This window comes from Staurois parvus, unplaced genomic scaffold (genome assembly GCF_062004578.1).
Source record: "Staurois parvus isolate SC_StPar_1 unplaced genomic scaffold, SC_StPar_1.0 ptg000021l, whole genome shotgun sequence".
Lineage (NCBI taxonomy): Eukaryota > Metazoa > Chordata > Amphibia > Anura > Ranidae > Staurois > Staurois parvus.
In genome coordinates, this window is record NW_028317817.1 from 12,824,287 (window position 1) to 12,896,375 (window position 72,089).

Sequence of the window (72,089 nt, forward strand, 5' to 3'; positions counted from 1 at the left end):
GTCACAATAGCTAGTGGTGCTGATCAGTGTATTCAAACAGCTGAGAAGTTTCACTGCTGTCAGAATACAAAGGCTAAGCAGGAGGAATTTCTCCATCCACCTCAGTGTGAATAGGAGAATTGAGTAAAAATCTCCCCCCCTCTCAAACTGCAGGTTTGACTGATATCTCCATGGGTTCGAGGATAACTAAACCACCCCCAGCTATAGATGTTTAAGATGGATTTCTAGACTTCTTTCCTTTGATCCAAACAAGGTCCCTGAAGTGTGAATTTAGTCTTTTTGAAGGTGATTGTCTTCAATCCAGATGGGGGAGTTTAGAAGGTTGTACAGGAGTTGTGGTATCCAAATGTTTATGTTGCTCCACTTGATAACTGAAAGGGGTATCTGATACAATGTCTTACATTTTGGCTTAGGATGTCACAAGTAATGGTATATAGATGTAGAAAATGTAGTTTTAGTATGCATCAACTGGTGTTACAACAGCAGCCAGCTGTTTGTAGGACTTGTTCTCAAACCCAACCCATATAGTTACCATTTATTTAGTGGATTATTTGTGTACTTATGGTGCCAAATGGGGACTTTCCAGCAAATGATTTCCTATGCTGCGATTGCTTAAATGTGATTGGTGGCCCATTCTCTTGTGATGGTTCTTCCTGATCAGCAAATGCTGTTAAAATCTGCAGATAATTTGAAGTCCACTTTTTAAAGAGGAGTGTATATTGTTTGCCTATTGCAGCTCTCTTCCTGCAGAGGTTACTACATAGTAGAGCTGAAGGCATCCTCAATCGCATGAAATACTTTCTCTTCAAATCAATGGTAGTACATCACTCTAGGACATCTTTAAAAGGTTACTGAATTTTCCATGGGGAGGGTAACATTATGTACCAGTTAAATAAGCAACCAATGCTGAATCTAACAAGGTAGTTATTCTATCAAAGGCTATAATTGGGATAAGTGATTGATTCTCCCCCCCACTCCCCTCGTGGTTTCTCCAAATCATTGCATCTGATTTCCAATTCTTCTTTTGTGGAAGAAGGCAGATATTCCTCTGGATGTAGATGACACTGAGCAATTTTCTTAGCAGCCTCCACCACTTCTTCTCACTGAATTGTTGCCTTGCCAGTGGTAATTATTGTGTTGACCAAAGTCAAAGCTTTAATTGGAGAGTTCGGGCTTCTCCAATTTTTCTACAGACTCTTACTCCTCTGGCAGCTTAAGGTATGACATGAGAACAGAAGAACTGACAATTGCTGTAGGGTCAAGCTGGGCATAGGACCGATCTGACAGCCTGGGGGAGTAGAAAGCTCATCTCTTTGCCAGCTGAAGGACAATAAGCCATTTGCCTGTCCTCTAAGCCTCTCTGTCTTTTGGCTCAAAGGAACAACTTTGACTTACTCATTTTTCAGGTACTATTTTCCTTTTACAAGTACAGCACTCATGCACATTGGGGAATTGGAGGTGTAGTCAAGTTAGACCAGGACCTTTAAGTTTAGATAATAAAAACAAGTTTCAAGCAGTGGAAAGTGTATTTGGTGGCATATGCTCCTGCTCTGTTTATATACTTATCCTAGCCTTTAACTAATGCCTGAAAGCGTCAGCATAGAAAGATTTGCCAGTACACCTGAACCATCCAAGGACAGTCTACTTCAATTTGTCATCATTGTGTTCACCATTCCTACAGAAAGATTTGTTGTTTGTGCAATTTCACAACAGGTTAGGTGTTGCTTATCTAGCCTCAGGTGTTTCCCATGCTGAATGACCTATGTGGGCTGGGAACTATCATGGCCGCGATTGTCACCCACTGATGGATGTATAGCCATCTTTGAAACCTTTACACCATTTAAATGTCTTATTGTGGCTGAGCATCTCACTTTACTGTACTTCTGTAGCTATCCATGGGTTTTCTACCTTGTTTCACAAGAAACTTTATCACCACATGCAGTTCCATGCATACACTAACACTGTGATTAATGATCTGTGGAATGGCCCAAGACGGGCACTGCCTATTAATATATATATAAAACAACATACAGTGCTAAAATGGATAATAATGTTCATAAAAATAGATGCAGACCGTATCCTATACGAATAAAAATAGCGGCTCTGCGCCAGAGGAAAAATTGGTTATTCAACACTCCAAGAATGGTGCAAAGGTGTGGCCTGAGAGTGACAGTCTTTCAAAAGAGCAAAGGTGGCAATGGTGACATTGGGGGTAGATATAGGTGTAGATTGCACTAACCAGCTAGCTCTATTTAAGTGCATATGAGTGATGAAAAAACTGGTCATCTACAGTTGGACATCTGGAATTTGGATTGTCTAATAGGCAGCAGCAGGGATTACAGCATACCACCCAAGCTTCCAAATACCTGAAATACAATCAGAAACCACCTGAGGGAGCCAGCATTCAAGATGTCATCATACGGTGTTTACCTCAGCAGCAAGATATTTGAAGTACAATGGAAATCCACCAGAGGGAGTCAGCAGTTACGGTGTCATCTGATGATGAGGTATTCACTCCCACGTTGCGCCAGCAGCTGTCGCCTCTCTCCTTCCAACACTCTCCCAGCAGCTGCCTCTGTCATACTTGAAAAGCCCACTTTTTTTTTTAATCATAGGTGTATTTTAAATATTAAAGACAGAATATCAACTACACATCCATTAAAAAAAAAACAAAACATGATACAAATGTTATAAATTGAGTTGCATTTCAGTAAGCAAAATTAAGTATTTGATTTCCTACCAACCAACCAACAATAATTCTGGATTCCACAGACTTGCTAAGTGGTACACAGATTAGTCCTGTCAATTTAAGAAGATGCTCCCAATGACAACTCGTTCTGTGTACAAAAGACACCTGTCTGCAGAATCTCTTCCATTCAAACCTCACCATCATGGGCAAGATCAAAGAGCTGTTAGAGGACAGGGATAACATTGTAGACCTGCACAAGGCTGGAAGATCATCAGCAATCAGCTTGGTAAGAAGGAGACAACTGTTGGAGTGATTATTTGCAAATGGAAGAAATACAAAATAACCATCAATCACCTTCACTCTGGAGCTCCTTGCAAGATTTTGCCTCATGGGGTAAGGATGAGCATGAGAAAAGTGAGGGATCAGCCCAGAACTACATCAAAGGAGCTTGTGTATGATCTCAAGGCAGTTGGGACCACAGTCATTAAATTAACCATTGGTAACACAATACACCACCATGCATTGAAATCCTTCAGCACCCGCAAGGTCCCCCTCCTCAAGAAGGACCATGTACAGGCCCGGCTGGAGTTTGCCAATGAACATCTAAATGAGGGGTGGGCAACTGTTGCCCTCCAGCTGTTGTAGAACTACAAGTCCCATGAGGCATTGCAAAACTGAGTTACAAGCATGACTCCCAAAGGCAGAGGCATGATGGGATTTTAGTTCACCAACAGCTGGAGGGTCACAGTTGCCCACACCTGCGTCCAAATGATTCAGAGAAGGATTTGGAGATAGTGCTGTGGTCAGATGAGACTAAAATTGAGATTTTTGGCATTAATGCGACTTGGAGGAAGAAATAATGCTGACTATGACCCTAAGAACACCATCCCTACAGTCAAGCATGATGGAAACATTATGCTTTGGGGCGGTTTCTTTGCTAAAGGTACAGGCCACCTTTTCTGCATTGAGGGGCTGATGGATGGAGCCATTTATTGTAAAATCTTGGTTGAGAACCTTCTTCCCTCAGCCAAAACACTCAAGATTGGTCTGTCACCATGACAATGACCCAAGACATACTGCCAAGACAAAAAGAATGGCTCCATAAGGAGCACATTAAGGTCATGGAGTGGCCTAGCCCGTCTCCAGACCTTAATCTTATAATAAATTTATGAAGGGAGCTGAAACTTTGAGTTGCCAACCAACAGTCAAGAAACCAAGTATGAAGTCCTGTTTTTTGCTTGGAGATCAAATACTTATTTTACTCACCGAACTGCAACTCCGTTAATAACATTTGTATCATATATCACGTTTTCTGGATTTTTGGTCGATATTCTGTCTCTATCATTTAAAATACACCTATGATTTGAATTTTACATTGCTCATTTCTATGTAAGTACGCAAACATACAAAATCTGCAAGGGATCAAATAATAATTTTCCCTATGGTACCTTCTAGATGACCCCATTCCATAACAGGAGAATGAGGGTATTTTTGTATGCAAAGCCAAATCTATAGTGAAACTGACCCAAGACAGCTGAAAGGCATAGGACGGTGTCAGCATGCACATAAGCATTTGAAATTTTGTCACAGCTTCAAACTGGTGCATATAAGAGGGGAAGAGGCCTACGCACAGTCAGTGACAGGGAATTGAAGAGTCTGCACCTTCAGGACTAGACTGGAGACAAGAGATCATGAAGAGAGAAAAGTGAGCTGGGATCCCACATGTAAAAGGGGTGACTGAATGGAAACTGAACAATCTACAAGATGGCAACAGTACAGGAAGCACAACATTAGGTTTACTCTGCAGTAGGAGCCTTACACCAAGATTCATAGAGTTCCTCCTAAGTACGTTTATCTACAAAAGGAAATGACCCCATGTACACATGCACAGGCAAGTACTACTTTCATGTGGCAGTTCATTCTTAAGCAAAAATAAAAATTTGGTGGCTTTGGAACCAAACAATTTTTATAGAAATCACTGGTCTTATTAGTAAATGTTTTATAACATTAAAAGGAAAGTTGTGGTGAGCAGAGATTTTCAGGCTAATCTCTCATTGTGAAAACTAGAGTTGCTTAACTATCATGCTAAGTAGTGATGGTCTACATGTTCGAGTTGAAAGTTCGTTCGACTTGCAGATGTGCCGTTTGTGTGTCTGTTTGCCCGCCCCACCACACAATGCACTGCGCCGTGACAGTGCATTGTGATTAGCCAAAGCATAGAGCCTGATCACAGGTCAGGTCCTGTGTTTTGGTCAGTCTCCGGGAATGATGTTACAAGGGGCGGGGAAGATCCTGCCCCCTTGTGACATCACATTATTTAAGAACTGTCATCCTGATGCAGCATCGAGGGTAGACTGGGTATTTTTTTTTTTTCCCTTAGGTAGATGGTGGCGGGGGGCACTGTGATTGATTGACGTTGGATCTACTTCGGGGGACATTTTGTTTTTTTAAATAAAGGACAAAGATGGTCTCCTGTCATTTTTTACACACTTTTTTTTTTCTTGTGAATGGGTAGCGGTACCATGTACCCCATGCTCTTTTACATGGGGGGGGGGTGGTGGTGCCGGGACACTGTACCAATGCTGAGGGCAGGTGGCCTGGTAAGGCCGAGGGAGGGAGGGGGGACACTCATTCACCCCCCCCCCCCTTTCCTGCCCTGCCTGTGCTCGGATCAAGGGTCTGGTAGGAATTTAGGAGGGACCTCACTTTTTTCCACCTATTTTTTTGGGGGGTGGGGTTCCTCTTAAAAGTTCTACCAGGCCTAATGGGCCTGATATGGCTTTTGAGGGGAACCCCACGCACTTAAAAATTTTTTTTTTTTTTTTTTTTTACTGTGGGGTCCCTCCTACCAGACCTAAAACGTGTGGTATAGAAAGGGGGGGGCGCCATGCTGTGTGGGCTTTTTTTTTTAAATGTCAGTCCTGCTGCAGCAGGTTCTATACATAGTACAGATGTGCAACTTTGCAGGTAGTTTAAGCGGACCCCCTCAGGCATGATATTTAAAGGAATTTTTAAAAAAATGTTTTGTTTTTTCAATTAAAGCAATGAAAAATGATTGCCCCTGTTAAAAACAATACTTTTTTTCACTGATTCTTGTCCCTCAGGGCAGTACCTGAGTCCCCATCCCCTTTTTATGGACAATAACTTAAATATAAGCCTTCAAAATGGGCACTTTTTAATTTACAAGTTTGAGTCCCATAGACTTGCATTATGTTCGCTGTTCACGGTAGAACTTCTCCGCAATGGAACACAGATAGCAAAAAATAAACTTACAGATGTTATAAGCCTCCCTTACTCTCTCCAACATGAAAAAAAAATGGAAAATTGTATCCTACCGTATCCATTCGTACCCAATCCATGGCATCATACATGTGATATAGGAATGATGCTCTGCTGAACCTGGTAATCTCAAACTATGCTGAGCTTATTATAAATGTCCATATAAAAGAACATCTGGGTAGCACTGACCATACCATGATTTCATTTGTTAGCTGTAAACAGCAAGCACATACAGGAAAAATAAAAAAGCTCAATTTTAAGAGAGCTAATTTTCCAAGGCTGAGAGATGCTCTCCAAGACTTAGGCTGGGAGGGAATATTGGCATCAATGAACACAACACAGAAATGGGAGTTCTTCAAAAAGACTGTATGTGAGCACACTGCAAAATTTATTTTTATGGGCAACAAGTTTAAAAGGCTAAAAATCAAACCTATGTGGCTTGTGGCCAAAGTTAAAAAAGCTATAGATAATAAGAAAAGAGCTTTTATTAAATATAAAAATGAAGGAATGCTATCATCGTTTTAAACATTGCAAAGAATATAACAGAATATGCAAAAAGGAAATAAAAGGCAGCAAAAATTGAAAATGAGCAACAGATTACAAAAGATAGCAAGATCAACTCCAAAAAATCTTCAAATATATTAATTGTAAAAAGGTCAGGTCCAAGCATGTAGGCCCTTTACAAAATAATCTAGAGTGGGTGATTGGGGACAAAGAGAAGAGAAATTTATTAAATACCTTCTTCTGCTCTGTGTATAAAGGAGCATGGGGGAGCTCTTGTCCATAATGGGCATGGTATTGACACAGCTCCAGATGATCCACATTGGATCACAATTGGTATGATTCAAAAATATTTAGACAGAATAAAGGTGAATAAAGCACCTGGACCTGATGGCACACACCCACGGGTCCTTAAATAATTGAGCTCTGTCATTTCAAAGCCATTGTTTCTAATATTATACAGGATTTATATAGCACCAACAGTTTGCGCAGTGCTTTCCAAAACAAAGATAGACATTACAGTTATAATACAATTTGGTACAAGAGGAAACAGAGGGTCCTGCTCATTAGAGCTTACAATCTAGGAGATCTAATTTTTAGGGACTCTTTAATGACTGGCATAGTACCACTGGATTGGCGTAAGGCCAATGTGGTGCCAATATTTAAAAAGGGGTAATCATTTTTACCAAGTAATTATAGATCTCTTAGTTTAACTTCTATAGTTGGGAAGATACTGGAGAGTTTTATAAAAGACCACATAGATGAGTTCTTGCTGGAAAAAAATATTTTAAGCAACAGACAGCATGGATTCTTGAAAGACAGAAGTCAAACAAATCTGATTTCTTTTTATAAGGAGGTGATCAAAACCTTGGACAGAGGGGTGGCGGTGGACATGGTATACTTGGATTTTGCAAAAGCATTTGACACAGTTCCCCGTACATGGCTAATGTGTAAGGTAAAGTCTACGGGCTTGGAAAAATCTGTATGTAAATGGATAGAAAACTGGCTAAATGATCGTATTCAAAGAGTAGTGGTTAATGATTCATACTCTGAATGGTCTAGGGTTGTCAGTGGTGTACCCCAAGGTTCAGTGTTGGGACCCTTACTTTTTAATATATTTATAAACAATATAGGGTCTGGGATTAAAAAGACCATTTCAGTCTTTGCAGATGACACCAAGCTGTCCAATGGAATAACATCCTTACAGGATGTCTTCAACTTACAAGCCAACCTCAATGCACTGTTTAATTGGGCAACTATGTGGCAAATGAGGTTTAATGTTGATAAATGTAATGTTATGCACTTGGGGACTAAGAATATGCATGCATCATACTGGGGGGGGGTAAAACTGGGGTAATCAATGGTGAAGTATCTGGGGGTTCTGGTAGATCACAAGTTTAATAATGGCATGCAATGCCAAGCTGCGGTTTCTAAAGCGAGCAAAATCCTCTCTTGTATTAAAACAGGTATAGACTCCAGAGAGAGAGATATCATATTACCCCTGTACAAATCATTAGTAACACCTCATCTGGAATACGCGGTTCAGTTTTGGGTACCAATTCACAAAAAGAACATTGGGGAACTGGAGATAGTATGGAGAAGGGCAACTGATAAGAGGCATGGAGGAGCTCAGCTATGAGGAAAGATTAGAGGAACTGAATTTATTCTCTCTTGAGAAGAGATTAAGGGGAATATTTTTTAAAGGTTGAACTGGATGGACTTGTCTTTTTTCATCCAGACTATGTAACATCTCCAGAATATGCCCCTTTTTAACCAATGATACCACAAAGCTTTTAATCCACTCCCTGGTTATTTCTCGCCTTGACTACTGCAATTCTCTCCTCATTAGCTTACCTTTACATAGGCTATCCCCCCTCCAGTCTATCATGAATTCTGCTGCTAGACTCATCCACCTTACCTGCCGTTCAGTGTCTGCTACCCCTCTCTGCCAATCACTCCACTGGCTTCCACTTGTCCAAAGAATAAAATTAAAAATACTAAATTTACAAAGCCATCCACAACTCTGCCCCCAGCTACATCACCAACCTGGTTTCAAAATATCAACCAAACCACTCTTTGATCCTCCCAAGCCCTTCTGCTCTCTAGTTCCTATGTAACCTCCCATGTTCGCCTCCAGGACTTCTATCCTATGAAACTCTCTACCAAAATCTGTCAGACTATCTCCTAATCTATGCACCTTTAGACAATCCCTGAAAACCCTTCTCTTTAAAGAAGCCTATCCTGCTTCTGAATAGTAAACTACTTTTACTTCCTCCATCAGCTCATCCCCCACAGCTATTACCTTTTGCATCACTCAACCCTTCCTCTGAGATTGTGAACTCTAACAAGAAGGGCCCCCTGTTTCCTCTTGTACCAAATTGTATTGTAACTGCAATGTCCATCTTCATTTTGTAAAGCACTGCGCAAACTGTTGGCGTTATACAAATCCTGTATAGTAATTTGTGTGATGCACTACATACAAGGTCTGGTATATAATCAGTCCAAACATTGAAAGTCTCACAGTACTCAGAAGTAACAGAATGTGTTTTTTTTTGTACACATATTTTCCAACTGTTCTGTTCAATTTTCCTCCAAAGACTAGGACACCATACCAGACAATACAGTCAGGTCCATAAAAATTGGGACATCGACACAATGCTGACATTTTTGGCTCTATACACCACCACAATGGATTTGAAATGAAACGAACAAGATGTGCTTTAACTGCAGACTGTCAGCTTTAATTTGAGGATATTTACATCCAAATCAGGTGAACGGTGTAGGAATTACAACAGTTTGCATATGTGCCTTCCACTTGTTAAGGGACCAAAAGTAATGGGACAGAATAACAATCATAAATCAAACTTTCACTTTTTAATACTTGGTTGCAAATCCTTTGCAGTCAATTACAGTCTGAAGTCTGGAACGCATAGATATCACCAGACACTGGGTTTCATCCCTGGTGATGCTCTGCCAGGCCTCTACTGCAACTGTCTTCAGTTCCTGCTTGTTCTTGGGGCATTTTCCCTTCAGTTTTGTCTTCAGCAAGTGAAATGCATGCTCAATCGGATTCAGGTCAGGTGATTGACTTGGTCATTGCATAACATTCCACTTCTTTCCATTAAAAAACTCTTTGGTTGCTTTTGCAGTATGCTTTGGGTCATTGTCCATCTGCACTGTGAAGCGGCGTCCAATGAGGTCTGAAGCATTTGGCTGAATATGAGCAGATAATATTGCCCGAAACACTTCAGAATTCATCCTGCTGCTTTTGTCAGCAGCCACATCATCAATAAATACAAGAGAACCAGTTCCATTGGCAGCCATACATGCCCACGCCATGACACTACCACCACCATGCTTCATTGATGAGGTGGTATGCTTAGGATCATGAGCAGTTCCTTTCCTTCTCCATACTCTTCTCTTCCCATCACTCTGGTACAAGTTGATCTCGGTCTCATCTGTCCATAGGATGTTGTTCCAGAACCGTGAAGGCTTTTTTAGATGTCATTTGGCAAACTCTAATCTGGCCTTACAGTTTTTGCAGCTCACCAATGGTTTACATCTTGTGGTGAACCCTCTGTATTCACTCTGGTGAAGTCTTCTCTTGATTGTTGACTTTGACACACATACACCTCATTGTAATTGGGATAATGAGGGAATAACACACACCTGGCCATGGAACAGCTGAGAAGCCAATTGTTCCATTACTTTTGGTCCCTTAACAAGTGGGAGGCACATATGCAAACTTTTGTAATTCCTACACCATTCACCTGATTTGGATGTAAATACCCTCAAATTAAAGCTGACAGTCTGCAGTTAAAGCACATCTTGTTTGTTTCATTTCAAATCCATTGTGGTGGTGTATAGAGCCAAAAATGTTAGAATTGTGTCGATGTCCCAATATTTATGGACCTGACTATATCAAATTGTTGTCTGTTAGAGAAACTGCCCTTAGGCTCCTTACTAGATAGTGCTATACATCCTCTAAACTTCATGCTATATATCCTGGTGTCTCAGAGTTGTGCTTCAGGGGCTGTTCATCTAGAGCAGTGATGGCGAACCTTTTTGAGCCCGAGTGCCCAAACTGCAACACAAAACCAACTTTTTTATTTCAAAGTGCCAACACTGGAATTAATCACTTGCCTACCGGGCACTTCTACCTCCTTCCTGCCCAGGACAATTTTCAGCTTTCAGTGCTGTTGCACTTAACAAAGACAATTGTGCGGTCATGCAACACTGTAACCATATGCAATTTTTATCATTTTTTCACACAAATAGAGCTTTTTTTGGTGGTATTTAATCACCACTGGGTGTTTTATTTTTTGCACTATAAATTAAAAAAGAGCAAAAAATTAAAAACATAAAAGGTTTCCTTTGCTTCTATTCTAAAATGTTGCAAACAGGTAATATTTCTTCTTTGATGTGCGTTGGTGAGGCAGCACTGATAGGTAGCACTGATGAGGCGGCACTGGTGAGCATTGATGAGGAGGCTCTGATGATGCACTGATATGCAGGAAATGATGGGCACTGATAAGCGGCACTGACAGCACCAACTGGAGGCACTGACAGACGGCACTGCTGGGCATCATTGATGGGTGGCACTAATGAGGTGTCACAGATAGGTGGCACTGATAGGCGACACTGATAATGGGTACTGATAGACAGCACTGATAGGTGGCACTGACTGACATCACTGCTGGGCACTGACTGGCACAACCGCTGGGCACTGACTGGCAGCACTGCTGGGCTGCACTGATGGGCACTGGTGGGCGGCACAGGTGGGCACTGGTGGGTGCATTGCTGGGCACAGGTGGGCGCACTGTTGGGCACAGGTGGGTGCATTGCTGGGCACAGGTAGGCGCACTGTTGGGCACAGGTGGGTGCATTGCTGGGCACAGGTGGGCGCACTGCTGGGCACAAGTGGGCAGAACTTGTGTGTGGCACAGGTGGGCACCGATCATCAGGGCACTGATGATCAGTGACCCTGATGATCGGTGCCGATCCCTGTTCTGACAACTGCCGGTTTTCGGCAGTACTTTCCTCACGATCTGACAGCGTGAGGAAAGTGCAGCCGAGAACCGGCATTTGCATTTCCCGGTGATCAGCGTGTCATTGGACACGGCTGATCACGTGGTAAAAGGCCGCTGTGATTGGCCTTTTACCATGTCACGTGATCAGCTGTGTCCGCAGGACACAGCGATCACGGAGATCGCCCGGTGCACGCCCCCGGAGGTGCGCAGGAGAGCGCGTTCTCTTCCTCTTCCTCCTGGCGTGCCCACTGAGATGGCTCTGCGTGCCAGCTCTGGCACGCGTGCCATAGGTTCGCCATCACTGATCTAGAGGTTCACTGGTACATACGATTTCGAATTGTGATGATGTGACACTAGTGTGGCATAGAATTTCTGTGATTGCCTCTGATATTTCAGGTCAAACACTGTCTCTGATTCTTCCAATATGCCTTCTTTTTGCACCTATCTCAGGTGTTCTGTGCCAAGAAGAGAGACATATCTACACCAGTTGCATGGCAATATAATGGGTATAGCCATATACATTAGAAATCTTCAGTTATCCCATTCTCGTTTAGTTCTCGAGTGATTCGATACCATTATGTTGATGGAAAAAAATTTTTTATACACTACATGATAAAATGACCCGATTTTCTGCCAAATGGGAGATCTGGATTCCCAAATGATAGTTTTCTGATATGACTTAAGATGTAATCTGTGTGAAGTGATTCTATCGGGTTTCGATAACCTCAACGATCTTGTATGTCTTTCCAATATTCCTATGCGGTATTATGATCTAATGTCTATACATATTTGGATATTCTCTGTCATTTTGTTATTCTGAAGCGGTTTTATATCTTCCCATCTTATTATCACGCTTTTGTAATTTTGCAGTGTCATGATGGTTTTTTTGTACTGTATTTGGCTTTTCCAAACAAATTAAAATTTAATTTTCATTCCACATTTTTCAAAAACGTGTAGCAAAAAATGCAGATTTCAAAAGACTTGCTATGAAAATACCTTGTGGTGTTTGCGTTCCAAAATGTGGTCATTTTAGGAGTGTTTCCACTGTCCTGGTGCTCCAGGGCTTCCAAAAATGTGATAGGCAAAAAAAAAAACGAAAAATCGGTCGTTCAATTGGCCGACATTACCACCAACGGTAAAACATTGTCCGATTTTCGTCCCGTCTACGGCTGGCATTTTTACTTCTGTCCCTTGCAGAGAGCTCCGCTATTATATTTTACATGAAAAAGTCTTGCGGTTGCAACAATGTATCCATTTCGGATACAGATGGTTTTATTTGGATACAAATAGATATTGTTGCAACCACAAGATTTTTCATATACAATATAATAGCAGACTGGAATAATAATTATTTTTCCTCCAGGTCATGGATCATGTGCATATTTTTTTCTATCGGTAAAACAATCGGCCAATTTGCCCATCATTGTCAGGAAAATTGGCCGATCGTCAAAATCAGCCATGAATCTTCCAACTTTACCGATAAAAAAAAATGTGCCCAAACCCCCGAAAACCGGCTGACCAATTAACCCACTAACGGGTGCGAAAATTGGCCGATTTTCGACCCGTCTATAGCCTGCAATAGTATGCCTATGATGTATGTTAGAAATATCTTATTAATTGCCAACTTTGTGTAAAGAATAATTTCTAATTTTCTATCCTATTGGATAAATGCATTTTCCAAAAACTTAACAAAAACTTTCAAAGGACACATTATGCCTCTCAGAAAATACATTGGAGTATTTGCTTTCCAAAGTAGGATAATTTTGTGGGTCTTTCCACAATATTCAAGGGCTTCCAAAAATATGCTCCGTGAAAGTCCAAAAGGTGCTCCTTGTATTTTGGGCCCTCCTAAGCATCTAGCATGTGAAAATCTCATACATGTGGTATCCCTATGCTTGGGAGGCATAGCAGAATGTGTTTTGTGGTGTAATAAGTATGCCTATGCTGCATATAAGATATAAGTTAAAAACTTTGTGAAAAAATTATATAAATCAGCTTGGTTTTTCAAGCTGCAAGTATCTAGGTTATTATCTTTATCACTAACCCAAAAATAATGCAGGTTGTAACTTGGAAGCTATGGCAGCTGCATACTTTGGGATTTTGAGTACTGCAAGAGGATGACAACCAAAGAAGTTGGCAGTCAAAAGTCTTGCCCTGTATGGTAATTGGTGGGAAGAGAGGTTTCTTATGGTTTTCACCACTTAGCAGTGTTTACCCTTCTTCATACTAATGAAAGCATTCAGTAATTGAGAATTTTGGTTTCACCGCAATACACCATCAAGCACTGCAAGATGGAATAGATACTTTCCCATCAAACCGGCCATCAAAAAAGCACAGCAAACATATAATTCTCCACTTTTATTAGCACAGTAACAAATGCAGACTTCATTAGCCTACAACATATAACCAATCCACTGAGTAATTCTTATCCACTTTTACATTTAAACATCTTAAGGTATTTTACTACAGATTCCATTACCATCTCTTTCAACAAAGCTCACCAACATACAAAAAAAGAAGAAAATTATATAAAGTGTAAAATGTTTAATACAGCTAACCAGGCCCCTTACAGTAGAGACGTGGTTATGTTTGTCACACACTCTGAAATTCATCTCTCACACACAAATATGCATTCAATACTTGAACAAGGACAGCACAGAGGTATACAGTATAAGCAGTGTAACTGTACAAAATTAAATTGTTTGAATAGTTTACATAAATCGCATCCAGAACCAAAATAAGGGGGAAAACAAATGTACATTCTTTGTATTCCTCATCAGATCATAATTCAGAGGTTTCTGTAATCCAGTCAGTCAGTTACTGCAGAAAGATACCTTAAGTTACAATAACAAAATTCTCTGGAAATAAAAGACTGAATAAAATCTGTTATAGAAATAACCTATTCTTTGCAGACTCCCACCCTCCATTGCCCAATGAACAAGCAGCTCTCACTATCACAGACAAACTGGAGTGCTGAAGTTTATTTATGTAGCATATCTCTTGGTCCACTGTCTGGCCATTCTATCATGCTCTGCTCTGTTGGTCATGTACTGGGTGGCGATGCTTCCAACAAGAGGGTCAGCTAGGGAAAAAAAAAAAAAAGGGAAAAAATGTTGTCAAGGTAGTCAAAACAAAGCATGGCAAATACATTTATTGACAAAAGCATTTGCATTGACCCTTATCCCCTTTATGTTGGCTTAAATGGGCTGTGATGCTAGGACCAATAAGAGGGGTTCCCAATCATGTGGGACTGCGACTGGTTGCACAGAGGCCTTGACACAGTACTGGGGCACTGATGGGATACACCTCAGAACTGAGAGCACCACGTATATGCAGGACTGGGTGGTGTCAATGCCCACCATCCCTACCACTGCATATATGTGTATAGCTGTCATAAAGCAACCCTTTTCTTAAAGCTAAAAGAATGGTATAACCTCTTGCAGAAATCATTAACTCCAACCCTTTCGTGGTAATGAGTTTCATTTATGTAAATTGGGGACTCTATGACCCATCAGTAGTCTCTAAAGTTTAAAAAAAAAAAAAAAGGGTCAGTTTAGCACCTTTCAAACTGTAGGGGAGCCGAACTGTGGCCAGTGGGAGTAGAACATTCCATAGGGTTGGTGGTCAGTGGGAAGAGTAGTGCCCCATCATTGGTGTCAATGGGAGGAATTGTGGCTTATGTCACTGGAAGGAATAGTGCCCCAAGGGCTGGATAAAAGCAAGAAAAGGGCCACATCTGGTCCACGGGCCGCAGTTTGGAAACCCCTTATCTAGACGAAAGAGTAATCTTTAGTAAGCTTCAGTTAGTTAGGGGTAAGAGGAAGTCAGTGGCATCTAAGACAGTTACCTGCCTATGGAATAACTTTACCTCAAATACACATATATTAAGCATTTATATTTTTTTTTAAAACTCGTGCACAATTGTTAGAATACTTACCTAGTCAGACTCAATTCATTAAAGTAACAGGTTTACTTTAATGCCTGGTATCTCAACAGCACATATTCATCTCTCGTTCACTCCCGACAATTAGTTCAGCCATTTCAACCCCCCCCCCACTAATTGGAGTAACAGAGGAGTGTAGAGAAGTACATGCTGCTGGGGAGAGGGCATTAAAGTGAACCTTTACCCTGCATGCATAAATCACATATTCATTTTAAGCTACAGTATAACAATTGCAAACATATGCATTGCAGATCATATCACAATTTTATTAAATTACTGCATCATACCTGGCATACAGAAAACTGTTTAAAGTTATATATGGATATTGGGATATGTTTAGTCTAGAAGTAAAATAAAATTGTTCGCTCTAATGCAAGACTGTGGTTTCTAAGATTGTAAGCTCCAAGGATCAGGGCCTCCTAACCCTCTTGTATTAAACTGTATTGTCTCCCGTTTTATTGTAAAGCGCTGAGCAAACTGTTGGCGCTATATAAATCCTGTATAATAATAATGTGGTGAAGAATTGATTTCTAGGGAGGATTCTTACCAGGGTTGCAGTCTGTAAGCAGTGAACAAATGGAGAGGAGAACTTTAGAAATGGTTAATGCTGGGCTCCAGTTGTCTTTCAGGATATCGAGACAGATGACTCCTTGGCTGTTTATGTTGCAGTGGTAAATCCTCGTCCGAAATGTCACCTACAAAAAGGAGGCAGTGGATGAAGAAATTAGTACAAGTTGTTAATTTCTCATTAGATAATTAAAGAACAAAAAAAGTTTTAATAAAGCCAAATTAAGATGGAAATTGTACCTGATCCCGCACATGCAACCAAAATGCACTGTTTAAAACACGGGGGCTGCCATTCATTCTTAATAGTACTCCCACGCATATAAAAATGCAGTGCGTTTGTGGGTGCCGCAGGGAAATTGCATGGTGCAAAAGCACCAACGCAAATATCCTGGCCACTGCGTTTTTAACCACTTGCCTACCGGGCACTTTTACCCCCTTCCTGCCCAGGTAAATTTTCAGCTTTCAGCGCTGTTGCACTTTGAATGACAATTGCGCAGTCATGCAACACTATACCCATATGAGATTTTTATTTTTTGCACTATAAACAAAAAAAAGCAGAAAATTTTAAAGAAAAAAGTTTATTTGTATTATAAAATTTTGCAAACAGGTACATTTTCTCCTTCACTGATGTGCATTATTGCACTGATAGGCAGCACTAATGGACACTGATGAGGAAGCACTGATATGCAGCAATGAATGGCATTGATAATCAATGCAGATCTGCTCTGTGACATTTGCCGGTTATCGGCAGTACTTCTCATACTGTGACAGAATGAGGAAAGTGCTGCCGATAACCGGCAACTGTATTTACTTTGTGATCAGCAGTGTCATTAGGATACAGTGATCACTGACAGCGCCGGGTGCACGTTCTAGGAGGATGTCATATAACGCTCTCACAAAACTGGATAACCGCTCTGTAGCAGTCTTTCGGCTATAGCGCGGTTGTAAAGTAGTTAAAATGCTGCAGGAACTTTTTTTCCTAAGTGAAACACAGGCACAGCAGCCCATTCAAATGAATAGGCTGCTGTGCCCAAGCTAACGCGGCCCACAAAGCCGTAATAGTGTGAACCAGGCCTAAATATTTGTGTCGGTCTCAAAAGAAAAGAAAAAACACAAATCTACTGGCTACACCATGAAGTCCTGTATCTTGCATGATGCCAAAATTCTCCTTTTGCTACACTTCTCCTGCACTGCCATCTTTAATGGAGATCTGGCGCATGAAGACAATCTGCGAGTCTCTGTCTGGTCTACAGGACCTGGCACTAGTCTGATCCTTTCATGCATGTGTCTACGTCACACATCCCACAAGGCAGTTATGAGACCTCATCGATGTGCAGAAACACTGCAGGGTCTCTCCCCATGAGGCCTGCATCATTATCCTCCCCCAAGCGAGGGTTTAGCAAGAAATGTATGTAATTATAAAAAAAAAGTTACCAAAAACAGTCTGTCCATTATTTATGGTCTCATTATGATTCGGAATTTGGATTATCTGGAATGTCAATCTTGTTGACCGTACATATTCGCTTTTACTTGTGAAAATTTTAAATAAAAAACAGATTAAACGAAAAAAAATAAATAAAACCACAAACAATTTTCCAAATGTAAGAGGGAGGGGAAGGAGAGAGGACCTTCCTAGAATGAGTAAAGGCCTGCTTTACGAATTTTGACATCCTATACTATGGTTACAGATCGGGTCAGTGCGCTGCACATAAACATCCAAATTTAACAAGTTCTAAATAAAGCCCAGTTATGTTGCTCACGGCCCCAATTGAAATGAAACCTTCATTCTTATAGTGGCTGTAGGAAAAATGTAGTAAATAAACCCCAGTGTGTTGTGATTTGAGCCCATTGATTTTAAATGGGCTAAATTGCACCAAAAGTAGTGTTTTGACTACTTTTGAAAACGTACTTCAATCAGACTGTCAGATTGTATTGTAATTTTATACCATGTCATCCAACACAGGCAAATGTACTGCATATGGGGTGTTGTTAACACTAACACCTGCTGCAGATCACAATTACAGTGGATTGCAGCTTTCCTGCACTGCATTCTAGTGTGAACCTAGCCTAAAAAAGGGAAAGGGGAGAAAGACCAAAACCTTTAAAATATATTAACAGTGTGAATTAGGTTCAAAATGGCAGTATTTTAAATTTGAAGTGGAGATCAAGAACACGAGGACCTCAAACAAGCAGAAAGAATATCAAAAGTAATGTTAATAACTATAAACGTTATGAAAAGAAGTAGTTGTTGCTTGGCACAGACTTCTATCAGAAGTAGTGAGTCAGTGAATGTAAACGTTCCTGAGATAAACACAGGTTTATCTTCAGACAAAAAAAAAAACAAAAAAGAAGACGACTAACTATGCTGCTACAGGTCTGACTAGATGCTTTGACTCTTACTTAGCACATACTTCTAAATGAGGCCAAGGGTGTGTTACAGAAGGCAAAACCATATTCCAGCATGAATGAATTCACTGTGAATTGCAGATGAACTCAGCAAACTTTAACATGCAGGATCATTGTTTTTGCATTTGTAGTAGTCTTCTGACCTCTTGTGGTAAATCTGAAGAATTACAATTGTGACCTAAAAAATTCTACCAGGTGCAAATTTTACCTGCAAATCCAGTACCTCCAGTATCATTAACAATAATTATAGGACAAGTAATAGTTACATTCTGTATCAGTTATTAAAATATCATCATCTATGCCTCCAAGAATTTCAAAATAAATAATTAAGATTTCTCTTCCATACAAACACAGCAACAACTCTGAATAGTGAACTTCCCAGAGACTTCCTACCCCTGCTCAGGCTCCTGGCCTCCTGCTTTTCCCAAAAGTTTTCACAGAGACCAAGGTAGAGTTAAATATACAGGTTTACTAAAGAGAAGATTTCATCTTTGGTGGGGGGGGGGGGGGGGGGCAATTAATACCTCCCAAAAGGTACCATGTCTAGGGACTACACGATCAAAATGTGGCCGGTTCAGCGGGGATTGGCTACATTTCCATCCATGTATAGGTGCTGTAGCTGTACAGAAATTAATCAACCAATGAACTTCTGTACAACCACCGTCAGATTTTCCTGCTCAATCAGCACTGCAGGCAATAGCTGGCCACTTAATCAGTATTCTGACGGGGGGGGGGAAGTCAGTAAATGTGATTTCGCAGTAACATGAAACTTCTCAAAGAGCACAGAAGAGGCTTTTCTGACGAAGGAATGATAAAGGTAGGTATATTGTGATGTCTGCTCTAAAGCAGAGCTTTTACTAACAATTTAATCTGGAGGAAAGCCTGCCTTACAGCAGAATATTTATTTAATAGATATGACAAAGTTTCTTCTTTACATAAGCCTAAGAAATCAAGAACAGCAGATTGAATAGAGAAATGGATAGGGGGGAAAGTAAAATACCACTGAACAGAATGTAATGGAAGCAGATAAGTAGTTACCCTGATGCCCCATTATCACAAGAGCCCAGGGATGGTGACACCCCATGGACACAAAGCTACAAATCCTCTGTTCCAACCCCCCCCCCCCCAGCTTTAACCATTACCTAAATAGGGCACTTCAGATAAAAAGGGTATGCAATGATGTTCGAGAGAGCGTAAACATTCTTACAGTTACAGGAATTAAATTAAAAATGTCATTCAAATTATCTCTTAACACATGCTGAAGTCCGTTTAAATAGCAAGTCAAACAGCAAAATAGAAAAATTCCCAGCTCAAGTTACCAACCAGCCTGCAACAAACCAAACTGTCCCATCTAACCCCCTTATGAAGGGGCGGGCTCCCTCCAGGCTTACATGCCCTCAGTCTACCCATTATTATACATGTGCTTCTGCTATAGAGCCTCTCAAAAAAAAATGAGTTAGGAACTGAATACTAGAATGCCATGAAGAGGCTCTGCAGCTTACATGTATTTGCAAATGTGTACAAACTAAACCCGTTTTTAACGTGAACTGTTAGACAGGACAAGTCGGTTGGTTGCAGGTTGGTTGGTAAGTGAGCTGGGAATTTTTCTCTGTTTGACATGCATCACCCTTCTATGCGCTCCTTGCTGCAAAGGCCAGTTATAGATTGGGGCAGTTACCATGTTGTGTTATTAAACCGCAAAGTTGATAATAGAACGAGCCTGTTTGGCAGAAAGTTGAATATTGTAAAGTGCTGAACTGTTGGCGCTATATAAATCCTGTATAATAATAATAATCCTGTTAAAAGAACCAATTAGTTTTTGCTTTTATAAGGGCTACATTTCGCTACACAGTTTATATGACTGACACTTCAAATGTCTATTATACCCAGAGATTGCTCAAACAAGAACTGTCTGTATTGCACATCAGTAACTAATCAGATCCAAACATAGCCTATAGTGACAGCTGGAGAAAAACAGCTGGGTTAAATATTGTTGGGTGATACAGGCGGTTCTCCTTTACAACTTGCCACTGCCATCCCCTTAGGTGAAAATGTCTAAATGTCAGGTGGCAGAGGTAAATTTCCTGATCCTGTGACCAATATGATTGTTTACAACTGGAAGCTTTAGATCATGTTACTGCTGTGAAAACCAAAGACCAGGAGCTATACTTGACAGCTCGGTCACTATGCTAGGAGTCTCAGCACAGAAAAGCAGTTACCTGCAGACACATATTTGAGGCGGCTTGGTGTTAAGGCCCACCTGCCCTGATGCAACATATAGAAGTATGGCTGGTGGAACTGGTTAAGTACAGCTTCATAAATAAAAGGGACAATATGGTCAAACACAGCAGAAGTAACAAAGATCCCTAAGCAGCTAACCTCAATCCAAATCTGAACCTAAAAACTACACACAACATTCACTTTGACTTTAGTACCTCAATAAAGTGAAAAGAGAACAGACAGTCTTACCTTAGGGGGTTTGAATGGGTATTCAGGTGTGAATGTGATGTCCAGGAAGAAAACACCTCCTTCATACACAGAGCCAGGAGGACCCAAAATAGTAGACCGCCATTCATAAATATTGTCTCCTTTGGGACCAGCGCTGTATATGGGAAATAAAGAACATAATGCATCCATTAACAGCATATTGTTAAACCCTGAACTACAGCGATTGCAAATCTACATTAAAACATCTGGGTTTAAAATGGACTAATCAAACAATGCCCAGATTTCTGACAGTACAACCTTCACAAAGAAACAAGGAGGATCATATAAAACTGAAAAAGTAAATGCAAAAATGTATATCTGCCAAGAAAGCCGCAATCATTAGAAATGCTAAGCATAGACGCTATATAATATACTGTTTATGATGGCCAAAGCTGATCCCAAAACCAAATGGACACAACACATCACATCAACTGAGTGACACATAAGTGTATCCTAATATGCTGGCTCAGTCCAGACACCATTTCAGTGAGCTATTGTGCTGGAAACAAGTCTACTTTACATGATGTATAGTTTTTGGTCCATAATTGTATCCTCATATTACTTTACAAATTACTTTTCCAAATATAAAGATCAGTACATGAGATATTTAGCTCTTGGTAGAAGCTGTAGAGCTTTGTTCTAACAGTTTCTTACATCTCTTGAGGCTCCATTTATATCTATAACAACACTTCAGGTGGTCACCCTGATGATCAGTGCCCAGCAGTGCCACCCACCTGTGCCCAGTCAGTGCCACCCAGCAGTGAAGCCAGTCAGTGCCACCTATCAGTGCCCATCATTGTTGCATATCAGTGCCGCCTATCAGTGTCGCCTTAACGCACATCAGTGAAGGAGAAAAATTACCTATTTGCAAAATTTTATAATAGAAACAAAAACTTTTTTTTTATTTTTTGCTCTTTTTTTGTTTGTAGAGCAAAAAATAAAACACCCAGCAGCGAGTAAATACCACCAAAAGAAAGCTCTATTTGTGTGAAAAAAAGATAAAAATTTCATATGGGTACACTGTTGCATGATCACACAAAGAGAAAAAAAAAAATCCCAATACGTGTAAATTAATTGGCTTAGGTGAAAGTTATAGCGTTTACAAATGGCGGTACATATAGACTGGGATTTTATTTATTTATTTTTATTAGTAATGGCGGCTATCAGCGACTTATAGCGGGACTGCGGCGGGCATTCTGACACTGGGGGGAACTGACTTGGTGTCACTGACATCCCCAGTGACACCATTACAATGATCAGTGCTAAAAAAAAAAGCACTGACACTACTAATGGCACTGAGCAGGAAGGGGTTAACATGAGGGGTAATCAAAGGGTTAACTGTGTTTTACTTGTGTCTGTGTGCTTCACTGTAAGCACACTGCTTTGCATGGCTGTGCTGTGCACAGCCATCCAAAGCAGTGTGCACAAGCTGACAGGGGAGAGAACTGTATAGTTTACAAAACAGTTCTCCTCCCCGTTGGAGATGCTCGGCAATCAGCGGCTGGGACCTGGTGATTGACAGTCATGAATGGCGGTGCGGGTAGGGTACGCATACGCCCCCTACCCGGAAATGCAAAATCACACATATATATATATATATATATATATATATATATATATATATATATATACACACATACACACGATTTAGTGCACCTGTGCCACCCTGTAGCAGTATTTGAGAAGCGGTTAATGTCAGCTGTATGCATATACTGTATGTATGGCACCACATTAGTGAGCTTTAATGCCAAGCTACCACACATATGCACACAGTTACTGTTTTATGATAGATGTATGCTCACGAAGCACCCCTAGCAGTGTGACTGCACTGTAACCAACATGGTAAATGATCAGGAGTTGGTGGGATGGGCTCCTGATCACATGATTACTGTTATGGCTAATCACAGCGATCACTTGACCGGAAAAGCCCAGGTAATGCCTCCTTTGTAATAAACCTTTAGAGCTGGTTCACATATATGCAAATTGGATGACATGTGAAATAATATTGGGTTTCCATTGTGCTCACATATACTGTATTGCAACCGGAGTGTGAATTCAGTGAGAATGTAAAAAAAAATCCTTTCAGTTTTCTGAGCAGTACAGTCCAGCTCAAGTGTGAATTCAGGCTCACTGACTTCTATAGGAACACTTCTGAATCGCAAATGTCATCAGTTGTGAACAGGATAAAATCCTGACCTGATTCTGATCTAAACTTATTCTGAACCGCTGATCAACTACTTTGTCAATTAGCTGTGAAAACGGAGCTTCAGTTCACATGGCACATGTGACTCCACACTTAAAAAGGGGAAGGCTCATGCAGGCTGAAAGGCAAAATAATATGCCAAAATATGAACACTCTGCACCACAGTGCACTGTGTTGTAAAAAATGGAGTGGGACCTGTTTTACATTAGTTGGCGTACACTGAAAGCCTTAGCAAAATGAACACTCTGCATACAATATCATATCATGCCTCATAACACTTATGTTACTAACACACACACAGTGAATGAGCCTCCAGTTAATAATGATTTTTTACTATTGCAAAATAGACAATTTGTCACAATGGAATTTAAGGGTTTGAGAGGTGAAAAAGACACACACACACACAAAAACAGGCTTACTGAATAATGTGAAAGTGACATTTTTCCCCTCTTATATCCTTTAACAATGTGCTACAATAAACTGAAGATCAAGAAGTTCCTGCAGTCTTCACATCATTATCTTTGTTTGCACCACCTTACTGAAGAAGCCTGTAAAAGTGGCAACTAAGACCTGCTTGTGCAGTGATATGGTAGAAAGCAAGCAGGATAAAATATGCAGAAGACCAATTGTTGGATGCGTTATGAAATAAGGAGCCCATGAAATATGAGCTGTAAAAAGAACTGCTCACTAGTCAACACAAAGCGTCACATCGTAAAACCTGCAAGGAGACAGATGGGAATTGCAAGCTGACATTTGATAAGGTATTTATCCATTTCCACTCTTATGATTTTCCCTCGCACGTTTCAAAATACACAGAGCTTGCAGCAAGCCTGAAACTTAAGACGGATGGCAAGGTCACAATTCAGACAAGGCCCCCGGTACACTGCAGTCACTGAAGCAGACCATTTCCATCACATGCATTTAAGAAGCTGTAAAATGTAGTGTGATCAGAATGCCATTGACCAAGGGCTGCTTAAATCCTAAGCTCCTTATTATGAACAAAATACTTTTCCTAACTGTCAAGATACTGTAGGGAAAAAAAAAAAAAGATTGATACGAATAAGAAATTACACACACACACACACACACACACACACACACACACACAATCACATTTTGGGCTCAGACGGTTACTTGTTACTCTAAGTTTGTCTACATGGGAATACAATCAGTTCTGAATTCATGCCCAGCTACACCACACTTCCATCATACAAGTGGCAATATAACCTTGGAGTAAAGAAAGGAGGAAGGAACAAACTACAGGTTCCATAAGCACATAGCCATGGTAGTGGCAAAATCCGCAATCACCATCAGATGGTACCTGCTCTCTGCCAGTGTTACTCATTTTATTTCACTGTATGCAGTGACCCTTAAGGGCAGTGTCTTCCATATATGCCGGGAATGGAGAAACAGTTCTGCTAGTTCCACCTCTTTTCTACAGAAGAATGTAAATCCTTTTTTAATGGTTTTGTGCAAAAATGAAAAAAAAAAAAAACATTAAAAAACAATGAGGGACAACTTTTGCCATGATCTGGGGGTATTCAAACATACACTCACTGGCCAGTTCATTAGGTACACCTTGCTAGTACTGGGTTGGACCCACTTTTGCCTTCAGAACTGAATTAATTCTTCATGGCATAGATACAACAAGGTGTTTGAAACATTCCTCAGAGATTTTGGTTTATATTGACATGATAGCATGCCTTCCTATCATCTTGAACCAGTCTGCTCATTCTCCTCTGACAAGGCATTTTCATCTACACAACTGCCACTGACTGGATATTTTCTCTTTTTTGGACCATTCTCTGTAAACCATAGAGATGGTTGTGCGTTAGATTCCCAGTAGATCAGCATTTTTTGAAATACACTGCTCAAAAAAATTAAAGTAACACTTTTTAATCAGAGTATAGCATCAAGTCGATTAAACTCCTGGGATATTGATCTGGTCAGTTAAGTAGCAGAGGGGGTTGTTATCAGTTTCAGCTGCTTTGGTGTTAATAAAATTAATAAGAGGGACACTAGATGGGCAACAATGAGACTGGTAGCATGAGGGGATACCTGGACCCTACAGAGGTTGCACAGGCAGTCAAACTACTCCAGGATGGCACATCAATACGTGCCATTACCAGGTTTTCTGTGTCTTCTATCACAGTCTCAAGATCATGGAGAAGAACATTATGCTGCCTGTAATATTGTTCAGCATGATCATTTTGGTGGTGGGTCAGTGATCGTCTGGGGTGGCATATCCATGGAGGGACGCACAGACCTCTACAGGCTAGACAATGGCACCATGACTGCCAATAGGTATCAGGATGAAATCCTTGGACCATTGTCAGACCCTACGCTGGTGCAGTGGGTTCCTCCTGGTGCACGACAATGCCTGGAGTCATGTGGCGAGAGTATGCAGGCAGTTCCTGGAGGATGAAGTTAATTACACCATTGAATGACCCCCACGTTCCCCTGACCTAAATCCAATAGAACACCTCTGGGGTATCATGTTTCAGTCCATCCAATGCCGCCAGGTTGTACCCGACTGTCCAGGAGCTCAGTGATGCCCTGGTCCAGATCTGGGAGGAAATACCCCAGAACACCATCCGTCAAGCACGTGGGGGGCCATACAAGCACGTGGGGGGACATAAAAACTACTGAGTACCATTTTGAGTTGCTGCAATGAAATTTCAGCAAAAAATGGACTAGCTTGAGCATTGTTTTTTCACTTTGATTTCCGGGGTGTTTTTCAGTCCTCTGTAGGTTGAGAATTTTAATGTCCAAACAACAATGGAGCATCCTTACGTTCCTAACACATTACCCAGTTCATATCAGTATAGATATCCAGCGTGATATTTTTTCCCATTGAGATCTGACGTGTTTTCAAGGTGTTCCTTTAATTTTTTTGAGCAGTGTACTCAGACCAGCCCGTCTGGCGCCAACAACCATGCCACATACAAAGTCACTTAAATTCCTTTTCTTCCCTATTCTGATGTTCAGTTTGAACTTCAGCAAATTCGTCTTCACCACATCTAGATGCCTACATGCATTGAGTTGCTGGCATGTGATTGGAGGATTAGCAATTTGTGTTACCAAGCTATTTAGCAGGTGTACATAATAAAAGTGCCAGGTGGGTATTTTGAAGCAAAGATTTGGGGGGAGCAGAGTTGGGCGTCGGAAATGAACTCACCACTTAAAAGTGTATTTTAACCTAAAAACAATACAACTTCCCAGTTCTTAGATGTCACAGCTGCATTACTTTTCTTTCATGCTCCTCCACCTTTATTTTTACCTGGAGATCCTGCAACTATACACTTCCTGTCACTTCAAGTAAATGCTCATTTCTTTATTATATCTGTGGAGGGAACTATGGTAGTCACAAAGGCTGGACTTCCAACATGTCTCCATTACATGTTTGTTTGATGGGATTAATAACTTACAAAGGTTACGAAAAATTTTTGCAGTCTTCTCAGCTCACAATAAGTGACAAGGACATTTCTGGTAACATCAATAGGTATTTTCTGCCGAAAATGTCTTCAGCCTATAAAAAGAAAACTTCTACAGCCACCACAACAAAGGACTTGTGAGCTACAATATACTACATTTTGTTTTTGGGTTTGGAAATGCATAAATTTAGATCTTTAAATTGAATCCCTTCGATATAAAACAACCCCATTGTTACATCAATACATAACAAGTGACATAGGCATGCCAGTGAGTGAGGTGGACCCATGGAATATGTATATCCTAGGACCAGTTTTAGATTTTCTATGCAACTGTTTTTTGGGAGGGTGCAGGCTGTTACCCAAATAGTTCTCAAATTATAAAAATGGTCCAGCTGATTGAGGTCAGATTTTAGCAAGGATACTCATCTCTAATGGTATTTTTGACCTAAATGTTAAGCCAAGGCTGAAAAAACAAAAAAGCACAACCTTTAGCAGCACATCTCTGCAATACAAACACATTTTATTCTTTTACAGACCCTGCAAGGACAGTAAAATACCTGTTGATCTGCCACAAATGTCAGCCTACAGCAGGACACAGGATCTGAGTATAACGCACAGCAGTTTAGAAGTGTGAAGAGCACACAGGACTCTGAATTTCTGACAAGATTTACAGGTTTCTTTGTACTTCTAAACATATCTACCAAAATGCTTCCAATTAAGAACTTACAGACCAAAAAGGGAGTAAATAAGAAGTTCCATGTCAGGTTTACACAGAAAAATAAGATAGTGCCCAACAAACCTTTGAATACTCTTTTGGATGAACAATATTTCATAGATATCAATCCCTAAACAACCCAATCCATCCAATCACTACAGCACCCCATTACAGAAAAATGGTCGCAGTACAGTTCGATGTGCAGCTGGAACTTCTATTTTTATCTGGTTACCAGTCACACAAAACATTTAGGCAGGCATGGCAACTAATCTACATGTATAAATGAGTCAAACACTATTTAATCCCATTCTCACTGCCAAAAGATTATACACAGAGACTAAGTATATCTAAACCCACGAACAAAAAACATTATACGTTGCAGCTTACCAGTGCTTAGATATGGTGGTTGCATTTGTTTTTTTCAGGCCAAGTATAGAAAATACCTGCCCAGAATTCAAGTCTCCTTATAACCTCATGTATACTGGCCTGAAATCTCAACAATATTATTAGCCTTCCCGCTTCCTCTCTGTGAACTACAGAACATTTTCCCATTGTGTTATGGCAATGTGAACTGGAGGTCCTCTGTATTGAACACACTTCCTGTCCTAGGGTGATAACACTGCTGTATAGACACAGTACAGTGAGTGTCATCACCCCAGGACAGGAAAAGTATTACTGGCAGGGACAAATGTGAAACTAAAGAACAAAGACTGAAAAAAGGAAAGAATATAAACATCTAAGGACCGGTAAGCTGCAATATATTACATTTTTAATCCTTTTTTTTTATTTGTTCAAGCTTAATGACGGTGAAAAGCATGGGTGTTCAACCTGCGGCCCTCCAGCTGTTGTGAAACTACAAGTCCCATCATGATTGTGCCTTTGGGAGTGATGCTTGTAACAATCAGCCTTACAATACCTCATGGGATTTGTAGTTCCGCAACACCTGGAGGGCCACAGGTTGAGCACCCATGGCGTAAAGGGTTAAATTCCCATCAGGTTGTTTTCTGTCATTGCTGTCCTACTTGGGAGCTTACCCTTCACTTTCTGTCTCACAGACACAACAAGAAGTGAAAAGAATTTATCCCCCCAAAGGAAAAAAAATTAACATCTTAGACATCTGAACATTTGTCCCAATTGGAAGATTTACCTTGACCTCCTTCTGGTGACAACTCCAAAGCTGACCATACTATACAATCTGATTGTACAGTCTCTTTTGGATCTACCATCAACTGGCAGACTGAAGAATTGGCTCTGGTGAGGACATCGCTGGATCCCTGGACAGGTAAGTGCCTTTATGTTAAAAGTCAGCAGCTACAGCATTTGTCTGGAGCTTCACTTTAGGTATGTAAAATAAATAAAATGTATGTATGTGTATATATATATATATATATATATATATATATAATCCTGGTCACATGGCTGCGGGAATAGAACATTTTATACATATAAAATCATTGCTATACAAAATGTATTAAACATATACGCATCTAAAAACATAATTTGTCCTTACAGGTTGGACTTGCACAAGATTTCACTTGTGCTGCTAATGTGAGCTTTCCTCCTCCAAGTCATTGGCACATAGCGACAATTTTTTTTATTCGGCCAAGTTCTTTGCACTGCAACCCCTCCCACAGAGTCTAGTGAAAAGTTTCAGGAAGGAGAACCAACACTATTTAGTGCAGTTCCATAAAAAAGCTATATGTTTGTAAATGAAACCTGGGTAAATAGCGTTCCCGGGCGAGTACTTTGCTTGTCAGGCTCTGCAGCATGCACATTTGCTGATAAGTAACATGCTGACAGACACACATCAGTGCATTGCTGTGTTATTACTGTACAATCACATCTTTTGGTGCCTGCACTTTAATCCTGATTTGATTAGGCTCTTGCAAAGCAGACTGTGAGCAGGAGGGCCAGCAGAGGCAGCCCGACAGGCTTTTTTGTTTTAGAGAATATCCCCCTAAATTGGTCTACTTTACACTGAGATAATGGAAAAGAAACATGCACAGGAAAATTATATTGGCTGATTAAGTCATTTTAGACCCTATTTGGAGATTATTCTAACTGTTCTCATGTAAGGAAAATGTTTTTCTTTTAGTTTTCTATAGTAGCTTTTAGCTATTTTCTCCACTGCAGGTTTGAAAATAAAAGGAATTGTCTCATGGGTTTCTGTGGGCAATGAGAACACCGTTCCTTCTGAGCTATTTTCATAAACAAAGCCTAATGTCTATAGGTACAGAGTGACTTCCAATGGTTAATGTGGGTGTATAATGACTGCATCCGTCACTATACGCTTCATTATCTGCCTGCTTCTGTAGCCCTCTACACAATCTGAATATTCACCGTAGTTGCCAAACAGTGCAGCGCATTAAATTTATCTCTATGAATCCATGGTAGAGCTGTCCAACCATACCTACAATGCACAAATACTGCAATTTGTAATTGTAAGGAAAAGAAGTACTAGAGATGTATATGCCCATTATGATTTAAAAAACATTCTTGCTGCTGTCAAACGCAGTTGTCAGGAATCTAACACTAAACACAAATTTAATACTAAAATATTTAATTCCAAAACTCTTAAAAGAAGTGACACCATGACATAAAACAACCTTGTAGACTCCTCCAGGGGCCCAAGAGCATGTGGCATCTTGTTCAGGTCTGTGCTCTGGTTAGGAAATAAATGCATATTTTACCGGTTTGTGCTAGCTGTAGCTCCACCTCTGGGTAAAGCGGAAGCCCAATTTATGGGTGTTTTTATGGGGGTGGGGGGTGGAGTTAAAACCAGAACTAAAAACACCTTCCCCTTTCTCAGACGCTCTTTGCAAAATATAATCGTAAAATGCAGAATCTGAAATGGTAAATACAGAACTGTGGGACTGCACCACGCAAGTCACCAGAGAGCCAGCTTGGAGGAGGAAAACACAGGGATATACTACCCTCTATAATCCCAATGTGTAGGTTGCTGCTGAGTGCAGCTGAAGATAGCATTTGTGCATACAGCTCCCCGACAAGGAGGCTGTAGAGGGACCGGCAATTCCACAGGACTATAGAAACAGTGGCAGCTGGGTTTGTAGCAGACAGCGAGATCACACAAATGCTTTCTGGAGTTCAGCCCAGAGAGTGCTCCCTCCCGTTCCAATACTTTATCTTCATAGCTAGTGCTGCAAACCTAGCTGCCATTGCGGGAAGTGCATGAATGTTTATTGGTAGCTGGCAGAAATGCTTTAGGCCCCATTCACACGGTTTGACCAGCTGTCTGTTTTTCATCCATCCAATGACAGAAATACAGACAGCAATATATTTCTATGGACTAATGGATGCAAACGGATGATCTTCCATTTACCACCAATTTACATCCGAGTCCGTTCAGGTATGTCCAGATCCAGTGAACGGATGCAGTCCATGTATATCGGTTCCATTTTTAGGCAAGAAAATGTGTTTATTTTTCATTTAACTGGATCACTAGGTGACCCCGCCCCTTTGGTTCTTTTAGCGGCAGGGCGAATGACAGCTCCTTCTTGGAGCTATAGTGAAAAAAGAAAAAAAAAAAAAAAAAAAAAAAAAAAAAAAAGCTGGTAATTACATTTAAAACCAGGACATATAGCGGCATCCAGTGAGGGAGCCTTAGTGTATACACTGCTCCCTCACTGTATACAGTGCTCCTGCCCCCTCCTTGCACAAGCTGCCCCCCACCCCTCCTTCCTACAAAGAGGACCGGTCACTCATATACTATCACCTAGGGGACAATTAGTCTCCTATGTGATAGCAATAAAATAATAAGTTAAAAAAAAAATAATAAATTGAGCCTCCCCACCCCCACATACACAGACATTTTGGTTTTCGGCCACGTGTATTCAGAATTTTCGGTATCGTTTTCAGCACCAGAATTTTCATTTTGATGCATCACTACTGAAAACTGATGTAACCAGAATTTGTTTTTTCTTTGAAAAAAACCTGACTGAATGGATGATACCCGTCATGCTCTGCCACTGTACTCACAATAGATGTGGATCTGAGATCGATCACATCGCCATGCCAGCACTGACAGAGCCGCTACTAATTTTGCTGGAATGGAGTGGACCAAACCCCTGCTGTGTTGAATGACAGCTCTGGTCTCCAGCATGCTTCTGTTGCCAGACTAGCGCTGTCATTCAGACCTAATTAAGCTACATGCACTCGGCCCCCTGGGGGATTTATCTACTATATGTTAAGTCCAAAGAAGTGCATGGTACCTTCAGGACCTCTCTTTAAATTTACATTTTTACTGAGTGCTGGGAGCATATCTATTGCTATCTGATATCTAGTGCTCTGATGCTGGATCTTCCACTCCCAGACCCTGCAGCTGCAGAGTCATATGCAGCCACTCTGTCTGCTCCTCCCCTCCTGCCCAATCAGAGCTCTTTGTGTGAGCCCATTTACAAAATACAAAGAGTTCTGTGAATGGACAGGGGCTGAAAGAGCAACTGCTGTGTGACAAAACAGCATCCCATCTGTCAGAACACAGGGAGTAGTTGTATTCCCAGTGCTCAATAAAACTGTCAAATGCAAATAAAAGAGGTAAGTCTAGGAGGTAGAAACCAAAGTAAACCAGCAAATTTTAGAAAGTGGCTGAATTCCCCGAGTTGATCTTTAAGGCTTAACATGGTTGTAAACCTCAGACATGCAATAGGGACAAAACATATTCTATAGTATATACTTGTCTCAATCCAGAGTGCTAACTGTCATTTATATCTGCTGCCTTGTTCCTTTGCTATCCACATGAGTCACTTCTGACAAGTTTTGCTGACACCAAAGAAAAAAAAAAAGAAAAAAAAAAAAAAAGGTGACCAGTAAGGAGCTCCAGCTCACAGCCTGTGATTGACTGCCTCAGTTCTGTTCCAGTGTGTTGTGTGAAGGGGGTGTGTCTTTTTCCTCCAATCAGCTCTTACTTTTAGGGGATGTAGAGGACTGAAGATGGCAGATAGACATGTATGTAATCAATTATTAAAAAAAGGACAGGGGGGGGGGGGCTTGGGGGGAGGCATTTATAATGTTTTATTTGCATACACAAATGTTTTCATAAATATTTTAATTTTATTAATATTTAAAATTGAATAGGTTGTTTTACAAGGTGAGGGTTCACATATACTTTATCGCAGAAAACGTGTCACAGTTGCGAAGGTTTTTTCCCCCCAAACCTGCCAGCAGTCCATCCGATCCAAACTCAGCTACAGGTCTTAGCAGAGACCCTCCTTCAAAGCTTGAAGTGATGCCCTCACAAAATGTTAAACAGCTATACCTGTAAAGGAGATTAAAAATGTACTTCTCCCACTGCCTATGCTGCCAAACACCACTTTGATGAAAAGGAATAAATCGGAGGACGTTTCTTCAATGTAAAACTGACACTTCCGTAAGTGTCAGTCTCCTGTCCCCAGTTGTTCTGCTGACCTCCACATCACTACAGGACACATGGAGTAATGTAGGGTTCAGAAGGAGGAACCACAAGCACAGCAGGGGACACGGGAGACACACTTCAGCAGGCTATTATTCATCAAGTGGTGTTTGATGGTGGAGGTGATGTCAGAGACAAGTATATACTACCCTCTTTACAGGTACAACTGGTATTTCAACTTTAATTTTTGTGACACACAAGCATGTTTGCCAATGCTTCAGGGTCCTTTGTTCAACACATTGGATACATCTGTTTTTTTTTTTTTGATTCTTATTTTTTGGTCTGATGGAATAGTGGTTACAATAAACCCTTTAACCTATCTGGGCCCAAGAATGAAAATTTTATATATTGCAGCTTGTTCGTCCTTCGATGTCGTGGCTGCATTAATTTACATTTTTCAGGATCAACAGGTATTTAGCTGAATATACTGCATCACTGTAAGCATTTTGTTAGATCTGTTCAATAAGTGAAAGAAAATCCTTGCAGGAAGTCAAACATTGTAAAGAGCCTTGTGCACCCTGCAGTGGTATTGCAAGCAGTTGTATCTTTCTGCTTGGGTTACTGTGAAATACAGAATGCTGACTATTTTCCATCACCATTAACATAAGGGGATGCTTTCTGTAGTTCTAATGTTCGTGCCCTAGGGTGACATTGCTGCTTCTCCAAACATACAGTCCAGTGAGTGAATGTAGTTACACTAGGACTGGAAGGGTTACTGGCAGGATCATATGCATCTTGTAAACTCGGGTGTGTTTGTCACCACCAAGGTTCGGTGTGGTGCAATTTTGAAAGTCGTGCCTACAGTACTTTTTGCATGCCCATGCATGTTCCGCAGTCCATTAAAATGAGTGGGCTATCAAAATCATTGCAAACACAACCTTTTTGGTGTGAATTGACCCTTAATAAAAACGAATACAGCCAGCACATTTAAGGACTGGTAAGCTGCAATACTACATTTTTGTTCTTGGGCTTTCCTATGCTTTAAATATTGACCAGTTTTAAGGCATGAAGAATAAAATTAGAAAAGAGAAATTTATGATTCAACCTATAAAACCTTCAATGTCCGCTCCAAAATCAAATCTAAATGTGATAACATTAGGCATGTTGATTAAGAGCTGTTAAATGACCTCCTTCCCAAATCACGATGATGGCTTTCTAATTATATTTAGATCAGTCCTGAAGCAATAGAACATGGCGACTGCTCTTTCTAGCGTCCCCTTAGGTTTCATTAGAAATCACATTTCAAGGATATACATGGCTGTTAATTTGCTGTTGATCTTCACACAATTGCCTTTTGTTGCTTCAGTCTGGCACTCAATGTGACAATAACAATGATAGCAAATCCAGTAATGACACTACAGCAGGAGTCCCTAGAGCAAAGGCCAGGAACACAAGGCATTAAACTGCTGGTGGATGTATTCAAATGACACTGGAATTCCTCACCTAATGTACCGATGTAATCGGAGCTATATTAAAATACGAGCAACAGAAGGGGAAATGTACTGCCAATTTATTGACTGGCATACTGGGTTTCTTTTGGCCTCAATATATGAAGTTCACAAACAGGGCTGCATGTGACATGACACATTCAAGTGCCAGGAATAGATGCTATACACAATGTTAAATAAAGTGCTATCACACGTGTCCTGAAGTCAGTTACAATATGAAAGCAAACACCTGATTGGCTGCTAAGAGCAATAAAGATTTTGTTTGTTTCTATTTCTTTTTCCATCACTTCACACTGTTCTGTTCTCCAAGTCCATCACTTGATTTTAAACAGTGCTTAATGTTTACAATTTTTGACACACTAAATTTTTAACCACTTGACGACCAGCGATGTACCGGTACAACACTGGATTGCAAGGGTGTGCAGCGAGCTCCCACCATAAAAACACCACCACATATATATGTGGAGCCCAGGTTTAAAGCCCACTTCTCCTGGGCGCCGCATATATGTAATACTGTGTCACAAAGGGGTTAGGAACATATCGTCTTTTAAAAAAAATATACACACATACCAATCAGCCATAACATTTTGATCACTGACAGGCAAAATGAACAACATTGATGATCTCATTACAATGACATCTGAAAGTGGGTGGGATAGATTAGGCAGCAAGTGAACATGTTGTTGAGGTGTAGAAAGTATAAACAAAATGGGAAAGCATAAGGATTTGAAAGACTTTGACAAGGGACAAATTGTAATGACTAGATGAACGGATCAGAGCAACTCCAGAACTTTAGGGCCTGCTAACATGCACAGCACTGTTCAGAAACCAGAATGAGAACAGCCCAATGGATTTATGCACAGGACAGATGCCATGATTTCCAGGCTGATCAGAATTCCACACTAGTCTGTAGTGAGAAATTATTCTGAGCACCCTTGTTAATAAGACTTTGATTCCTTTCCCAGAGATACAGATCAGTGGCTCGCTATCCGGTAATATGCTCTGCACTCCCTAGTCACAAACTGACACACAATACATGCTGAGCAAAGCAGTATTCCCAATGTCTTCCTGGAAAGCAAAAAGGAATAGACTTGGCAGCAAATACTGGGGATACATATATACCCACATGAAGCTTGTCAAGTCTCATTTACCATGTTCTAGAAGGATAATCACCCCTTCATACTGCTGAGAAGTCTCTAGAGACTGACTTGCTACAACACAAATCCCTGACACAGCTTTACAGTCAACGTTCACAAGTTGGGGGTTTAACAAAATGCCATTTTGCTAGTCAGAGATATGATTTGTATGCCTTTTCTAATCTAATTTAACTAGAACATCATTTAAAACACTGCAGAGGCGTCAGTCCAAATTCCTGTATAAACTAAAACAGAGCTGCGGGAGGTTGTTCCGAGGTTGTTTCTCCTGAAAACTCCATTATGTGTGTAATATTCTAATTTACCAGTCCTTTGTATGTTCTAAATATTTGACACACTGGCACCATTCACTAAAGTTTATGAATTAAGAACTGCCACAGTAACCAGGTTCTAAATCTGTTAGTAAGTTTGAATCCAAATTGGCTGCTACTGGCAAATGTTTTTATTTGATGAACTTTGTTAAACAAGGCCAAGTATTTAAAAGGACAACTTCATTTGTGGAATCTTAACCAGCTAAACAGCCACAATCTATTGAAACCTACCAAATGATATAGGAAAAGCGGATTATAGGTGCTTGAAGCAGAGAAAGCATAAACCTCTGTCAGAAGAGGGCTAAAAGTATTTATAGGAACTTTTTTTGTTTTGTATAGAGTAATAACCCATCCGTGTGCTATCAGGGAGATTTTCCTTCACTTCCTGCCCCCAAAACACAACAGAAAGCAAGTGGAAATTTCCCCTCTTAGACAGCTGCATCAAAACAGGATTCGACCTTGGAAAATTCCACCTCACCTCTTGTTACTGTAAAATTTTAGCTTTACCATTACTGACCAGTCACATTAGTACTGGGCTACCCGGTGACACCCGACAGGGCGCTAAAAGGAGTGGGAGGATGGGCATTCTGCTGCCTGTAAAAGTGATCAAGTGTATGTATGTATGTATGGTACCTTGTAAGGTGGTGTACAACCATGATCCTGGTACCAATCTTTTCACCAGGAGATTCACTGCCTAATAAAAGTGACCCAAGTGGCTATACAGCCACTTGATCACTTTTACAGGCAGCAGAAAGCCCCTGTAAAACGCACTCACTTTTATAGCCAATTAAAGTGGTGGTGCTGTAGCAAGTTATCAATGTAAATCTGCAGTGAGGATCACAGGTGTGGATCAACTGCAGCCAGGAAGTCTGTACAAAAAAAAAAACAGCATAACAGGGGCCCTAGCTGTTTGCATGTAAGTATGAATCCAGCAGATGACCAGCCCTGGATGCACACTGTCTGCTGTGTGCACGGTTACATGCAAACAGCTGCAGCACCCATCAATTTGTACAGGCTTTCTGGCCACAGCTGATCACACATACTTGTTATTGCCACCACACAATTACACAGATACCTGCTGAAACATGGTCCTGATCAACCGATGAGGCCTAACACTAAAAAGACATCACAATGAACATAAAACTAATCCTTACCTGGAAATTCTTGTTAAAAACAATTAGCTGCATTTTGGTATTTTTGGGATCAGATATGGCAGGGTTGAATGGGCTCTATGGTTTGTGAATATTGGTTACTATTAGTATTCTTTGATCCACCAGTAAGGCCTTGTTTACAGACAGTTGCAGTGTGGTGGTGCAGGTTTTTAGGGGTTAAAACAGGTGACGAGGTGGAAAAATAATGCCTCCTTGCCACCAAATGCTTTTAAAGAACAATCCACTGAGTAACGCTCTTCAGAGCACAACCAAAAGGCTCATGGTCCCTATGAAGAGAAATCTACAGTGACAGGCGATGAGGAGGCATTATGTAGCCTCCTCAACGTCCGTTTTAACCTCTTAAAAACCTAAGCACTATACCTGCACCAAAGGTGACAGTGGGTATCATTTTGGCCACATATGAGTGCCCTCGTCTGCTGCCTTTGCAGAAAAGAGAAAGGGGGTTGGGGTGTAGTGCCCTCAAAATGTAAGAATAAATATCCAAGTGTGAACAAACCTGCTCTTCAAACCTGAACCACCTAGCTTTGATGTTGAGTGTGCTGCTAAACATCAGTTGACAGGAGCATTAGAGAAGATGGTAGTGAGACATACCAAACAAAATTTTTGTTAAATCTATCCAAGCTGCAAAATGCCTCCCACTGCCTGTCTAGATAAGAATTCCTAATGAGCAAAGAAGTGTGAATATTACAGTATCAGGGTAATTTTACCACCAACTAAACTTCAAAGTATTTGTTCCTCCTCGTTTAAGATAACAGTGGGAAGTGACACAATCCTTCAGTTTCAAAGGCGGCAGCAATACCATACCACAAAGCAACAATGCGAGTCAGCAATGTCACACAAGACAGAAGAATGCTTCAGAGGCACTAACCTGCAGTTTGGAGGAGGATCCAGGGTGATATCAGCCAGTTCTTTCTGAATCCTGTACAAATACAAAAGCAACATTTTAGATTTAGAAACAGTGCATAGCTATCTTACCTACTAGTGGCACAAACACACTTAAACACAATCACAACGGAACAGGATGCTTTTTGTTTTAAAAATAACCTGCACTCTCTTTCCCAAAGAATTTCATCACCTACAATGTAAGGAAAATATACTGTATGGTCTTCTTTAAAGACAACTCCAACCGAAGCATTTTTTATGAATGCTGCCCAACTGAATCACCTATTTTTTTTTCCCATTTCATGGACTTTTTGTGATAATACCACTACCACAGATTACAGTTTTCTGACTGTTGTAGATACAACAAAGCCAAATGATGGTGTCTCTCTTCTCCATTATTCACGCTTAGGTATAGTTGGCCTTTTCTCAGGTTTTTTTTTGTTGTTGCAGTAAAGTGTATGTGAAGCCACAGCTATTTTAAAGAGCCTCTTTGAAAATACAACACAACAGGAATTGAAAGGGTAAACTCGCAAAAGCGAAAGACAAAAAAAAAAAAAATCTGACGGGTTTTACACACATGTAAACAATGTTTATTACAGTTTTAAAAACATGCTGCTATTTGTAGTAATTTATGCAAGTCCACTGGCATCCTCTAAGGGCCTATTGCCACCACTGAACTAGGACAGCACATTTGCATTGGTGGGCTACTTTTCCTTGTGTGAGCAACCATTTGTGATTTTTGGTCTGTTGCAAAAACTTGCAGCCCATTCAGATGAACTGACTGATTTAATGCAACAGATGTCAACGTATATGCGATAAATACACTAACTGAGCCAACTGGTGTAAATGAAGGTCTTTACTGGCATCCACATTTGTACTAGAACTAGGAGGACCAGTAGCAGAACAGTAGATTTAGGTTAGTCTGACGCACAAACACCTTGATATCTCTTGTGCAGATTACGGGCTGAACAGCTACCAACACCCATGGCTGTCAGAGTACCCAAATAGTGATTGCATCGCATTGGATTTGGTCACTGTTCAGCCTCGTTTTTCCACCTAGCTGTTTTGATTTTTCAACTGAAGTTTGTCAAGCAGGTGCCAGCAGGTGACAACAGGGCCACCCATTTTGAGCCATGTATGGTAGCATTACATTGATTTTGCAGTTATCAGAGGAGAGTAGAGGGGGGAACTCACAATAAAGAAAAATGTCAAGGTGAAAACTGTGAAAGGTAAGATTTTCTCTCATTTGCTGAGGTGTCTATGAGGCAGAAATGAACTCAAAAATGGTCTTCAACTGCCCTGGTGATCCTGCCAGTTACTCAATTCCTGTCCTAAGGTGATCAAAGCTATCTCGTTGTATAGCATTCTATAGAGGAGCAGCGTCATTTATCTTTAACAGAAAGCTTACAAAGGCTACTTTATTTGCTCGGTTTTGGAACATTATATATTATTTATTATCGAAATTGTTTTGTTAGATCTGTTTGACAAGTGCAAACAATACCTATTGATGTTGGCAGAAGTTCAGTTAGGTCAACTTTCTTTGCACTCTGCATTTGTTGCACACATCAGCCTCATCTTTTATTATGCTTGCAGAGTTCACGTCTGTGGGCTACAGAACACCTCCCCCATGGTTATGCACCTGATGAGATGAGGTGTTCTGTCATTATGAATGTGTTAACAGTAAATGGCAGACTGGCACTTGTCATGGCACTCTTCTCCTAGCAAAGTATGGTTTTCATTAAAACCTACAATTCACATTTGGTCTAATCTGGTTCTACACAAAACAGCAAATTCATGTCTATTTGGTCCCCACAGGCCCTTCTCATAAATGGTTCAGTATCTGGATTGGTGCAAATAAAGTTACGAGTAAGTACCAGTCTTAAGTGCGAAACGCGTTAACTTTTCTTCGTTCCTGACAGTGCATGTGATATTTTTATGAAAGTACCAATAAAAGCTGAAGTAGTGCAGCACATTCTGGATCCTCTTCTTTCCTGTGCTATTACAGTGCACCTTCATCTATCATGGTCAGTGCAAGACCGACACTACTCACCTGGAGCAGCTTTGGTGCAAGAAAGTTTCAGTAGACACAGCTCTCAAAATGTAGCTATTTCTTCTTACAAACTACATGCTCCAAAAAAAGCTACAGGCGATCTAAATAAACATTACATTATAACACACTCAATTTATACAACAATTTTCAGGGGACAGCAGTAAAATCAAATTTAGAGCACAACTCCTGTAAAAAGCAGGTAATTATAATCCCTAATCAGGCAGCTTTAGCCACCCACCCTGCTGTGCAACTGCGGGATTTCCGATTTCATCATTATTAATACTCAAACTTGTCAAGTCCATCGCATAAACAAGACCTTGGGCCTCTGCAATTGTTCTGCTGCACAGTACCACATTAATTCCAGGACACGCGCTTTACAGGCTACTCTGTTCAAACAATATAGTTTCATATACAAGCGCCACCCGTTACTGGCTATTCAGATGGCTGTAAGATGCAGACAATCAATGCCACTTGTGTGTATTTTCAGACATGAAGAACACAGTGGGGGAGATTAAACTGGAGCAGTCAGAATCTGGTGCAGCTGTGCATGGTAGCCAATCAGCTTCTAACTTCAGCTTGTTCAATTAAGCTTTGATAATGAGCCCTGGTTCACAATGATGCGGCCTGTCAGTGTCAAATAGCATGACAAGTCGCACTCTATGAACGACAATGGAACCATTCTAATCGGTGCTTCTCCAACTTCGTAGTATACTTTTTGCGATTTCAGGTGCAACTTGCATAGACATCTGTGCATGAAGTCGCACAGATGTATTTCAAATCACACTGACATCAGACTTTGAAATTGTGAAACTTCAAGTGAAATCACACAATTTCAAACTCAGATCCAGTGTGCACACAGGATGTTTTTGTAGCTGCTCCTAGAAGCTGCCTCTAAACTACCCTGCATGTTAGCCTATGTGTCCATGTACACAGACTTAGCAGCATTTAGTAGCAGGAGAGTTTAAAAGGCAGGAAAACAAAAACCCTTTGCCAGTGCATCCGGGAGAACCAGAGTTTGGGCAGAAGAAACGCGCAAATCTCTCCCAATGCATGCTAATTACTGTCAAACTACAGTTCCTCAGCTGCTGGATGAGAGCAGGCTTTCATATGTATGTATGTATATATATATATATATATATATATATATATATATATATATATATATATATATATATATTAGGTATGAGAGGTAAATGTGAGCGCAATCAAATATTAACCATATAGAAGCTGCTAGCATAAAAATGAAAACCTCAACACCTTAAGAAAATAAAAGTGAATAAATATGCAGTGCTAAAAGATATATATCATGATATAAAACCAGTAAGAATAAGACAGTGAAAACATTAAAATTAGTGTAGCAATATTACGTCTATGACGTGACTAGGGTCCCATAATAGTATTAGTAAGTCCAAAAAATGGTGATGTCCATACAAACTGGTAATTAATGCTTCGTAACTTATAATATTAGTGCCGGAATCTGGTAAGGTGACAAAGTGCTTGTTGCAGGAAAAGCGTCAGGGGAGCCCTCCAGTTTGACACCTAGCTGTACATGGCCACCAGGAAGGCCATCCTTTTAATCACATGTGAGTTGTCTACCTTTATTCTGGATTTGTTTCATATCTAAATAAAACGATACACTATTAGTACCATTTTCTGCCCCTGGCTTGTTCATTGCGAGCCTCACAAGGTGGAGCCATTTGAGAGTGTGGAGTTAATACCCAAAGCTGTGTGATGAGTCTGTGAGCGGAGTGAGACCCCTCAGCGTGTCCACTGCTGAGCCTGATGACACCGCAGCCTCGGACCAGATCCCGATGACTCCATAAGGATTTACATATAATGCTCATATTATATGTACTTCTGGTAAGTGCATCACCTTACCAGATTCCGACACTAATATTATAAGTTACGTAGCATTAATTACCAGTTTATATGGACATCACCATTTTTTGGACTTACTAATACTATTATGGGACCCTAGTCACGTCATAGACATAGTATTGCTACATTAATTTTAATGTTTTCACTGTCTTATTATTACTGGTTTTATATCATGATATAGCTTTTAGCGCTGCATATATATATATATATATATATATATATATATATATATATATAAAATTTATGCTGTGTCTGAAATCTGTGGTGTCCACTTAGACAAGCCATAGACAATTTTTCCCCTGCATCTACTGCATGGAAAGAAAAACACTTGATTTCCCCAACAATAGTCAGTGTTGATGGGGGAATCATTCTGCATCGCTACTGTGTTCTGCCAGAGGGGAGCCTTCCCTGCTGGCAGAACATGATTACTGTGGGGAGCTGTAGCTGTCCGCAGTAATCGCACGAAAAAAAAATCTGACAGGCTGACTGTACTATCAATGGATCAACTTTAGTACAACCAGCCTGTTCATAGATTTTTTTTTACCACCCCCCTCCCCCCCAATTGCTTCCCTTTTTGTGTTGTGTGATGGGTATTAATATTTTGGAGTATTTTCACATAAATGCTATCATTTCTATCATGAAAACTGAATGAAAAAGAAAACAAAAACCCACATCATATGGCCATATAGAAACTTGATACTTTAAATCAGTCTGTACAGGTCTCGGAGTACAGACTAGAGTTGAGTTTTTGCTCACTGAAGCATTGTAAAGGAAAGAGTTTCTTTGCATTGTTAAATAGAAAATAAATGAACCAGAAATGCACACAGGTTCTTTTTTTGTACAATACAGGGCATGATGTTGGTAGAGACATGAAGTTGTCAGCCATGAAAATGCCTTCATTTATTTGCATCACATAATACTACAACGCAAGTTACGATGACATAAAAGAGTATTTAATGCCAGACAAGACAATCTTCCAGAAAACAGCTGACATTAGGCTGCACATTCTGAAACCGCATTTGCATGTTTATGAGGGAGCTTACCACTCTCCAACTATTTTGTCACAGCCATCCTCGTGTTTCCACATGGATGTCACTATATTGACATACACATGTGGGAGAGATGAAGTCAACTGTCAACCAGTCTAGCTTCTCACAACTTTGCACATGCACCATATCTACCATTCATCTCATACCGATCACAAGAGTGTGAGATCAGGAAGAGCTAGAAAGAGGCTGGCAGGGTCACAGTCACATAATCACATGGGGCTGATATTACAGGAGCGCTGCAATTCTGTGGAACTTATTTTAGGGAAATGTCAATTTATGTCCACCATTTGTGCCTTGGGAGAGTGCTTGAATACAGGAAAAAAAGAAAAGAGAACATTCAACGGCTTGCCCTAAGAACAGCTGTTTTCTGCAGACATTACATAATGTACAGTCATACAAACATACACGTTATCTATCCTTTCCCCAAGTCCTCATGCACACTGGACATTTTTACAGCGGCTGTTTTTGGCTTTTGACGGTTTTTTTCTACAGCCAGTAAACTCCCCAGCATGCTATCCTATGTGTCCATGTACATAGACTGTAATCAGCGGTTTTTGGCTGGAAAACCCCCCCAGAACTAGTGGATTTCTAGAGGAGTTTTTTAGCTGTAAATAAGCTCTAACGCTGAAAAACACGGTAAACCAGTGTTTTTGGACTTTTTTGGTCCAAAAAAACTCTAAAAAAACACGCGTGTCAAAGTGTCAAAACACTTATACAAAAACGCTAAAAGACCTCACGTTTAACACGACTTTACACCGCTAACGTTGCCAGTGTTATTAAAACGCTCAGTGTGCATGGAGCCCAAGGGCTGGTTCACACTGGATGCGACTTGGCATGCGATTTTCATGCCCTGCGACTTGCAAATCACATGCCAAGTTGCACTCTATTGTCTGCTATCAGAGCAGTCATATCGATGTGGTTTTGACTTGGTTGGAGCCACACCGATTTCAAAAGTAGTACATGCACTACTTTTGTTGCGATTTGCATAGACATCTGTGTCAGATGTCTTGCAAATCGCAAGGAAATCGGCATCTCACCAAATTTTGAAATTGTGCAACTTCACGGAGCCTAAATGTGGTTCCTTCTATTGATGATTGTTGATCACAACCCTACAGCTCTGACCGCCACGATAGGACTACATTTTTACATCTCAGAAGAGCAAAACATCACTTCCAGTTTATGACTATGACTTCTGCTAAGCACTTGGATACAAGGATGGCTGTGGTAGTCTGTTTAGGGTGACAAGAGAGAAGACCAGACTTTCACACTCCTACGATCCTCCATCATTGATAGTCATTACAAGGGAGGAAAATGGAATGCTTATTTTTGTAATTATTCCAGTAGAAGGAACATTACACTTTTGCATGAATGCGCGACACCTGCAGTACTAGGATTTACAAAACAGTGGGAAACCCAGCAGCATGTGCTGTAGATGCAGTGATGGCAAGTTAAGGCATTGGGCAATTCTTGAAACATGCTGGGGTGTATTTACTAAAGGCAAATAGACTATGCACTTTGCAAGTGCAGTTGCACCCACTTCACTTCCCTTAGTAAGTATATTAAAGACTCACTCGGTAAAGAATACTCAATCAGGTGCAAGGAAAATAGATAAAAAAAAAAGAATTTTTGATTGCACATGATTGGATAGTGGAAATCAGCACAGCTTTACTGCATTTACTAAGCTGTGGGGGAAAGAGTGCAACTGCGTAGTCTATTTCTCTTTAGTAAATCCACTCCAATGAGGTGGCAGAGTGTGGTTGTGACAAGTTTGCTTAAAGTATACTGGTGATAATGTTTGATTACTGGCATGAAACAAACGTTCATGCTTCTCTAGTCCAAGCCAAAAAAGGTTTATAACGGGGGACTGTACTAGCCATTATAGGTCCAGATTCCTATCACCTTCATTCTTGCACTCTTGTGCCCATTATTGGTAGAGTAGGTCTAAAAAAATCCTCTTCAGCAAGGACAGACTTAGCTGTGCTATCTATGACATCATCAAAAGCCGCCCCTAACAGCAGCTAATTATTTTTAAAACAATGTATATTATTAGTGTCAGTTCTATCATACAATGATTCTGTCTTCCTCAATGGAAAACATTCCTTTCTTTTTTGGCGACTAGAAAAACTCATCTGCTTAGAGTTTCTACTGGAACTTGGCATTAAAGCCCAATTCATGAAAAACTAAAAGTCCTTCCTTGCAGAGGACTGTGCCCTCACTGCAGGATTTAACTGCTCGTTTCTGTCTAGGACACAGGAAAAGCACTTGATTTTAGGGAAAAAATAGAACCTTTAGTATCACTTAAAGCTTTTTAAGCAGTTACAGCAACAGTTTTGCTCCTTTTGGGATAAAGGTTTTACAAAAATAAAAGCTGTTCTTTGTAAGCCCCCCTGTTCGTAATAAATGCTTTGTCTCAACCCTCTAAACCTACATCTGCAGGGCAGCTTGTTCTGTTGAAAAACAAAACATTCACTGGCTAGATTACCAAGTGAAAATAAAAGAAAGCCAAAATAAAATCAAACAAATATCGCCATCACATCACCAATTGATGCGCTGCAATATGTTTAATTCAATGTTTGCTTTTGGCTTTAACCACTTGACCTCCAGAGGATTTACCCCCTTAATGACCAGGCCTCTTTTTGCTACTCGGCGCTGCATTAATTCAACTGATAATTGCGCGGTTATGCAATGCTGCACCCAAAACTAAATTTACGTCCTTTTTTTCACACAAATAGAGCTTTCTTTCTGTGGTATTTGATCACCTGTGCGCTTATTTTTCACTCTATAAACAAAAAAAGACCAAAAATTTTGAAGAAAAACGATATTTTTTACTTTCAGCTATAAAAAATATATAGTAAACTCAAAGTTGGTTATGAATTTAGGCCAAAATGTATTCTGCTACATGTTTTTGGTAAAAAAAAATCTCAATAAGTGTATATTGATTGCTTTGTGTGAAAGTTATAGCGTCTACAAACTATGGTATAGATACTGCAATTTACGCCATTTTTTTTTGCTATACAGCACTGCGCTAGTTTAACGAACAATTGCGCGGTCATGCAATACGGTACATAAATGAAATTTACATCCTTTTTTTTCCCCACAAATTGAGCTTTCATTCGGTTGTATTTGATCGCCTGTGCGGTTTTTATTTTTTGCGCTATAAAAAAAGAGGCTGACAATTTTGAGGAAAAAAAACTATATTTTGGACTTTTTGCTATAAAACATGTCCAGTAAAAAAAAATGTAAAAATCAAATTTAGTCATAAATTTCTGCCAAAATGCATTCTGCGACATGTCTTTGCTAAAAAAAAAACCCAATAAGTGTGTACTGCAGGGAACACTGCTGATGGGGAGAGAGAAACTCTTCTGTCCTGATCAGCGTGTCCTGGAGCTGTCAAGGAACTAACAAAAAGCACAGCTACTGCAGCTGTGCTCTCTGTCAGCGATTGCCGCCGATCGCCGGGACATAGCCTGTAACGACCGGCTGTGACCCAGCGACTGACATCCATGGCTGTGATCGGCGGGACAGGTAGGGCGGTGGCACGTCTCGCGCGCGTCCCTTACCTGTTTTCAAAACACACGTTTTAAAACGCGCTTTTGCCCAGCCAAGCCTCCGTATTTATACAGTGGCTGGGTGGCATGTGGTTAATACCATTTTTAGCCCTGGTTCACATCAGCGCGGCTTTGAGATCGGACTGTGATGTGTGACTTCATTGCCACTTGAACGTAAATAATAGAGGTCAATGCAAGTTGCAATGAAGTTGCACAAAAATTGTTCAGGAACCTTTTTTCCAAGTCACTGTGACTCGCAGTGAATAGAATAGTTCCATTGAATGATATAAGATGCGGATGTTTATAAAAGGAGACAGGAGGCACAGGCAGTCTGCTCCAATGCCAGGTAATCTGAGTTGTATGGAAGATTGAAACAATTAGACGAGGTTTCCTCTTTTTTTTTTGTCACTACTGTTAATTGAGAAAAAAAATAGCCACGAGCATTAGATCTCCATCACTAGGAAGCGATTCATATCAATAATGAGATCTTTTGTTTGACCACCTTGTAGCAGCCCAGATTTATAGAACTGTGATTATAGTGTGACCGGCACAGTATTGAAGGCTTACAATAGAGTACAGTATCCAAATAGTACATAAATCCATGGTGCTACACAACAGTCAAATGCTTATGTGTACAAATCCAAAGAACTGTCTCTGCTTTCTGCAAACTACTACATAATATAATTCATGAATGTTGCTCAGGCCTGGTTCACACCAATGCAGTTTGCTTTGGATCTGTTTTTACATTTCGCTTTACATTTTTACACATGCATTTTTGCAGTGTTTTTACATGTTTTGGTTTTTTTTTGTTAAAAGGGGAAATGTTTTTGTTGCTGGGCAGAATAAAAATGCAAAATGCACTACATACCTAATATAGGGGGTGTGTTGCTGGCCAGATCACCAGGTGAAAACAGAGGGGGAAAAAACAAATTATGGAGCTAGCACATCTAATGATTGGTAAACTGAAATATATTACATTTTTGGATTTGGGTTTAATACCATTTTAAGCTGGCCATAGATGCATCAAACACTGGCCAGTTCAGCAGTGACCAGCAGAATTATGACCCACATGTGGCCGCTCCAGCTTGACAGATGTCACCGCTGATTAGTCTATTCTGACAGTGAAGAGTCCCTGCTGTCAGAATGCAATGTCACAGTGCACCGATTGATAAATGAGTAGTCTATGGGGAGATTTAAAGTATATGTAAACCCTCATCTTATAAAACAACCCATTCAGTTTAAAATATAAAAGAAAGGCAAAACATCTGTGTATGTGTATAAAACATACATTATAAATAACCCTTTCCCTGTTTTAGAAGTGATCACATACCCCTCTAAGCTCCATATGCAGCTGGGAAGAGAGCTGGGGGAGGAGAAACAACATTACACTGATTTTCCCAGTAAATGGCTGTGCAGGGATGAGGTTGGGGGCATGTCAACCGAAGTCTGATCACTGGAGGAGAGCAGGCTGATTTCTCAGCACAGATGACTGGCTGCACTGACTGTTCAGCCAACTTTTTTTTCCCTCAGTGGCCTCTTCAAATTTCTCAATCAAAGCTTGTCGGACCAGGTAGCGTCAGCCGGGCCACTCGCACCACGAATTTGGCAGAATAACAGAAGTTGACTGAAATTCGATGACATCTTCTACCAGCTTTAGTCAAGCAAAGCCCTCACGTTTTGGGAACCACAGTACAGCCATAGACCCTGAAGGCCATCAGATATGCCTGCACATCAGATCATCCTGTAAAGAGTATGGACATCTTTCCCCTGGGGGCTTTAATCCCATTGGTTATTCAAACATTAAATTTGAATTGTGTGGACTGAAGTAGCCAGAATCTGGAGAATCTGTGCAACCAATTAGCTTCTGTCTTTTCAAAGTTTAACTGAACAAGCTGAAGACAGAAGCTAATTGGTTGCCCTACACAGCTGCTGCAGTTTGGATGAACTCCATAGAAACCTCAAGATTAGTTACACAAGCAAGAAGAAAGGTTTAAAATATACATTATATGACCTGGAAAATTGTAGCCTGGGTGGTAATTATACAATTTTGACATGATTTGAAATGATTCCATTTGCAATAATTTTCACACTCAGAATCATCAGTATGGCAATACTGCCCCATGCTATCACAGCACAGCAACATCATTCCCTGGGGAGAAAGGAGAGAACATGCAGCCACAGCAGGCCAGCAATGCAGACAATACACACTTCTGACTCCACATTAAATTTGACAGCTACTATCACTGCACATGACAATGTATCAGTTAAAGTTGATGTAAATGCCAGGGTGGACATTTAGTTTGCCAGAACACCGTGCATGATAACCAATAATGTTTTCTTTGTTCGTAAAAGTCTATTTTCTCCTTATGGTCAAATTGTTTTGCATCTCTGCTACTGATCTGCAGCCACTTTCAGCCACCTCCCATTTATGGGTACTTGTTTCTGAATCGATTCTTCAGCTGGATGTACATGAAAAAACACAAAAAACCTGAGCCAATTTTCCCATCCACACATTCAAGGTGGGACTCTTCTGCTTTCAGAATACACTAATCAGTGCTGCAGCCCATTGGCTGCATCTGCTGATTGAGCATAGATTTGTCTACAAGCCTCTTCGAGAAAAATCGATCGATAGATCAACTTTTCATGACCAGAATTCGCCATGTATGGATTGAAAATTGGCCGATTCCTGCTGAACAGATAGAATTTCAATCCATGTATGGCCAACTTTATTAACTGCTGTGAAACAGCCTCCTAGTAGAGAACAATAGACCAAGCTTGTGCAATGTTTGTCAGCTCAAACACTTGTAGTCTCACCCAGAAAATCGTTTGACAGGGTGACAAAGCAAGAGCACAACTGGGAGATAGTTGTCACCCCAAAACAGGAAGTGCCTAAATAAGGACCTTCATGGAAAAGATCAGCTTTTAACAAAAGCTGAATATTGAAAAGGATCAAAGAAATCTTTAGAAACCATAATCACATGTTAAAGTGGAGAAGATATTTTAGTGATTGGGTTTAAATCTACTTTAACCACTTCCCGTCCGACTGCTGTATATAAACGGCCAGACGGTGGCAGTGCAGGGGTGGGTTGCTGTTCACAAACGGCACCCACCATTTTGGATTGTGCGCACTCCTCCGGACACAGTGGAACACCGATCGCTGTACGGGACCTCTGTGTGAGGTACCGATCATGTGATCACTGACTGGCCAATCAGCGATCACATGAATGTGTGTAAGCAAGATGTCACTTCTGACATCATTGCTTACTACCTGTGAAATCTCTGAATGATCACAGAGATCACATGGTACAAGGCTATTCACAACAGCCTTGTACCATGTGACAAGCTGTGACCAATCACAGCTCTCACAGTATTTCTCAATGGTTGCAAGAATGCAGCCAGAGAGAAGGAGAAATTATTGCTTTTACAGCTTTTATGGGTGTAAAAGCAATCGGCGTAAAAAAAAAATCTTCATCACCCCCCACAAGTACTACAATGTCACCATGGTGACACTGTACTGCTAGGGTGACAGTAAGTTAAACAAAAACAATAATATAAACAAATAAAATAAAAAAAAAAGTTTTAAAAAATTATAATTTTTGGTTATAAACTAATTTGGAGGTTTTTTGTTACTAAAAAGGTAACCGAATACATTTTGTCCAAGATTTATGAAGAAAGATTATTTGCAAAATAAAACTTTTTTTTCAAAATGTTTGGACTTTTTCATTTATATAGCAAAAAAAAAAAAAAAATCCCAGTGGTGAATAAATACCACCAAAATAAAGTTTTATCTGTCTCAAAAAAAAATGCTAACAAATTCATATGGGTACAGTGTTGCATGACCACGCAATTGTCAAAGTGTGACAGCACTGAAAGCTGAAAATTGGCCTGGACAGGAAGGGAGTAAAAGTGTAAGGCCATTATTATTATTATACAGTATTTATAAAGCGCCGATAGTTCACTCAGCGCTGTACATTACAAAGGGGGACAGAACATGTGACAGAACAATACCAATACAATGCAAAACATGAGGGGATCGAGGGCCCTGCTCTTTCGAGCTTACAATCTAGGAGGGAGGGGATGGTGGCACAGGAGGAGATAGCTATGGGGGATGGAATGGTAGGAAAAGTGGAGGAGGTCGGTCAAGTTAGCAGGGGGTAGGCTTCCCTGAAGAGATGGGTTTTCAGGGTGCGCCTAAAGGCCATGAAGTGGTTAACGGCTTCTCATCTGCCCTATAGCAGAAATACTGCTACCGGGCAGCAAGCGTGTGCAAAATCACGTATATAAACATTTTGTTTTGTTTACTAACAGTCTTCCTCCCTGTCAGGTAGGGCACACTGCTCTGGATGGCTGTGCACAGCCATCCAGAGCAGTGTGATTACAGTGAAGCAAACTGATACTGCCCCCTAGTAAAACATTACCTGTACACAGTTAACCCTTTGATCGCCCCTTGTTAACCACTTCCTGTCCAGTGCCATTAGTACAGTGTCAGTGCTTTTTTTTTTTTTTTTTTTAGCAATGATCACTGTATTGGTGTCACTGGGGATATCAGTGACACCAAGTCAGTTCCCCCCCAGTGTCAGAATGTCCCACTATAAGTCGCTGATTGCTGCCATTAGAAAAAATCCCAGTAAAAATACCACCATTTGTAAACATTATAACTTTCACATAAACCAATTACTTTACACGTATTTGAGATTTTTGTTTTTATTAAAAACATGTAGCAGAATACATTTTGGTGTAACTTTATGATGAAATTTTATTTTTTACATTTTTCACTGGACATGTTTAATAGCAAAAAAATCAAAATGTTTTTTTTTCTCAAAATTGTCGGGTTTTTTTTTTTATAGCGCAAAAAATAAAAACCGCACAGGTGATCAAATACCACTGAAAGAAAGCTCAATTTGTGGGGGGAATTTAATTTAGGTGCAGCATTGCATGACCGCGCAATTGTCAGTTAAAGTAATGCAGGGCCGTAACACAAAAAATGGCCTGGTCAGGAAGGGGGTAAATCCTCAGGAGGGCAAGTGGTTAAAGCGTTTTTAAACCCAAAACCAAGAATATAATATGTGGTAGTTTACTAATCCTTACATGTGGTGGCGGCATTCATTTTCCCCTTCACCTGGTGATCTGGCCAGTAACACACCTCCTGTATTAGACGCAGATCAATGGCACCTAAATACGGGGTGGTTTTGCAGCAATTATCGGACAATAAATCACATGGCAATTGTGGCAAACTACAATGCGCGAAGCTTGTCAACCAAAAAGAAGCCGCTTCTTTTGGACAACTTGCACAGTGCAGACTGCTGCACAACAGTCCTGGCAAAACCACACCACATTTAGGTGTCATTGAAAAACAATAGCACCCGAACAGGTGCTATTGCAGTGTGAAGTGGGACTGCAGGCAGAATCGCTGCAATTCCACCCAAGATCACAAGTGTGAACAAGGCCTTAAGAGGGCCCCACTCTGAATGAAGGAGCAACAGTCACCTTTGGACAGCAATCTTTGTTAATCTGGGGGGGGGGGGGGGGGGAGGTTTGGATTGTTAAATGCACTAGCAGATTTAGATACACTAACAAACTTAAGCTGAACTCCAGCTTATAAGCAGTTATGGCAACTTTTTTTCTTTCTTTTAGGATAAAGGTTTTAAATAAATGAATAAAAACTGATCATTGTAAACTCCTGTCAGGGTTAAATGCTTTGTCTCAAACCTCTAACTGCTACATCTACTGGACAGATTGATCTGTTGCAAAGCAAACTTTGTGGCCATACTAGGTGAAAAAAAAAGAAAAGCCTAAAAAAAACAAAAAAAACAAATGCAGCCATCACATCTAAGAATTGGTAAGCTTCAATATAATAAATGTTTGCTTTTGGGCTTAAAGTGGTTTTAGAGGCTTAAGGTCTTTAACCTTCATGCATTCTATGCATGAAGGTAAAGAACCTTCTGTGTGCACCATCCTGCCCCAATACTCACCTAAGCCCCTTCTCGATCCAGTGATGTGCACTGGTGTTGGCTATCCCATGACTCCCTCTTCTCATTGGCGGAGACAGAAGCAGGAGCCACTGGCTCTCACTGTGGTCAATCCCAGCCAGTGAGCTAATGAGAAGAGAGAGAGAGAGGTTGGGGCTGAGCCGCAGCTCTGCATGCGAATGGATACACAGCGCTGCGGGTGCCCCCATAGCAAGCTACTTGCTGTGGGGGCACCCAAAAGGAGGGAGGGGCCAGGAGCCGATGGGGGACCCAAGAAGAAGAGGATCAGGGCTTCTCTGTGCAAAACCACTGCACACAGCTGGCAAGAAGACGTTTGTTATTAAAAAAAAAAACAAAAAAAAAACAAGCCTTTAGAATCACTTTAAAACCACTCTAAAGAGTCACCCAACCACTGATAACAATTGTCCTGTAAGGTTTTATGTGAATAACTTGTTATTTACCTGTAAAAGCCTCCCTTGTGTAGATACCCAAATGCCCTGAGACAGCTACTAAGCACTGCCATCTTGAAGTGATTTTGGCAGACCCAGAGATGCCACTCAAGTGACAATGTTTTCAACAATTACAAGGTGTTCTGTGACTGGACAAGGGGGATCATATAAATGTCGGGATCTGCCCAGAGAACACATTGTATTCATAGAAAATACAAGATGTTTTCTAATTGGATGAGGTGCAGTACAGGCAACCCCAGATCAGCACTGTACCAGGAGGGAAATCACTGCTCACAATGGGGTTGATTTACTAAAACTGGAGAGTGCAAAATCTGATGCAGCTGTTTATAGAAACCAACCAGCTTCCAGGTTTTTTTTTTTGTCAAAGCTTAATTGAACAAGCTGACGTTAGAATCTGACGTTAGGTCTGACTAGACCATGCACAGCTGCACCGGATTTTGCACTCTCCAGTTCATCCCCACTGTATCTGGCACAGAACACAACTGAGAATTATTCCACTGGACATTAGATATAAATGAATGGACATAAAGCTGGCCCAATCTACCATCTAATCGTTTCTTCTTAGCATTCCACTTTAAGGCCACATTCACACCAGCCTCCTGTGTTCACTTCATTTAAAACCCAGAGAAATGATTGGAAGTATAAACAAATGTTGTTTCCTACATCAAGTTCTCCTGTAATTACACACAATTAACATCTCCGACCTGCCCCAGGACCCACACAATCCTATTCTCCCCACACCGATCACACAAACACAGGTAAGCGCACTGTGTGAACTCTACAGCTTAAAATCCTGACATGTATCTATATGAATGTAGAAGTGTCCTATAAACACGATGTCTGTCACTGCCAGTGTGAATGAGGCCTATGAGGGGTTATTCCAGTCACACAACCTTAGAAAAAAATTCAACCATTTGCAACCAGGTTAGAAACACAAATGAATGTACCAAGGACACCGCCATCATCAGTCTGTACACCTATCTGGATGGGACAGGGTCTGCGGTACGTTACATTGACACAACTATGAGGTGTATAGTCCGTCATCACTTCTCCCAGCTTTACTTCATAAAGACCTGCTGGTGTGTGGGCGACTGAGCACCCTGAGGTGAGGAAGTGGATAGGGATGTCCCATGTCCTACTAGGTGATGTGTTCAGGTATACACAACTCTGTCCCCTCAGCACCAAACAGGCACCTCCTCCGCCCAACACTGTCCTTTCAGTATCCCCTCACAGGGATTGTCCTCAAAACCATCCCCTCAGGACCACACACAGGGACCTCCTCCGCCCGACACTGTCCTTTCAGTATTCCCACACAGGGATTGTCCTCAACACTGTCCCCTCAGGACCACACACAGGGACCTCCTCTGCCCAACACTTTTCCTTCAGTATCCCCACACAGGGCTAGTCCTCAATACCATCCACCCAGCACCACACAGAGACCTCCTCCCCCCCCCCCACCAACAATGTCCCCTCAGCACCACACGGAGACTCTTTCTTCTTCCCCTCCCTCATTGTCCCCCCAGTACCACACGGGAACTCTTCCTTCCCCCCCCCTCATTGTCCCCCCAGTACCACACAGGGACTCTTCCTTCTCTCCCCCCCTCATTGTCCCCCCAGTACCACACGGGGACTCTTCCTTCTCCTCCTCACTGTCCCCCCCCCAGTACCAAACGGGGACTCTTCCATCTTCCCCTCATTGTTCCCCCAGCACCACACGGGGACTCTTCCTTCTCTCCCCCCTCATTGTCCCCCCAGTACCACACGGGACTCTTCCTTCCCCTCCTCATTGTCCCCCCAGTACCACACGGGACTCTTCCTTCCCCTCCTCATTGTCCCCCCAGTACTACACGGGGACTCTTCCTTCTTTCCCCCCCATTGTCCCCCCAGTACCACACGGGAACTCTTCCCCCCCCTCATTGTCCCCCCCAGTACCACACGGGACTCTTCCTTCCCCCTCCTCATTGTCCCCCCCAGTACCACACGGGTCTCTTCCTTCCCCTCCTCATTGTCCCCCCCAGTACCGCACGGGGCTCTTCCTTCCCCTCCTCATTGTCCCCCCAGTACCACATGGGGACTCTTCCTTCTCCCCCCCCCATTGTCCCCCCAGTACCACACGGGATTCTTCCTTCCCCTCCTCATTGTCCCCCCCCCAGTACCACTCGGGACTCTTCCTTCCCCCCCTCATTGTCCCCCCAGTACCACATGGGACTCTTCCTTCCCCTCCTCATTGTCCCCCCAGTACTGCACGGGGACTCTTCCTTCCCCCCCTCATTGTCTCCCCAGTACCACACGGGGACTCTTCCTTCTCTCCCCCCTCATTGTCCCCCCAGTACCACATAGGACTCTTCCTTCCCCTCCTCATTGTCCCCCCCAGTACTGCACAGGGACTCTTCCTTCTTCCCCCCCCCTCATTGTCCCCCCAGTACCACACGGGGACTCTTCGTTCCCCTCCTCCTTGTCCCCCCAGTACCACACGGGACTCTTCCTTCTTCCCCTCATTGTCCCCCCAGCACCACACGGGACTCTTCCTTCTTCCCCTCATTGTCCCCCCCAGTACCACACGGGACTCTTCCTTCCCCTCCTCATTGTCCCCCCCAGTACCACACGGGACTCTTCCTTCCCCTCCTCATTGTCCCCCCCAGTACCACACGGAACTCTTCCTTCCCCTCCTCATTGTCCCCCCAGTACCACACGGGGACTCTTCCTTCACTCTCCTCATTGTCCCCCCAGTACCACACGGGGACTCTTCCTTCACTCTCCTCATTGTCCCCCCCCAGTACTGCGCGGGGACTCTTCCTTCACTCTCCTCATTGTCCCCCCCAGTACTGCGCGGGGACTCTTCCTTCTTCCCCCTTCCTCATTGTCCCCCCAGTACCGCACGGGGACTCTTCCTTCTCTCCACTCCTCATTGTCCCCCCCCCCCCCAGTACCGCACGGGGACTCTTCCTTCTCCCCCCCCCCATTGTCCCCCCAGTACCACACCGGGACTCTTCCTTCTTCCCCTCCTCATTGTCCCCCCAGTACCACACGGGGACTTTTCCTTCTCCCCCCCTTCATTGTCCCCCCAGTACCACACGGGGACTCTTCCTTCTTCCCCTCATTGTCCCCCCAGTACCACACGAGGACTCTTCCTTCTCCCCCCCCCCTTCATTGTCCCCCCAGTACCACACGGGGACTCTTCCTTCTCCCCCCCTTCATTGTCCCCCCAGTACCACACGGGGACTCTTCCTTCTCCCCCCCTTCATTGTCCCCCCAGTACCACACGGGGACTTCTCTACACAATGCCCTCCTTGCACCACACAGTGAACCACAATACCGTCAGAACCATCACACAGGGACTGTCCCCTCTCCCCAGCCGCACTGACCCCCGCAGGGGCACAACATGGCGGCCGCTCCGGTCTCACACCCCTCCCCCGCCCGGCCTTCCTTCTCTCCCGATACCCAGAGCACTCTGTCTCCCCACGTGACCCGCCCCGGCCACACGGGGACCCCAAAAAGCTAATATTCAAATGAGATGCGGTGGGCGGCGCCCTAGAATGCAAATGAGCGTCGAGCCGTGCCACCCTTTGGTTGCCGCACGATGGGGGGGGGGAAGGGAAGGGTTAACCCGAACCGGCAGGAAGGGGGTGTCGGTGGCCATGGCGGCGCAGACTTAAAGGGGCAGAGCGCTTGTTGTCGCTGAGCCTTTGTTGTCCAGCCCGAGTCCCCGACGTCCGGGGCAGAGCCCAGCCTTTGTCTGCAGCAGGCCACACACACCGCCGGGCAACCTGGGCCGTGCCCGGACCGAGCGGTGGCTGCAGGCTGCCAGTCCTATGGCGGGTGTGATGGTGGATCCTGCCAACGCTGACACTTCCTCATACACAGACGTGGGGGGTGGCGGCGGTAGGTACCTCTTGGCGCTGGTGGAGAGGAGTTTGGAGTTCTTGCTCATGCTGACTTTGGGCTCCTTCCTCTTGGTGTGGGTGTTGGAGAGGTCCCGGTCTATGTGCTGGTTGGTGGAGGAGGAGGAGGACGACGATGAAGAGGAGCTGGCCCTGGAATCGTCATCCGACATAGCAGCGCCGAGCTGACACACAGCCTGCACCCAGAGAGGGAGGAGGAGGAGGGCGACCAGATGGAGGAGACTTCCCCCACCCACCCGCACACTAATACACTGCACCGACCAGGGGGCTACTTCCTGCACTCAGCACACCTCCGTCCACACAATGCACACAGGAGGGAGGGGGAGGGGACCACATAGAAGGGGGGGAGGACACACAGCAATGGAAGTCTATGTGTGAGAACCCCACAGGGTGACATCACCAGACCTGGCACAGATCGGGGACATCACATCGTCTATACCTCACATCTCACCTTCATTGTATAGAAAAATCATTGGGATTGGGGGGATTCCATCTCTAGGTGAATGCGGGTCCATTTCCATCACTCAGCCGTCCCACCTTTATTTTTATGTTGGCCATACATGGCCCCGATCAGCCAAAATTTGAGTCATCAAAGGTGTTGCCCATACCACCCGACACAAATTCCCATTGAGGAGTCGGAAAAAGATGGCAGAGCAATGACACCAGCCAATCAGATGAAGCCGACTGAACGCAATAGCCGTCAGCAGGGATTCGTCCATCCACGCTGTTTAAGCTGGCCATAGATGGATCGAATCTCAGCCAGTTCACCAGGGACCAGCCAAGATTCGAACCAAGTATGGGCAGGCAGGTTCAGGGGCGGACTGACAACTCATGGGGCCCCCGGGCAATAGGGGATCATGGGGCCCCTGTGTCCTTGCCTGAACTCAAAAAAGCCTATGAAAAAGGTACCAGGGGCATCTCATGGGGCCCCCTACTGACCCTGGGCCCTCGGGCAGTGCCCGAGTTTCCAAATGGTCAGTCCGGCCCTGGGCGGGTTGATTTGAAGTTGGTCCATCGATTGACTTTAGTACAACCAGCCTGTTGGATTTGTTGCATGTGATTACTGCCGGTGGCTATAGCCAGTAGCAATGTCACAAATTTCCAATGAGAAGTCAGAAAAAAGACAGCTGAGTGGTGACACCAGCTAATCAGATGCACTGAAAGCTGACTGAATACAATAACCAGCAGTGGGATATTCGTCCATCCTTGCAGTTTAAGTTGGCCATAGATGGATAAAAATCTCAGCAGGGACCAGCCAAGAAATCGATCCATCTATGGGCAGGTGGGTTGTAGTGAAGTTGATCCATCACTCGACTTAGTACAACCATCCTGTTAGAATTTTTGCATGTGATTGCTGCTGGAGGCTATAGCCTCTAGCAATGTTCATCGTGTCCTGTTGGCTAGGAAGGCTCCCTGGGTCAATGCTGGTCCACTTCCATCACTCACTCACCCATCACACCTTTACCTCTACATTGGCCATACATGGCCCCGTTTGGCCAAAATTTGAGTCATCAAAGGTGCTGCCCATACCACCCGAGACAAACTTCCATTGAGAAGTCAGAAAAAAGACGGCAGAGTGGTGATGCCAGCCAATCAGACTCATCCACCAAAAGCTGACTGAACGCAATAGCCTGCAGCGGGAGATTCGTTCATCCACACTGTTTAAGCTGGCCATAGATGGATCAAATCTCAGCCGGTTCCGCAGGGACCAGCCAAGATATTGATCCATCTATAGGCAGGCGGGTTGTACTGAAGTTGATCCATTGATCGACTTCAGTACACCCATCCTGTCAGAATTTTTGCATGTGATTACTGCCGGTGGTTATAGCCTCTAGCAATGTTCATCGTGTCCTGCCGGCCAGGAAGACTCGATGGGTGAATGCTGGTCCATTTCCATCACTCACTCACCCATCCCACCTTTAGATGGATCCAATCTCAGACAGTCCAGCAGGAACCCATCAACTTCAGTACAACCAGTCTGTTAGATGTTTTGCATGCGATTACTGGTGGCTATAGCCACTAGCAATGATTATTGTGTTCTGCCAGCAGGGAAGGCTCCCCACTGGGAGAAGATAATGACTCTGCAGGAGGTATTACCCCATCAACACTGACTGCATTGGTGGGAGATTTGAGCGTTTTTTTGTTAAATACGTGGAGAGAAAATCTCATCTATGGTTTGCATTAGTGTGGATGGGGGAATTTATGGATTTTCTGTTCAAGCAGGAGAAATCTTTACATGTATGGCCAACTTTAGAGACTAAGGTGATGAGCAGTGGTGGAGACAGCATTTGGTCCGACTGTGTAGCAGTACAGGGGGCTTTGGGATATATAGGACTCATATATACTAGACGGGGGGCTGCTGGAACCCCTTTGCTCTTTTATATAAAGTGGAGTATATTGCTCATTTACATGAAGGTTAGAAGCAGGAGTCATATGTAATGATAAACGGGTGGGCATAATAGTTTTGCAGAATGCACAGCTACAAAAGGGCCCCCAGGATATAGGGCCAGTGTATACTAGATAGGGGAGAAGTGGCAGAGGAGACTTTCTTCTTTCAAATAAAGCCAAACATTGCTCACAGCATGTTCAGGTTAGAAGCAGGAAAAGTTCTTCATAATGAACATGTGTGTAGATCATGAAGTAGATTCAAAACATTAACAATAACATATAAACCATTTATAACTCTGCCCCAAATTACATCACCAATCTTGTCTCCAAACATCACCCAAACCGTGCTCTCCGCTCCTCGCATGACCTATTGCTCTCTAGCTCCCTTGTCTCCTCCTCATATGCTCGTCTCTAGGACTTCTCCAGAGCTTCCCCACATCCTCTGGAACTCTCTACCCCAATTTATCAGACTATCACCTACTCTGCTCACTTTTAGGTGATCTCTGAAAACCTATCTCTTCAGGTAAGCCTATCCTGCCCTCAGCTAATAATGGAATCTTCTATTCCTCCTACCAGTCCATCCCCCACAGTTACTACCTTTTGTACCACTAGCCCCTCCCTCTTAGATTGTAAGCTCCAAGGAGCAGGGCCCTCCTATCCCTCTTGTATTGAACTGTATTGATGCTCTATTGTCTCCCGTTATATTGTAAAGCGCTGAGCAAAATGTTGGCGCTATATAAATCCTGTATAACAATAATAAGTAGAAGACAAGGGCCCTCTAGTCATAGTAGCCCATCTATACTAGATAGGGAATTGGCAGCTGATGGGACCCACTTTTAGATAGAAAACAATGGTCATCTCACGTGCAGGTAAGAAGCAGGAGTGTCCTTCTTGATAACAATGGTGGACTTACCATTTGTGCAGGCCATGCAGCAGCACAAGGCCCATGTATACTAGACAGGACAGGTTGTTTATGGGGCCCTCTTCCCTTTTCACATAATGCTGGGCATCGCTCAATTCACATGCAGGTTATAAGCAGGAGGCGTTTTTCACAATTCTCCTGGTTTTTGAAATCTAAGTGGTGTTGCTCAGTGGGCCCTCCTTTACTTCCTGTCTGACCAGTATTGACGCATGAAAACACTTCTCCCATTTTCTCTTGGAACTATACAAACTGGAAGTGATGGGGGTGTTGACTGTTTGGTTCCATCTGCATACTATAGACCATGGGTGTCAAACTGGTGGCCCTCCAGCTGCTGCCAAACTACAAGTCCCATGAGGCATTGCAAGATTGACAGTTACAAGCATGACTCCCAAAGGCAGAGGAATGATGGGACTTGTAGTTTCGCAATAGCTGGAGGGTTACCAGTTTGACACCCCTGCTATAGACCATGAGAGACTTCATTGCATCACAAAGGCTACTCACCTATTTATATGTGTTTGCACTTAGTAATTAAATGGTGCACAGAAATTGTTCTTGCACAGGGGCCCCTGGGTGATTATTTCCATCTCAGGTGATGATGTATGTGCATTATTTTTTTTGTGTTTGTTATATGAAGAGATCTCATTCTCGCACCAGGAGAACATAGTGATTACTGTTAGTGGTTATAATAGCCGCTGGCAATAATTGCATGCAAAATCCAACATACTAGTTGTACGTAAGTCGTACAACAATTGACTTGGGTACAGTCAGCCTGCCCATAAATGGTTTAAATATCCTCTGGTCCCTGCTGAACCATCCAAGATTCAAACCATCTATGGCTGGCTTAAACCTGGTCATCAATAAAAAAAGGGGGCCAGGCAATATCCAAGTGTTCTTGGGTGTCTGTGGCTGGTCCCCTAATAGTTTTTGATTCCTTCAGCCCTCCTCCCAGTCATACTCGGCTGTCACCGATGCAGCAAGATGTTGACTAGACTGCACAGCCACTTATCAATATGTGTGGAACCCACGCATGTTCTCTGCACTCCCATTCATTCCTGTGAAAAGGTATTCCAGAGCACTAGCTCATACTCAGAAGCTCTATTGGAGCAAATGGGAGTGCAGAGAGCATACATGTGCCTGGCCAAGCAAGAATTTGATAAGTGGCCGTAGAATCAGTGATATCTCTGAATCAGGTGCAGGTGACTTGGACAGGAAAACTACAATACAAGTGTAACTACATCAAATTTACACAAACCATGGGAGCTCTAGTTAAATGAACACTTCTGTATAGGGCAAGTGAGGAGGAGCCATGTAGGTAAAACAATAGAAATCAGATAAGGTTTTCTAGCCATAGATGAGTCAAAAACCGAACGAAAATTTAAAATTGTTCATTTTTCGCATCATTAGTGTGCCAGCTGTGCCGCAATGGAAGGTGCCTGATCCAACATGCAAATGATGAGCTATTTTAGTTTTTTGATCAATGGAACATTCGGTTTTGACTTATCTATGGCCTACCTAACATGTCCAATCATTTTATTCCCAAAGATAACTCATCAGGTGCTATCACATGAGTACCCAACATGATGCCCGACCCAGCCGAAAAAAGGCTGGATCAGGAAAAGGTCATGTAGTGTCTATGGGCTCCTTGATATCTTCATCAGATCTGTATAAAAATGGCCAAATCAATAGACTGTCAACTTATGCCTATGGGTACCTTAATAAATCAAGGGGGGAGCGGCACAAGAAATGATTGCAGGGAAATTTCACCACTGGAGTACTCTAGAAATAGAAGACTCACAAGAGTAATGGATCTTGGCAACTTATGTCAGCATATGACAAAACTGGAACTATCTGGAGAGACTGCTAACAAACACATTTCCCAATTCCAATGTTGTAGAAAAAAACATTTTTCACATGGACTAAAAAAGGGGCACTTGGAGCACATTACCAAAACCTACATGTGTAGCACAGCATAGCATATTGTAGGCATATTATTTACCTGTAAAAGCCTCCCTTGTTTAGACACCATAAAGGCTTGAGACTGCTGTTGGGCACCACCATCTTGGATGTGATGTCAGGAGCTGTAGGCCTGTCACACAAGTAATACTGTCTAAAAGCCATTTTCAACCTTTTACTCCAGAGAAACCACCTTTAAAAACTTTGCAGGTCTCAGGAATTCTCAGCTAAAACCAAATCATTGGGGATCAAAAGGAAAACTACTGCTTACTTTGGTGGTCATGGATGATCAATAGGAAGAATACCTTTCTTACAGTGGTGCCCTTACAGACAGCTAAAAAGATCATTGGTGTCCAGCTCTGCCAAGTGGTATTGACCCTGGAACTATGCAGGAACCATCAAATGGGAGGTCAATCCGCCACAGCTCAAGGAACCCCTAACAATCTCTGTAGGGACCCTAGGGTTCCACATAATCCTGGTTGAGTATGGCTGCTCTATAGTAATCCACTTTGACACCCCCCCCCCCTCGACACCTGATACATAAAGATTATATATAAAGGGTTGAAGGAGCTGGACCAACACAAAAAGTAATTAGACACTTCTAGAAGAAGAGAGGGCTTTGATGTGCAAAGAGGGAGGGGGTAGTGCTAGGGAAATTACGATTCTGCCTGGAGTAGTCTAATTTTTTTATGAATAAAAAAATAACATATGGAAAGAAGAAAAAACTGAAAGCAAGAGTTTAAAAATACTTATTTTCTTTGTTTTAGCAAAACATTCTCTTTGTTTTGGGCACACGTTTTGCGTTTAGCAAAGCATTCTCTTTGTTTTGGGCACACGTGTTGCGTTTAGCAAAGCATTCTCTTTGTTTTGGGCACACGTGTTGCGTTTAGCAAAGCATTCTCTTTGTTTTGGGCACACATGGATTGAAAATTGGCTGGTTCAACAGGGTCTGGCTGAATTCTGATCTGTGTGTAACTTTCTTGATTCAGCAGAAGACCTTCATTAAATCGGCTTCTGCTGAATGGTCCTGTTGGAAAAACCTGCATTCAATCAGCCACTGCAGCCAATGGCTGCTGCGCTGATCGGTTTATTCTGTCAGTATACAATAGCACAGAGAGAGAGATTCCTGCATCCACATCGCTTGTGTGAATGCAAGAATATGCCGAAAAATTTCTGTTGGTGAAATCTCTTGCAATGTGCTTTTCTTCTTTATCTTGGTATTTTTGTCTGGATTTCTGCATTAAGTAGATAAAAAATAAGTGCACAAAAATCAAGTGCTATAAGCTGCATTTTTTCTGTTAGTGACATAATCTCTTTAAAGGGGGTTGGCTACTTAGTAGCGTTTAGCAAAGCATTCTCTTTGTTTTGTGCTATGACGCACCGTAAACATAGCCTGCAATGCCTGTCCTGTGCTGCAGGCCCATTCATTTCCTTGTCCTCATCCTGCTACTATATAAGTATTTGAAGGCCAGGTGGAATGCCACTTGAAGTCATGCAGATCCTGGGAGCCCTTGTGTATGAAGGTCCATATGAACTTTCACTTAGCATACTAAGTATTTTATTGCATGGTAAAGTACACCCAGAAGAACAGTGACATTTATTAGCTTTAGTGAAAATTGTACGTTTAAGTCATAAGAATGTGACTAATAGCATACATAGGATATAAAGTAAATATTGTACACATTAGGTGAAACTGCTGATCGTTGCTGCTTGTGTTACATCATAAAATTTAACAGGACACGGTTGCTAGAAAATCATAGGACTGCAGTAATATTTAAAGCTGAACTCTAGGCAGATATAAAGGACACAAATGAATGCAGATCTGTAATCATTAATATGTCATTAAATGTATTTTTAAATGCACTATAAGTGCCTGTATTTGACCTGGTATCAGCATTGCAGTCCCCTGTACAACAGGACTGGAGTGTTAGAGGAAGCAACTGCAGCAGAAGGAGCCAATCAGCTCATATACTGACAAGAAGCATGTTGATAGGAGAGGAGAGCAGAGAGATGATCCCTTCAATGTGCTGCTTCACCTTTCACTGTCTAATCACAGCCTGGGGTGGGTCCATGACTGGGGTACTCCTGGTCTCAGAGGAAGTTGGTTGAATGATGCCTGGCATTAGACCAAAGCTGGGCACACATGGATTGAAAATTTGCTGGTTCAACAGGGCCTGGCTGAATTCTAATCTGTGTGTAACCTTCTTGATTCAGCAGAAGCCCTTCATTAAATTGGCTTCTGCTAAATGGTCCTGTTGGAAAACCTGCATTCAATCAGCCACTGCAGCCAATGGCTGCAGTGCTGATCAGTTTATTCTGTCAGTATACAATAGTACAGAAAGGGAGTTTCCTGCATCCATATCGCTTGTGTGAATGCAAGCATATGCAGAAAAATTTCTGTTGGTGAAATCTCTTATCTTTAATGTGCTTTTCTTCTTTATCTTGATATTTTTGTCTGGATTTCTGCATTAAGTAGATATAAAATCAGTGCACAAAAAAAAGTTACAGAGAAAATAGTACAAATCAGACTTTCTCTAATTTAGTAATGAATTTGCCACTGTTTTTTAGGCACTTGCAACCTCTGTGCCTGAAATCTTGGGCTGCCTACTGTGCTAGTATTGGAGAGATCTTCCACAGATTTAACAGCAAGGCTTCTTGCACACTGTCGTTTTCAGGCATCAAATATGCCTAGTGTAAAAATGCATGTCTGGGGAGCCACAGGTGGGGTGTACAACTCGGCATAGAAGTGAATGGCTGTAAACCCCTGTACTTGTGTAAAATCTGAAGTTGCTGTGCAACAGCATTTAACCACTCGTGCATTATTTTATTTATTTTATTCCAGGTACTTATATAGTGCTGTCAATTTACACAGTGCTTTACATATATATTGTACATTCACATCAGTCCCTAACCCCCAGGCTTACAATTTAAGGTCTCTAAACTTTCATTCATACATACACACACTAGGGCCAATTTAGACAGGATCCAATTAACCTACCAGCATGTCGTTGGAGTGTGGGAGGAAACCAGAGTACCTGGAGGAAACCCACACAGGCACAGGGAAAACATGCAAACTCCAGGCAGGAGGTGCCATGGCTGGGATTTGATCTGACGATCCAACTACTGCCAGGCAGAAGTGCTAACCATTTAGCCACTGTGCTGCCCGTACAACATATTTCCCCCCGAACACAAAACCTCTGAGCTCAGTCAACTGCGGCCAGAGCATTCCCCAAACTGCAGCCTCACATACACAAAAGGATGGAGATTCTCACAACATCATTGACCTAATATGGCCACATGCCAAGGGAATTGTCATTGTTTGCTATGGGGCCATGTTTCAGGAAAGATACTACAAATGCTTTTTTTGGTGCATCAATGTGCCTTTTTGGCCCAATAAACTTCAATGACAGCTCATGAAAAATGTGAATCACAAATGTGAAAAAAAAATTATAAATAAATAAACATGAAAATGCAGATGAAAACGTGATCATTAGAGATGAGCGAAGTATTCAAAAATTCGATTCGGCTGATTCGGCGAATTCGAGGAATAAATTCGATTCGAGGCGAATATATTCGCTGCGAATTTAACTTATAAAAAGGGTGTTTCTAGGCTTCAGAGAGCCTTTATATTAGTGCAGAACACTGTACCTTTAATTTAAATGCCCTTGGAGTCTGCTGGGGAAGAGAAATAATACTGTCAGTCAGTATGACATGCAGATGAGTGCCGTCGATCTTAGAATCACCGCACACTTCACTCATTTGGGCAGTCACGGGGCCAAAACCAGAGTGTGGAGCCACAGTGTGGCAGTGGAGGCAGCAGCAATGGGAGGCCATACAGCACCCTATGACAAAATGGAACCCACCAGCAGTGTGAGGAGACCTGAAAGTGGCACATGGCAGAGTGTGGCGATGGAGACAGCAGCAATGGGAGGCCGTACAGGGACCCATGAGAGACTCTGGACCTGGCAGCAGCATGAGGAGGCGGTACAGGGGCCCATGACAGATTACGGGCCTGGCAGCAGCATGAGGAGGCGGTACGGGGGCCCATGGCAGATTACGGGCCTGGCAGCAGCAATGAGAGGCCCGTAATCTGCCAGCACCCTATGACAAAATGGAACCCACCAGCAGTGTGAGGAGACCTGAAAGTGGCACATGGCAGAGTGTGGCGATGGAGACAGCAGCAATGGGAGGCTGTACAGGGACCCATGACACACTCTGGACCTGGCAGCAGCAAGAGGAGGCGGTACAGGGGCCCATGGCAGAGTGGCGAAGCGTAAGCAGCTTAAATTGAAGGCCATACAGAGGCCTATGTTAAAAATAATAACATGTTTGGGGCATGATTCATGGCGGATTTAGTCAGTTGTGTCAGGAACTGGTGGTTTGAAATCCAGACTAATCCACGCCTGATTCATTTTCACAAACGTGAGTCTCTCCACACTTTGGGTGGACAGTCGTGTCCTCCGCGGAGTTACAATACCTCCTGCCGCACTAAACACGCGCTCCGATGCCACGCTACTGGCCGGGCATGACAGCCTTTCAAGGGCAAATTCAGCTAGTTGGGGCCAAAGGTCAAGTTTCGTTGCCCAGTAGTCAAGGGGATTGTCTACCTCGGTTGGCAGGGTGCTGTCCAAGTAGGCCCAAGCCTGTTGTTTGAGGTCCTGCTCCAGGTCCACCTGATGCTGCTGCTGCTGCGGCTGGTTAATAGTTTCCTCACTGCGCTGGTGAAGAAAGCTACTCATCATCGACTGCAGACTGAGGCAGCCGCTGCTGGTGGAGCTGCCACTGCTCCTACCACCCCACCCCTCCCCTGCTGCCATGGCAGTGGAACGCGAGCGCACAGGGCCCACAGTGTCTGAGGATGGACGTTGGCGCAGAAAGGCAGAGACCAACTGACTACATAGGTGGTTTTTATAGTACGTTATTTTGGCCTCCCTCTCAGCAGGTGTGAAAAAGGCCACCATTTTTGAACGGTAGCGAGGGTCCAACAAGGTGGACAGCCAAAAGTCATCCCTCTGTCTGATGGTTATTATTCGGCTGTCGCTACGCAAGCAACCGAGCATGCTATGGGCCATTTGTGCCAAGGAATGCGAGGGACTCCCTGCCTCCATCTCCACAGCATACTGCCACGGTGCGTCTGGGTCCTCTGTCTCCTCCTCCTCCTCTACCAGATGCTCCTGCTCCTCCACTCCTGTCCGCTGAGTGGAAAAACTACCCATTTCACTCAATAATTCCTGAGCACCAATGTCCTCCTCTACCTCCTCCTCTTCTTCCTGTCCTGCCCCCACAGGGGTCATGTGGCGTTGAGATCTGTGCGCCACGTCTACCGCACCCTGACCAGCCATTGTTAACAGCATTTGTTCCAGGACGTGCAACAGAGGAATGACGTCGTTCATCCCATAGTCCTGCCGACTCACGAATAGCGTGGCCTCCTCAAAGGGCCTGAGCAAGCGGCAGGTGTCACGCATGAGCTGCCAATGGCTGACATCTAAGTTACACAGGGGAGTACCTTTATCCGCTTGTAACATCAGGAAATCGGTGATGGCCTTTCGCTGTTCGTAAAGGCGGTCTAACATATGTAGGGTTGAATTCCACCTTGTTGCAACGTCGCAGATCTGCCGCTGCAGCTCAAGGAGGGTGTGCTTTGCGGTGTAGGAATGGCTGAAATGCATGCAAAGTTTACGTGACATTTTAAGGATGTCTTGCAGTGGGATGGTGGATTTTAGGAACCGCTTGACAACCAGATTGAACACGTGAGCCATGCATGGCGCATGGCACAACCTTCCTTGACGCAGAGCAGACACCATGTTCTTTCCGTTGTCGGTCAACATGGTTCTGATTTTCAGTTTGCGCAGAGACAGCCATCTGTCGATTTCTCTGTTCATTACACTCAGAAGTTCCTCCCCTGTGTGACTACGTTCGCCAAGGCATACCAGGTGCAGCACAGCGTGACACCGTTGCGCCCTGCACATGTGATATGCCGGTCGGGTAATGGGACTTGGCACAGGGGTGGCGGCTGAGGACACGGCGGAAGAAGAGGTGGTAGAGGCGGACATCTTTTGTGGACCAAGGACGTGCAAACGTGGAGGCAAAAGCGGCGTGACCTGTCCAAGTTGCTGGTGCGGCTGTGCCGGCACCACGTTCACCCAGTGGGCCGTAAATGACATGTACTGTCCCGGACCGTAGTTACAGCTCCACACGTCGGCGCTGCCGTGCACTTTGGCAGAGACCGACATGCTCAAAGACTGGCCCACCATCTCTTCTACATGTGAATGCAGGGCTGGCACTGCCTTTTTGGCGAAGAAATGCCGGCTTGGCACTCTCCACCGCGGCGCGGCACAAGCCATCATTTCTCGGAAAGGTGCTGAGTCCACCACTTGGAAAGGGAGGGACTGCAGCACCAGCAACTTGGACAGGAGGACGTTCAGCTTTTGCACCGTCGGGTGCGTGCTCGCAAACTGTTGTCTCTTGGAAACGGATTCCAAGAAAGACTGCTGACGGAATCCGTGAAGAGGAGTAGCAGGAGAAGGAGCATCTGAACGAGCAGAAGATGCCAACGAGCGACAACTCCCCTCAGCAGAGGTGTTGGAGCCTTGACTGGCTGATAGAGGGCGATTGACGTCGGGTGACGGAGCAAGTAACGGAGCGGGTGATGGAGCGGGGGCTGGGGCAGGCAGAACCTCCGTATCTTTATCACGGTTTTCCCAGGCCACCGAATGGCGACGCTGCATATGCTGACGCAACGCTGTAGTCCCAACATGGGCCCCCTGGCCACGCTTGACTTTCTGGCCACATAGTCGACATACGGCTACGTTTACTTCCTCGGGCGGCTTGACGAAAAATTGCCACACCGCCGAGTAGGAAACTTTGCCCCCGCTACTCCTCACTGGCTGACTGCTACTTCCTCCGTGCACACCGGCACCACTACTGGCCGTGGTGGTAGGCTGCAGTGGAGCTGGTGCTCTACTCCGTGGCCGTTTGCCTCCACTGACACTGCTGCGACCCTGCTGCCTCCTGGGCAACCCACCGACTGTTTTGCTCGCTGCCAAGCTGCCACCCTCTTCTCCTGATGATGCGGAAGCAATAGCCTGATGACGACGAGGCTGCCAAGTGCGATCAGCCTCATCATCATCAATTAGGGTCTCCGCCTCACTACTAGCCCCCTCGGCTGCGTGTGGGTCAGGAGACAGACCTGTCTCTAGACCGGCTACCGAGCCACTCTCCTCGCCAGTACTTCTTCGCCTGGCTGCTGAAGAGGCGGATGTCTCCCCCCGTTCCTGACCGCCCTCTGTTAGCTCTTCCTCACTGTACAGTGGGGCTGAGCCCACAGCATGCGATACTTCGCTTGGTGAGGGAACACCAAAGGACAGGGGCAGGTAGAGGACACGTGATTTCAGTGGGCTTGCTCCCGGGCCATGCCAACTAACGGTTGTGTCTGACGTACCCACCGACCGTTGGCTGTAGGTGTCAGAGGTGACCTGGGAAGAGGAAGACGACCGAGCCAACCAATCGATGACGGCAGGGTTGTCGGTGGAGACACGACCGCTGGATGACACCGGGAGCACTGGCCTCTGGCTGCGACTAGTGCTGCCTCGACCCCTTCCTCTGCTGCCACGTCTGCTCGCTCCTAAAACATTGCCTCCTCTGCCACTCCTCTGCGTGTTGTCTGACATACTCTTTAATTCAACGATTCTGTGTCCCTGAGTAATGATTCTGTGTGCCTGAGTAACAATTCTGTGTCTGTCCCTGAGTAACAATTCTGTGTCCCTCAGTAACAATTCTGTGTCCCTCAGTAACAATTCTGTGTCTGTCCCTGAGTAACAATTCTGTGTCCCTCAGTAACAATTCTGTGTCCCTCAGTAACAATTCTGTGTCCCTCAGTAACAATTCTGTGTCTGTCCCTGAGTAACAATTCTGTGTCCCTGAGTAACAGTTCTGTGTCCCTGAGTAACAATTCTGTGTCCCTGAGTAACAGTTCTGTGTCCCTGAGTAACAATTCTGTGTCCCTGAGTAACAATTCTGTGTCCCTCAGTAACAATTCTGTGTCCCTCAGTAACAATTCTGTGTCTGTCCCTGAGTAACAATTCTGTGTCCCTGAGTAACAGTTCTGTGTCCCTGAGTAACAGTTCTGTGTCCCTGAGTAACAGTTCTGTGTCCCTGAGTAACAATTCTGTGTCCCTGAGTAACAATTCTGTGTCCCTCAGTAACAATTCTGTGTCCCTCAGTAACAATTCTGTGTCTGTCCCTGAGTAACAATTCTGTGTCCCTCAGTAACAATTCTGTGTCCCTCAGTAACAATTCTGTGTCTGTCCCTGAGTAACAATTCTGTGTCCCTGAGTAACAGTTCTGTGTCCCTGAGTAACAATTCTGTGTCCCTGAGTAACAGTTCTGTGTCCCTGAGTAACAATTCTGTGTCCCTCAGTAACAATTCTGTGTCCCTCAGTAACAATTCTGTGTCCCTCAGTAACAATTCTGTGTCTGTCCCTGAGTAACAGTTCTGTGTCCCTGAGTAACAATTCTGTGTCCCTGAGTAACAGTTCTGTGTCCCTGAGTAACAATTCTGTGTCCCTGAGTAACAATTCTGTGTCCCTCAGTAACAATTCTGTGTCCCTCAGTAACAATTCTGTGTCTGTCCCTGAGTAACAATTCTGTGTCCCTCAGTAACAATTCTGTGTCCTTCAGTAACAATTCTGTGTCTGTCCCTGAGTAACAATTCTGTGTCCCTGAGTAACAGTTCTGTGTCCCTGAGTAACAATTCTGTGTCCCTCAGTAACAATTCTGTGTCCCTCAGTAACAATTCTGTGTCCCTCAGTAACAATTCTGTGTCCCTCAGTAACAATTCTGTGTCTGTCCCTGAGTAACAATTCTGTGTCCCTGAGTAACAATTATGTGTCCCTGAGTAACAGTTCTGTGTCCCTGAGTAACAATTCTGTGTCCCTGAGTAACAATTCTGTGTCCCTCAGTAACAATTCTGTGTCCCTCAGTAACAATTCTGTGTCTGTCCCTGAGTAACAATTCTGTGTCCCTCAGTAACAATTCTGTGTCCCTCAGTAACAATTCTGTGTCTGTCCCTGAGTAACAATTCTGTGTCCCTGAGTAACAGTTCTGTGTCCCTGAGTAACAATTCTGTGTCCCTGAGTAACAGTTCTGTGTCCCTGAGTAACAATTCTGTGTCCCTCAGTAACAGTTCTGTGTCCCTGAGTAACAATTCTGTGTCCCTCAGTAACAATTCTGTGTCCCTCAGTAACAATTCTGTGTCCCTCAGTAACAATTCTGTGTCTGTCCCTGAGTAACAATTCTGTGTCCCTCAGTAACAATTCTGTGTCCCTCAGTAACAATTCTGTGTCTGTCCCTGAGTAACAATTCTGTGTCCCTGAGTAACAGTTCTGTGTCCCTGAGTAACAATTCTGTGTCCCTGAGTAACAATTCTGTGTCCCTCAGTAACAATTCTGTGTCCCTCAGTAACAATTCTGTGTCTGTCCCTGAGTAACAATTCTGTGTCCCTCAGTAACAATTCTGTGTCCCTCAGTAACAATTCTGTGTCCCTCAGTAACAATTCTGTGTCTGTCCCTGAGTAACAATTCTGTGTCCCTGAGTAACAGTTCTGTGTCCCTGAGTAACAATTCTGTGTCCCTGAGTAACAGTTCTGTGTCCCTGAGTAACAATTCTGTGTCCCTGAGTAACAATTCTGTGTCTGTCCCTGAGTAACAATTCTGTGTCCCTCAGTAACAATTCTGTGTCCCTCAGTAACAATTCTGTGTCCCTCAGTAACAATTCTGTGTCTGTCCCTGAGTAACAATTCTGTGTCCCTGAGTAACAGTTCTGTGTCCCTGAGTAACAATTCTGTGTCCCTGAGTAACAGTTCTGTGTCCCTGAGTAACAATTCTGTGTCCCTGAGTAACAATTCTGTGTCCCTCAGTAACAATTCTGTGTCCCTCAGTAACAATTCTGTGTCTGTCCCTGAGTAACAATTCTGTGTCCCTCAGTAACAATTCTGTGTCCCTCAGTAACAATTCTGTGTCTGTCCCTCAGTAACAATTCTGTGTCCCTGAGTAACAGTTCTGTGTCCCTGAGTAACAATTCTGTGTCCCTGAGTAACAGTTCTGTGTCCCTCAGTAACAATTCTGTGTCCCTCAGTAACAATTCTGTGTCCCTCAGTAACAATTCTGTGTCTGTCCCTGAGTAACAATTCTGTGTCCCTGAGTAACAGTTCTGTGTCCCTGAGTAAGAATTCTGTGTCCCTGAGTAACAATTCTGTGTCCCTAAGTAACGATTCTGTGGCCCTAAAGTCTCTTTGGCCCTAACTCTGTCCCT

At 42.8% G+C, this 72,089-nt stretch overlaps 1 protein-coding gene across 1 annotated transcript; it reads right to left on the bottom strand.

Annotated features, from left to right (window-relative positions):
- Window positions 1-13,842: 13,842 nt before the first annotated feature.
- Window positions 13,843-56,819, bottom strand: UBE2E1 (ubiquitin conjugating enzyme E2 E1). The gene is made up of 5 exons (XM_089691022.1): window positions 56,504-56,819; window positions 37,636-37,686; window positions 20,885-21,017; window positions 15,990-16,137; window positions 13,843-14,581 (listed from the first exon to the last, which is right to left on the bottom strand). Exons 1-5 carry the CDS (start codon window positions 56,665-56,667, stop codon window positions 14,484-14,486), a joined length of 594 nt encoding a protein of 197 aa, XP_089547148.1. The 5' UTR covers window positions 56,668-56,819; the 3' UTR covers window positions 13,843-14,483.
- Window positions 56,820-72,089: the final 15,270 nt, after the last annotated feature.

What these genes read in the sequence shown, in the direction of transcription:
- UBE2E1 (XM_089691022.1), bottom strand. Translation starts at nt 56,667, where the DNA reads ATGTCGGATGACGATTCCAGGGCCAGCTCCTCTTCATCGTCGTCCTCC. An exon ending in CTCTCCACCAGCGCCAAGAG is followed by an intron (nt 37,687 to 56,503) that starts GTACCTACCGCC and finishes GTATTTGTACAG; the next exon opens with GATTCAGAAAGAACTGGCTG. An exon ending in GATCCTCCTCCAAACTGCAG is followed by an intron (nt 21,018 to 37,635) that starts GTTAGTGCCTCT and finishes TCCCATATACAG; the next exon opens with CGCTGGTCCCAAAGGAGACA.